Raw genomic sequence first — 72,089 nt, 5'->3', positions numbered from 1 at the left:
GAAGTGGGAACCTTGCATGGAGAGAGAGACCTACAGGAAAAGTCTGCAGAAACGCCATATAGTTTTCATTCAAGGAGCATGAAAGGGACTCCGAATGTCCTTAGAGTGGGAAAATCCCCTTGGTTGTGCCCCCTCTGTTTCTCTTACACCTCAGTTCCCTGGGAAGTCCTGTGTTAATGCTGGCAGTAGTGACACTGGCAGAAGTGGGAGCCCACATATGCCTAAAACTTTTGAGAGATGGGACAATTCCTCTCCAAACAGAGAGGAACTGGGGTCCCAAGAATGTGGGACAAACCTCTACTGCTTTCTTTCTCTTTCTCTGCTGCTATGTGGCTCCAGACATAGGTGCAGTCACAAAATATGTGGTAGAGTGAGATAACTAAAGCCACAATTTCTTGTCAGAGGACCAAAAATGGGAGTCCTCGAGAACCAGAAAATATCTAGGATGTCATGAAAAATGAAGAGCTTGAGAAAAGTGTTCCCATGAAGTTATATGCGAACTACTGTTCTTACCCCCCACCCAAGCTTTTCACATGTAGATCTGACTCTAAAGATCATACCAAAGACTTTGAGAACAGAACTGTGGGATAGACCACTTCCTCGATCCCAGACAAACCTCTGGGTTTACACTTTGAAGCAGGCATGTATAACATTGCAAAGTTCTTGAAAATTGAAATAACATCAGAACAACAACTCACAGAAAGCTGGTCAGAATTCTTGGCCTGACTGGGTTGATTGTGTGCTAAAATAAGAATACCAACATTCTCCGTAGGATTTAAACAAGACCCAGGGTCTCTTAACATTCCACTCAAAATGTCCAGGATAGAATCAAAATTACCTGGCATACAAAGAACCAGAAAAATATCAACTCAAGTAGGAAAATACAACCTATAGACACTAATTTCTAGATGACACAGATGTTGAAATGATCAGACAAAGACTTTTAAAGCATCTATTTTGAAAATGCTCCAAGAAATGAGGGTGAACACTTTTGAAACACATGAATAATAGAAAATATCAGAAAAGAAATATAAAATGGAAAGAACCACACAGAAATTTTAGAACTGAAAAATGTATGCACTATCTTCACAGTGAAATCATGAAATATTCATGTCACTGGATAAGACCAACTTCAAAAAGGAGATGACAGAGGAAAGTGTGAGTGAACTTGAAGACAGATTAAAAAAAAATTATCCAGTCCTAACAAAGAAGAAAAGAAAATTTTGAAAGGAAATGAACAAAGTCTCAGAGATCTCTGGAACAGTTCTACAAGGTGTAACATTGTTTCATGGAATCCTAGAAAGGCACAAGAAACAGTCCATTGCAACAAAAAACATTTGCAGAAATAATGGCTAAAAACTTCCTAAATTTTGTCTGAGGCATACACCTAGAAATTCTATAAGTCCAGCAAACTCCATACAGGATAAATCTAAAGAAATCCACGCAAGGTACATTATCATAAAAGTGCTGGAAGCTAAATGCAGAGACAGAGTCTGATAAGCTCACAGAGACAGGTGACACTGGATTTTGCTGTATACAATGCACACTTTTTGGCCTAAATTTGTGAGGGAAAAATAAGGATATGCATTATACATGGGTAGTACTAATTTCATATCTATATAAGAGTTTTCAGTTCTTTTATTTATGCTTATGAGTTAAAAGTGTAACTCTAAACATCAATAATGATAGCTGTATGAAAATAATACCCTGGAATATGATAATGGGCTTTTTTGAATTTACCAGGAACTTGTAACGATGAAGAATTCTGGCCTTCTATGATGTGTAAATATCACAAATTTGTTACCGGTACATAACATGTCTTGTACCTTGTATCTGTTCTTGTGTTTTATAATTATTTGTTACATAAAATTTCTTGTACCATAATATGTTAAAAAATAAATGCTAAAATTCCTTTATAATACAAAAAACAAATACTTAAATGTAAACAAATAAAAATTTGAATTAAAAAATTAAAAGGAAAGATACTTTTCCCTGAAAGTTTGGGCCAAAAACATGGGTGTGCATTATACATAGCAAAATATGGTACATTACTTGTGGGCAACAAAGGAGAATGATGATTTGAATGACTACACATTTCTCATCAGAAATTATGAAAGCAGAAGGGAAAGAAACAATATTTTTTAAAGCTCTGAAAGAAAATAATCCTCAGCCCAGAATTCTATATCCAGTGAAAATATCTGTCATCAATGAAAGTAAAATAAAGACTCTCTCAGATGAAGGAAAACTAAGAGAATTCATTGTCAGACCTGTTTTAAAAGAAATGCTAAAAGAAGTTCTTAAGACAAAAGGGAAATGATACAAGAAGGAAACTTGGAAAATCTTAAATAAAGGAAAGGCAAAATAAATGGTAAATGTTAGAAACTTCCACTTCTCTCCAGTTATTTAAAATATGTTTGATGGCTGACAGCAAAAATGGTAACAATGTCTGATAGTGTTTTCATTGTATGTAGAGGTAGTGCATAAGAAACTATATCAAGCAGGAAGAGTAAAGGGAACTTATATGGTGATAGCTTTCTACATTCCACTTGAGTTAGTAAAACATTGATTCTAAGTATACTGTAAAAAGTTATGAGTATATAATATAACCCATATAGCAACACTAAAGAAAACTGTACAAAGAGATATAGCAAAAAACATAATACATTAAAATAAAAAATGTTCAAATACTCAAAAAGAAGGCAAGAAAGGGAAACCAGAAAAATGCAAAACAGAATAAACAGGAAATTAATAATTAAAGGGTAGGCATAAATCAAAACATATCAACAATTACATGAAATATATATGGTCCAAACACAAACATTTAAAAATAAAGATTGAATTAATGAATAAAACCATAAGACACAACTATATGCTGGCGACAAGAAACTCACTTCAAATATAATAAAGGTAGGTAAAAGAAGAATAGAAAAATACATATTGTGCAAACAGTTTTTAAAAAGCTGAAGTAGATATGTCAATATCAAAATAAGTATCTGAGCAAAAACATTTACCTGAAATAAGGTACATGACATAATGATAAAAGGGTCAATTCACCAAGAAGAAATACAGTCCTAATGAATCACAAACATTCTTAGGGCATCTAGATGAATCCTTTCCAGAAGGCTTTCAATTTTCTCAATGCAGAGTTACCACAAGCCTTAAATTTGTAAAAAAACAAAAACCAAAATACCTGTGAAGTGTAATAAAGCTAAGCACAATAAAATGAAGTATGCCTGTAATGATCTGAGATATATATCTATAGCTATCTATATCTATCTATATCTATCTATATCTATATCTATATCTATATCTATATCTATATCTATATCTATATCTATATCTATATCTATATCTATATCTATATCTATATCTATATCTATATCTATATAGAAATAATTACAATTAGTTTAGTAAACATCCATTACCACACATATGGTGTTTCCCCGGTAAGACCTAATCAGAAAATAAGCCCTGGCATGATTTTTCAGGATGACTTCCCTTGAACATAAGTCCTAATGTGCCTTTTGGAGCAAAAATTAATATAAGACCCGGACTTATTTTCAGGGAAACATGGTAGTTACAATTTTTGTTTTCTTGTGATGAGAACTTTTGAGATTTACTGTATTAGCAACTTTAAAATATACAATACAGTATGGTTGACTATAGTCACCATGCTAAATACTACATTCTCAGGACTTATTTATCTTATAACTGGAACTTTGTACCTTTTGAACACTTTCACTCATTTCACCCACTCCCCACCCCTGCCACTGGCAGCCTCTGTATCTATGAGGGGTTTTTTTGTTTGTTTATTTTTGATTTCACATATAATGATCATACAGTATTGGTCTTTCTCTGCCTGATTTGTTTTACTTAGCATAATGCCTTCTATGCCCATCCATGTTGTCTCAAAGGACAGGATTTCCTTTTTTCTAGCTGAATAATATTCCAGGGTGTGTGTGTGTGTGTGTGTGTGTGTGTTGTGTGTGTCACATTTTCCTTATTAATTCTTCTCTCATTGGACACTCTGGTTGTTTCCATGTCTTAGATATTGTGAATAATGCTAAAGTGCACATGGGGGAACAGACATCTTTTTGAGATAGTGATTTCATTTCCTTCATATAAATGCTCAGAAGTGGAACTACTGGATCATATGGCAGTTCAATTTTTAATTTTTTGAGGAACCTTTGTACTATTTTCAATAGTGGCTGCACCAATTTACATTCTAATCAACAGTGCACAAATGTTCCATTTTCTCCATTCTCACTAACCCTTGTTATTTTTTTTTTATAACAGCAATTCTAATAGGTGTGAGGTGATATTGTGGTTTAGATTTGCATTCTCCTGATTAGTGGTATTGAGAAACTTTTCCTATACCTGTTGGCCATTTATATGTTTTCTTTGGAAAAATGCCTATTCAGGTACCTTTCCCATTTATTAATCAGATTTTTTCCTATTGAGTTGTATGAGTCCTTTATATATATTTTGGTTACCAACCTGATAAGGGGTTACTATTTTTTTGCTTCGCTTTTCATGAAATATGTTTTTCCCTTTACTTTGAGTCTGTGTGTGTTTTTCGATCTGGAGTGAGTCTCTTGTAGGCAGCGTATGTAAGGGCTTGTTTTCTTATCCATTCAGTCACCCTAAGTCTTTTGTTTGGAGAATTTATCCATTTACATTTAAAGTAATTGTAGATAGATATGTAGTTAGTGCCATTTTGTTATTCATAGTTTTTATCTTTTTTTCTTCTTCTTAGAGAAGTCCCTTTCACATTCCTTATAATACTGGTTTGGTGGTGATGAACTCCTTTAGCCTTTTCATGTCTGGGAAGCTCTTTCTTGGTCCTTCAATTCTAAATGATAGCTTTACTGGGTAGAATAACCTTGGTTATAGGTCCTTGCTTTTCATCACTTTGAATATTTCATGCTAATCCCTTCTAGCTGCAAAGTTTCTGTTGAGAAATCAGCTGACAGTCTTATGGGGCTCCCTTATAGGTAACTAACTTCTTTTCTCTTGCTACTTTTAAGATTCTCTCTTTGTCTTTAATATTTGGCTTTTTTAAATTATGATGTGTATTAGTGTGGGGCTCTTTGGGTTCATATTGTTTGGAACTCTCTGTGATTCCTGAGTTGCTTTTATTCTTATATATCTATTTTCTTTACCAGGTTAGGAAAGTTTTCCATCTTTATTTTTTCAACTTGGTTTTCAATTCCTTGCTCTCTCTCTTCTCCTTCTGGTACCCCTATTATGTGAATGCTGGTATGCTTGATGTTGTCCCAAAGGCCACCTAAACTACCCTCATTTTTAAAAATTCTCTTTTCTTTGCCATTCATTTTGGGTATTTCCTGCTACCTTGTCTTCCAAATTGCTGATTTGATCCTCTGCTTCATCTAATCTACTGTTGATTCCTTCCAATGTATTATTCATTTGTTATTGTATTCTTCATTTCTGATTGGTTCTTTTTTATGTTTTCTATCTCCATTTTTATGTTTCCTATTTATTTGTTGAAATTCTGCCTGAGATCATTGGTCATCATTATAATCAGTATCTTGAACTCTACATCTGGTGGAATGCTTGTCTCTATTTTGTTGAATTCTTTTTCTGGAACAAGTTTGTCTCTACATTTTGGTTGCCTCCCTGTGTTTGTTTCTATGTATTAGGTGGAGCTGCTATGTCTCCCAGTCTTAGTAGAGTGGCCTGCAAACAAAGGCCAGCTGTTGCTAGTGTTGGGCTTGGAGCTGCTTAGCAAGAGGTATGGGGCATGCTGAGGCCAGATATTGCTTTTGGTGCTTTGTGAACTGTGAACCTTTGAGAGATTTTAGGAAAATCTGCAGCATGAGTCAAGACGTGCCATTTGTATGGAAAAGCCAGTGGAAGCAGCTCGGGTGAAATGGCAAGTTGGGTACAACAGGGTCTCAGGGAATCACTAGGGCAGGGTGAAGAGTGTTAGCCAGGTTGATGGATACTCAGATATGGTGGCCTCCTGAGTCTGAGTCTGCAGGCTGGATTGGGGAAGGGCTCAACAAAGGAACAATGGCCTCTTCCAGCACTTTTGCCTTGGAGAAAGCGGGCCTTCCAGCCCTCACCTTGAAGCCAGACAATTCAGTTTTTCCTTGTATGTCCCTGGTGTCTTCTGAGCTGCTTCCCTAGCACTGGAGCTCAGAGTAAGTGAGTAAGTCTGTGCGTGGGCCCTTTAAGAGGAACAGCTGGGACTACAGCAGCCCTCCATCTCACTCAGCCACAATGTCCTCTGATTTTCACAGGCAATTATTGTGTGGGCTTCTCTTCCCAGCACTGGAGCACTGAGCTAGGGAGCCTGGTGTGGGGCTGAGACTCTTTACTCCTCTGGGGGAACAGCTGAGATATCCCTCCCAATTTTAAATTCCTATATGTGTATGTAAGATCAGCCTATTCGGCATCTCTGCCCCTCCTACCAGTCTTGAAGCAGCTTCTTCTGTATGTCCTTAATTATAGGATTTCTTTCAGCTAGACTTTTATTTTTTTAACCTTCATACTAGATTTGTAACTAAACCCACAACCATACTTATATTCTGAATTTAGCTGTATATTTACCTCTATCAGTGATATTTAGATTTTCATGTACTTTTCTGTTACTAATTAGCACCTTTTTATTTCAGTTTAAATGTGTTTTGTTTTTTTTAATTTCTTGTAAGGCCAGTCTAGTAGTGCTGCATTCCTTCAGCTTTTGCTTGTCTGAAAAACTTTATACCTCATCCAATTCTGAAGGACAACTTTGCTGGGTATAGTATTCTTGGTTGGCAATGTTTTTCTTTCAGCACTGACTATATTTTGCCACTTCCTTCTGGCCTTCAAAGTTCCTGCTGAAAATTCTTCTTATAGTCTTATGAAAGTTCCCTTGCATGTAACACATCATTTCTCTCTTGCTGATTTTAAGAATCTCTCCTTGTCCTTAACTTTTGACAATTCAATTATAACATGTCTTGGTGTGAGACTCTTTGCAGTCCTCTTATTTGGAACACTCCAGGCTTCCTGTATCTTGATGTGTGTTTCCTTCCGCAGGTTAGGGAAGTTTTCAGCCAATATTTCTTCAAAAGGTCTTTTGCCCCCTTCTGTCTTTCTACTTCTCAGATGCCTATAATGTGAATATTTGTTTCCTTGATGTTGTTCTGTAAGTCCCTTAAGCTATCTCAGTATTTTCCATTTGTTTTCTTTGTGCTCATCTGATTGGATTAATTAGAAACTTGCCCGAAAGGCTGAAGCTTTTAAGATAAGCAAATAATCTTCTTTTAGGGAAAGAATGGCATTTCAGCATGCTGCTTCTGCTCTGGGTTCTGAGAGGTTAGCTACAATGAGTCCATGTTAACCCTTAAAGAACTGTCTTTTAGAAAGACAGATACCATATGAGTTCACTTATATGTGGAATCTAAAAACAAAATAAACAAATGTACAAAACATACAAATTCATAGATTCAGATAAAAAACCGATGGTTGTCAGGTGGAACAGATGTTGGGGGTCTTGGTGAAAAGAGTGAAGGGATTAAGAGGTACACATTGGCTATTACAAAATAGTCACAGGAACATAAAGTACAGCATAGGAAATATAGTCAATCATATTGTAATAAGTACATATGGAGTCAAGGGGGTACTAGACTTAATGGAGAGATCACTTCCTAAGTTATATGAATGTCTAACCACTATGGTGTAAAAAGAAAGTTATTTTTAATTATCCTTAAAAAAGAACCATCTCTTAGTTTACTATAGCCTCATAAGTCTCACGGATACAAGCCCCATTGGCTTTCAAAGCTAGATGTTTTGGGGGCCCAACTCTCGGGTGCAGGCCTTAAAAGTTGAGGCATGATATGTGGGTTCCAAACCATTCACTCCTCGGTAGAAGTTGGGAGTTGTTAGTTACCTCCTGGTTGCGGGCTGCTGTGTCAGTGGTGAGGTTTATTGTGAGATTGTGTCTCAGCCTCTCCTACCTGTTTTGACGTGGGTATTTTTATCATTTACCTGAGGTGTAGGAGCTACTCAGGTAGTTTATGGATTTCTTTCAGTAGGAATTGTTCCATATGTAACTTTAGATTCAGTATGCTCTCGGGAGGAGGTGAGCTCAGGAGCCTCCTATAATACCATCTTTAACCAGAACCCATCCAAAACTTAGTGTTTTAAAACATCAATTTATTATTATCATTCACAGTTCTGTGGACTGGATTTAGGCTGGTTGTTCATGCCTGGGATCTTTCATATAGTTGCAGTGCTTGCAGTCAGACATCAGCTGGGACTGGATTCATCTGAAAGGTTAACTGGGAATGAGGTCCCATATGGCTTTTTAACTCACATATCTGGTAGCTCTGTGATCCTCTATGTGACCTGGGCTTTTTTCATGCTGGCTTAAGGTTCCAACTCAGAAGAAGTAAAAGTTGCCACACCAGTTAAGGACTACCCTGAGTCTCATCAAAGCAGTCAGACAACCTACCCAGATTCAAGGGCATGAGAAATAAATTTAACTTTTTGGTAGGAGGGTAACAAGGTAATCATGCAGAAGAACATGGACATAGGAGATGATATTGTGGCCATCTCTGGAAAATATAATCTTCGACAGTCTTCCCACTGGCCAAAACAATTCATATTCTTTCTGCATGCAAAAAACAACACAAAAACAAAAACAAAACACACTCTTTCCCACAAGTACCCCAAAGTCTTATTCCAATATGGCATAGGCTTGAAATTTAGGACCTGTCATCTAAATCAATTCCAAGTGACGATAAGGCTCCTCAGTGCTGATTCCAAAACGTATATGACAATTCAACAGGCTTAGAACAGTCATGACAATTTTGCCCAGTTGGAAGATTTACACCATTAGATATCAAGCTTAGTTTACTATAAAGCTATAATATTAGGACAAGGTGATATGGTGCAAGAATAGTTGGAGACAAATTAATAGAGTCCAAACATAGAACCCTATACATAGGGCCAACTTGATTTTCAGCAGAGGTGCAAAGCAATCTAATGGGGAAGAAAGTTTCTTTCAGTATTTGGCAATAGAGCAAATAAATGCTTGAATGGCCAAAATTAATCTTAAGCCCTACCTCCTATAATACTCCTAGAATAATTCGAGATGGATCATAAATATAGATGTGAAAGCTAAAGACAATCAAGTTTCATGAATAAAACACAGGACCTTAATAACCTTTGTAAAAGCAAAGATTTCTTACACAGAACATAAGAAGCACTGTGAAGAAAAAGAGAAACATATTGCACTTAAGAACTTCTGTTCACCAAAACACACCATTAAGTAAAATAGTAAACACTAGTCTGAGAAGATATTTGCAATACTTATAGTCAATAAAGAACTTTATCCTGAATGTTTAAAGAGTTCCTACCAGTCAAAAAGGAAATAGGTAGACAATCCAATCATAAAATGGGTAAACACTTGAATAGTCACTTCACAAAAAAATGAATATCCAAATGTCTAATAAGTATATGAACAAGGCCAAGTGGAAAAAAAGGAGAATAATCAGACTTAAAGTTTTCTGGATTCTAATTTTAAGGGAAAGAGAGAACTATTGGTGCTCTTTAGAATTTCCATGTGACATTATGTTAAAAATTTAATGATAATTACTAAAAAGAATAAAAAAGAATGTATAATTTACAATCTGGTAGGGAAAAGGGGAATTAAAAAACAAAATTCATAAATTCAGTGGAAGTTAGAAAGGAGAAACATTTTAAAAAACATAAGGGATTGTAGAAATAAATACAAATATAGCAATAACACAATAAATGTAAATGTACGGTTTTCCATGTTTTTAAAAATGATTTATTTTTTCAGTTACAGTTGATATTCAACATTATATTAGTTTCATATGTACAGCATAGTGGTTAGATATTTATATAACTTATGCAGTAATCCCCCGAGTAATCCAGTACACCCCTGGCACTATACATAGTTGTTGCAACTATACTGATTATATTCTCTATTCTGTACTTTACATCCCCATGACTATTTCGTAACTACCAATTTGTATCTCTTAATCCCTTCACCTTTTTCACCAAGTTCCCCAACTCTTTTCCCCTCTGGAAGCCATCAGTTTGTTCTCTGTATCTATGAGTCTGAGTCTGTTTTGTTTGTTCATTTATTTTGTTCTTTAGATTCCACATATAAGTGAGATAATATGGTACTTGTCTTTCTGTGACTTACTTCATTTAGCATAATACCCTCTAGGTCCATCCATGTTGTCTCAAATGGTTACAATTTCATTCTTTTTTATGGCCAAGTAATATTCCGTTGTATATATGTACCACTTCTTTATCCAGTTGTCTACTGATGGGCACTTGGGTTGCTTCCATATCTTGACTATTATAAATAATGCTGCAATGAACATAGGGGTGCATATATTTTTTCGAATTAGTGTTTTGGATTTCTTTAGATAAACACTGAGAAGTGGAATTGCTGGGTCATAAGGTAATTCTATTTTAAAACTTTAAAGGAACCTGCATACTGTTTTCCATAGTGGCTCCACCAATTTACAATCCCACCAACAGTGAACGAGGGTTCCCTTTTCTCCACATCCTCGCCAACACTTGTTTGTTAATTTATTGATGATAGCCATTCTGACAGGTGTGAGATATTTCATTGTGGTTTTATTTGCATTTCCCTGATGATTAGTGGTGCTGGGCATCTTTTCATGTCTATTGGCCATCTGTATGTCCTCTTTGGAGAAATGTGTATTTGTAATCTGATGCCAATCTCTAGGTATGTTGGTTCTGGGGCCTCTTGGGTGGGGTTCTGGTGCAGGTCAGCCACTCCCTGTGATTGGCTGAGGAGTACTTGGTAGGAGCTACAAAGCAATCCACAGTTGGTCACTGCCTGTGCTGGACCTGGAGGCACTTGGGAGAGGCCATACTGTGAACTGAGGATGTCTGCCAACAGTACCAGGCCTGGGATACTGCTGGCAGAAGCCCAGGATACCTCAAGGTCTGCTGCCACCTGCCAGATTCTGTAAGGCTCAGCTGCTGATACAGTCTCATGAAGCATGCGAGTTGGGTGAGGCAGGATCTCAAGGAGTCACTAAGGTTGGACTAGTGTTCACCAGGTTAATATAGATTCTGGCTTGGTGCCAGTGCTGAGCATGAAGCTACTCAGCAAAAGTCTCAGGGATCACCAAGGCTAGCCACCACCCACCTGGTGTTCACAGATCCCTGAGAGTTGTCCAAGAAAGAATGTAATGTGTGTGGAGCTGGCTGCTTCCCAAGAAAGTGCCTCAGGTATTGAATGGGTTGCGTGGGGTGGGGTCCTGGTGTCAAAAGGATGGAATGAGCAGGGTTCACTAGGCCAATACAGATTCAGATTTGGCGGTGTGGGACAGGGCTCAACACTAGAAAGAAGATACCTCCCTGTCAGCTACACAGGAGGAAGTTTCTACACAGGGAAAATAGTTACTGTTCCTCCAGTCCTTGCCCTGAAGACACACAACTTAGTCTCTCCCTGTATTTCTCTGATGCCTCCCAAGTCACTGTCCCTCTTCCAGAGTCCAGGATGAGTGCCTGTGAACAAGTGAGTGTGTGCATGGGCCATTTAAGAGGATGTATGGGTTTCCCACAACTTTTGTCCCCCTTGGACAGTCAGAATTCTTACTGTTTTTCACATACAGATGTTGCAGGGGCTTCTCTTCCTGTCACTGGTACTTGGGGCTGAGGAGCCCAGAGTGGGGCTAGGGTCGCTTGCTCCTTCAGGGGAGATATCCACAGCTGAGAGAATCCTCTATTTCTCAACTGCTACACACAAGTGTGTGGCCACCTGTTACACATCACTGTCCCTCCAACCAGTCTTAATGTTGTTTCTTCTTCATAACCTAGTTATAAAACTTCTGTTCAGCTAGAGCCCTCAGATGGTTTTCCAGGTTGATTGTCCTAAAATTTAGTTGTAATTTTATTGTGGCCGTTAGAGGAGGCAAGCACAGTGTTTATCTACTCCACCATTTTGGGTCCTCTCTCAACATATTTTTTTTTAGACTCTTCCATCTCTGTTTAAAGATAGGGGTTGGCAGGTAGATTTCCTTTTAGGATACAGAAAAAGTGAAAGTATAATGATGATAAAGGGCATACCAGGCAAATAATGTATTTTTAAAATTATACCTATATTAGTACCAGGCAAGTTAGATTGTAAGGCAGAAACATTAGTAGAGATAAAAAGGTTGATTACATAATGATAAAAGAAACAACCCACATGGCAGACAATAATTTTGCTTAAATTCGCCTAACAATATATTCTCACAATCTTCATAGCAAAAATGAACAGAAACACTAGGTTAAACTGACAAATCCATAATCTTTGAGATTCAAACCAATCTCTCTCAGTAATTATCAAGTTTGCTTTTGCTATGTAACACATAGCTTAAAACAGCATTCAGCTGGGTAATTTTTCTCAATCGGGGTCACGCATGTTCGATGGCCTCACTCACATGAGTATGCTGAAATGAGGGATAACTGGCCCTTGTTTATCTCATCATCTATTAAATTATCCTGAACTTGTTCATGTGACAGTAGATCAGAAAAGCAGCAAGAGAGCAAACCCTAATGCACAAGCATTATTCAAATCTTTGCTTGCAATACGTTTTCTCTTGTCCCATTGGGCAAAAAAAGTCGCATAGCCGATCTGGGTTAGGGAAGAGATTCTACTTTTTTGATGGACATACTGTCCCATTATAAGGGCATGAATGTAGGGAAGAAAAGATTTTGTGGCTATTTTTACAACCTATACATTGATAGAGCAAGAAGACAAAATTAGTAAGGCTGTAAGATTTGAACAATACAGAAGTTTTGTATGATTGATATATGCAAATCTTGTACTCCACGATTTAAAAATACCAAATCTTTTAAAGCAAATATAACACACTTACAAAAATTCATCACAAAGTTCCAAAACTAATTTCAGCAAAAAAATGAAGAACTGCTCTTTTATAAACCTCATTTTCAGATCAAAATTCAATAAGCTCTATTTCCAAAGGGCATGTGTAGAGATTTAAAAATGTTTTTAAATAATTCACTAATCAAATAAAAATTAATAGGAATTAGAAAATATTTTGAGTGGAATAACAGAAATACTATGACATAATTTATGGGATGTAGCTAAAGTGACATGTAGATGAAAATTTTAGCTTTAAGTGCTTATACTATAAAAGAAAAATGATGGTAAGTAATGAACTGTATACATGGCCTCAAATTAGAAAAAGAATTAACTCAGGAAAGCAGAAAGAAGAAAATAAAAAAGAACAGAAATTAATGAAATACAAGACATAGATTCATTAGAAAGTTTCAAGAAAAACATGCTAAGTCTGTGAAAAGATTAACAAAATAGACAAGCCTCTTCCAAGATGGATCCAGAAAAAAGAAAAGATAGATTGTTCAATAATAGTGTTGTGAAAATTGGTTCACGATAAGGAAAGAAAATGCTATTAGACTCCTATTTCACACTGTGTACAAAAATAATTTTCAGGTATATTAAAGACCAAAATATGAAAAGTAAAACTTCATAACAAGAAATTATAGGTAGATTTTTAAAATGTTTGGTCAGCAGAGAACACCTAGACAATAAATTATAGGTAGATTTTAAAAATGTTTGGGCAGCAGAGAACACATAGACAATAAATTATAGGTAGATTTTAAAAATGTTTGGGCAGCAGAGAACACATAGACAAAAGATAAACAGTAGGTTGGACATAGTCCAGCATGTTACAGATAAAGCATTAGAATTTCAACTAATTAGAGGACTAAAGGTAACAAGAAAAAGATGATCCAGTAGGAAAATAGGGAATGATAATGAAAAAACAATTTATATAGAGAAAAAGTGGGCTATAAAGAGATGATCAGTTTTACTAGTAATCATAGAAGTACAAAATAGAAACAATCAACTCAACTGAATCCATCAGACAAGAGAAAATGTACGTCAGTTAATATTAAGCATTTGTATGGTTGTGGGAGCACGAACTCACGTACTGCTGACAGGTCTGTGAATTAATATACGAGTAGCCTGCTTGAAGAAGAGCAGAATAGCAGTGATGCCGTCAGGCTGTCACCTGGAGAAAGATGGCAGGTAATTCAGGAGGTTTGATTTATTCACAGAGACTATTTTGAAAGGTGTGGCAAAGGAGCTGCTATGACCTCCAGCCTGGAAGGGACAGGGTGGGGTGGGGTGGGGGTGGGGACTGCCGGTTCCTGGCACCCAGGAGCGAATCTTGTAGAGGATGCCTTGAGAGGAGCAGTGTCCGTCAGCTGAGGGATACAGATCCCATCCTGCAGGGAGTAGACCCAGGTGAGTAAACACCTGCACCTCACTTTCCCTCAGGTCTCCTGCTGGGGTACCCTGTTGGATAAACCCAATCAGGAGCTTTCCAGAGATTCAACTTCCCAGGGAGGGGCGGGTGGAGAGAGAATCTGGGGGTCAAACAGAACTTTTTGGCAAAATCAGTTGTTAATGAAATTGACAATATGTGTGCCCTACAACCAGCTATTCTACCGCTAAATTTAGTTAAAAGAAACATTGCTACAGGTTCATGAGGACACATGTACAGGTATATACAGTGCAATATTATTGAGAATGTCAGAAATAACTCAAAATTTAGGTAAAATGTGGGATGGACTTATGATGGAATATTATAGAGCAGTTAAAAAAATGAATGACATCTTCACTTTTTAACGTGGATGCATCTGAAAACAATATTGATGGAAAGAGAGAATTGCAGAGCGAGGCGACATAACTCCGTATTAGCTGGGAATGCCTTTGGCACCATAAACAAAAACCCAACCACAGTGGTTTAAATAAAATAGGGGGTTGTTTTTGTCACTCCGCAGAGTTAGATCATCCAGAGCCGGGACGCTGCTCCAAGAAATAAACACGCAGGATTTATTCACTGTTGGTGGCGCATGGCTCCATCTTATGGCTTCCAGGGATTTCGGAGCAGCCCCCTTTCTGTGCTTCGAAGTGAATCACTACATGTTACTTAGCAATTCAGTAGACTCGGACTTTCCATCCATGATTTTAGTATTCGTTTTCAGGTAGACATGAAGTGGGTATTTTTTCAATCAGGTGAATTTAATGAATAAAAAGCTGAGGAAACGTGTACGTCTCAGGTGGATGAATTCAGGCGCCCCACGTGTAAACTGTTTCCTGGAGATGCCTTCCTCTTGTGACCTGAGGTGAGAGGGTGGGTATCAGGGTAGGATCGAGCAGTCCAACAGAGCCCGAGGCACATGCTTCCTCACCCCACCACCGGCCTTTATTGATGGAACAGCAAGAATACAAACTCTAGCTCTCTCCACCAGCACAAGAGGTTTTAACAAGTTTGGCTCTATAGTCAAGTGGTTTCTGCTTCTAACCTGTAGCTGATTGTATGTGAATATGGCAGTCTGCTAAACAGGGAGACAGAAAAGAGAGGGAGTCTCGTCAGGCATCTATCTGCTTGATCTATTAACCCTTATCTTGTACATTGTGAATACATCTGGGTCAGTTACGAGAATTTAAGCATCTTTAATTATGTCATGACATGATAGAAAGTATTTCTCTCAAACTGAAATATGGTACTGGCAATTAGAAAAACTGAGGTTTTTTTTCTCATGTAGAGTATCATTTTTTGGTGCAAGGCACTTTAATAAATGCTTGATGATAGATTAACAACAGAAATTATGCTGGCTACCATTTATTCAGTGTATGCCATATACCAGGCATTATAGAAAGCTCTTTATATGCTTTAGTACACTTAATCATTGTAAGAAACTTATAGTTTAATTAAATTAGTTTATGAAAATATAGGTTTTGTTGAACTAGATAAATGACTGGCATAGTAAATGCTCAACTAAAGATAATTATTTTTAGTATGATTATCACTGTTATTGTCATATTCTAGGTGAAGAGGCAGAGACTTGGAGGGCTTAGGTCTAAAAGCTGCACAGCTAATAAGCAGCAGAGCTAAAATTGGAACTTGGGTCTGGCCACAAGTCTTGCATAAATTATAAAACTGTAACCATTTCAATGTCATCACCTTTAACACTCTGACCATAACCCTGGCTCAGGATGATTTTTATTTCTCAGATTATGAGACTAAGTTTCAGAGAAAATAATTAATAATAATCATATATTTCATGACTTTTGCAAGGCACTGCTGCTTCCCTGGGAAACAAAAACTGAGGTGGAGATGAGCATACAGGACATTTGTTAGGAGCGCTCTGGAGAGCCACTGCTATGCAAGGGAAGAGAAGGGCGTGGACTGGGCAGGGGAGAAGCTGGGCTGTGACACAGTCTCAGTGAAGAGGGGTGGCCTTCCAGTTATCCTGAGTTGGGAGGAGGCCCCTGACATTGGGGCCGTTAAGTTGCCGTGTTGATTAGTCACTCCTGGGAGAGGGCATGCTTTGGGGAAAGCAGTTTTCTTCAGCAGAGAAAAGTCACAAAGAGGGCTGTCTGTGTACTTCCAGAAGCTGTGGGAATAAGTCCTCTATTCCTGAAGGGAGATCTAAGAGCCACACACAGCATCCACTTGAGGATATGAAACCGTACTAAGAACAAAATCCCCAATTTTAATTTTATTCTATGATGTTATTCCTATTTTAGCCAGAAACTGATTTAAGGACTTTGCATAGTAACTCTAATCTTTCATTGCCACATTTTAAATCCAATCTTAGTAAGCCACAGGTAACCATGAGTATTATTGTAATATTGCCACTAACATGACAATTGATGGTAATATAACCACTAACATAATAGTTAATTGCAATACTACCACTGACTGGATAGGTACAATATTAGTACTAAAGATTCTAGATGTCTTATTTTAATACCTCACATTGGGGGCAGGAGAAATTGTATATGTGCAATCCCAAAAATTGGTTTAACACTAATAAACCTTGAATCCATGATGAGTAGAAGTTTACATTAAATTTGGTCTAAATCTCTTCTACAAGATTTCACACATTAGGAACGTTGTAGATTTTCCCTTTGTAGCTTTTTCTGTTTGGTCGGAGGGCATTGGTTGAGGTGGAGACCTACTCCCACAAGGAAAGAGAAGTGAATCTATCACCACACTCTCAACTGTGGAAATTTAAAAACATGTTCAACCACACCCTTTCCCATAAAAGTCTTACAAAGTGGTTTCTTTTTAAAAAAGTTTACATCTTTAAAACGACAAGAATCCCATTCTCTCTCTCAACAGTAGCAAAAATATTTAGGTTTTCTGATCTCATGTAAAATATATAATGTAAGGGTATAGTCTCTTAAACATAGTAAACAATAATTGTTTAATGAATTGAAATGTCATTACTAGTTTCCCCAAAATATTATAAAATATTGGCATTGACTGAACATTAAGAACAATTCTCATATCAGATCTCTGAATGTGAGATAAAAGCAAAACCAATTAATGAGGGATTAGATTTGTCTAGTAAGCATTGATTATCATACATAAAGCCCCTAAGGTTTTGTTCTAATTTCAGATATCCAAATTGGATCCATTTCTGAGGATGGCATTATTCTGATTTAGTCTGAGATAATCTATGTTGTAGATGAGGAAACCAAACTCAGAGAATGTACGAACTATTGACCACAAGGCTAGAACCAAGGCTACCTTCTGCTATCTGTCAGTGGAAAGGTGAAGGGCAGGTTAGGGCTTGAGGGAAGAGGCAGCATGTAACATTAGACGTGGACTTCAAAAGGAAAAAAAAAAGATTAAAGTGTTAGGAAGATCCAGGAAGGAAGGAAGTTCAGAGAAACAATTATGGAAGACCAGTTGAGACGAAAAGGTGAATACTATCTTACTAAGTCCAGAGATGGTGCCACTCCTGACTAATGTCCTTCCTTTACTCTCCCTCCAAAAATGTTATGAACACGTATTAAAAACGTGTTCATTTTGTTTGGAATACTGATAAAATAATCTGAACTTACAGGTAGAGAAATGTAATAGTGCATTGCTCAAATGGTTTAGAATTAGTATGTCTAATAACTAACAAATGTGTCACATAAGTCCAGTATAACATTTTCATTGGCACTTGCAATAAATGTATTACTCACTGGTGGATGTGCCAAAAGGAAAATCCCCACCCTATTCCCACCCCCACAGAGCTACAAATGATTAATTATTAAGTAGTAACAGTGACTTGGAGTGCAAACAGAAGTCATCATGGTTATCCTTATTCTCAAAATTAACTTTCAGTGTTAAGATAAAAAAAAAAAGGTTGGTACTAATAAAAACACCCTATTAAAAACAAAACAAAACAAAAATACCTCAGTTTTGATTCTGGTGCTTGAAGTTGTAGCTGGTTTCATTTCTGAATGACATCCTTTTAAACTTTTAAATATCCTGTTTCCCATATTTGATAATTAGTGAAAATTATGTATTAGCCAAAATTGAGAGTGTAGCTTTGTTTTACCCATCACATATCTAGTCCTAATATATGTTGGTCAAACCTAGGCACTCATTGCCTTTCGCTTCTAATAGACTTTAGATAACCTGAGAAGTTCCAGCATCCTATATTAACCTAGAGCTAGGTAAAGCTTATGTAAAAAATATTTACCTAATGTTTCAGACTTAAAAAAAAAAATCTTGCACACTGTTCTGGGCCAAGCACTATTTGTATACTAAGCACACAGCAGATACCTTAGAAATATTGCTTAAGGAGTTTCACTGCCAGGATGGAAGTGTGAAGAGCTCCATGGATGTACTCCCCAGAGAAACAAGCAAAGCTAGAGAAAGCTATAAAAATACAACCTTTATGGAAAGTCTGTGGAAAGAGTCGTAAGAGCTCAGAACAAATGAAGAAACAATTATTCAAGAAAATCTGCTAACACTGAGCCAGGACCCCTTCCCTCCCTTGCCACCCAACCCCCAACCCCAACCCCAGGTCATCTTGGCTTGACAGAAACTCCACTCGGGACATAATGTGACCAAGAAGATGGGGCTCCCTCTTCCCTCAGCTCCCAAACAGGGGTTTTCATATCTCATCTAAAGGGCAAGCTGCCAGCATTTCATATCCTCTCCAACTCCAAGCTCACATAGCTAAATTCTGGTGACTGTGGCTGAGAAATGGAGGGCTCCATCCTTCCACTGATACCGCAGGACTGCTAGGCCAGATACTGGGACCTTGCCCTCCATCATGCCAGCTCACTCACAGGGCACAGCCGTGAGAAGCACACTCAGATCAGAGGTGACTGCCCCATCCAGTACCCAGAGGATAGTGGCTTAGAGATTTTGCCCAGGGGGAGAAGCAGCTCATAAGAAAGGGGAGCATGAAAGCTCTCCCCAAAGGAACTTACTTTATTTGAAAAACAGTGTGGAGAAAAATCAAGCCTAAGGGTGCACTCGGAGACACAGTGCCTCTTAATTAGGAGCAAGAAACTAAACTGTATGTTAGCTAGTTTATCAGAGAAAATCAGGAAAACAGACAGCTAAGAAGCAGGCTCCCCTGATCAGAATAAACCTCAAAAGGTGGCCTCAAAAACCAGCCCTGCCCAAACTTAACTCTATCAGATTGCTGAGCAATTCATGCCAAAACAATGTCAAAAATAATAATCAACCAGTAATTAGTAGAATCATAAGGTTGGGTGTAATACCAAATGAGGCAGACAAACCTATTAGAGAGGTCAGAGAAAGAGACAGTTAAAAAGAGCCTTGCTAAAATCACTATATCTGGGGTGACTCTGTGCTTGCCCAAGACTGCAGCCTCTGAGGAGCCATATCACATTTTGGGGGAAACAGACTTTACTAAAATAGGCCAGCCAAGTCATTCAAGAAACAAGCAAACAACAACAAAAACATTCCTTGAGGGTGTAGAGAGAAGAATCGCTGTCCAGAATTGCTAAACTGGATATCTAAAATACCCACTTTTTAACAAAAAGTTATGACATGCAAAGAAACAGGAAAGTGACCCATACACAAGAAAAAGACCAGGAAACAGAAACTAATCGTGAGAGGCACCAGATGTCATATTTAATAAAGACTGACTTCAAATAAGCCATTATAAATACACTCAAAAACCTAAACTATGCTTAAAGAAGGAAGTTATAAAGAAAATGTCTCATCATAGAGAATATTAACAGATAGAAGGCAAAAAAACAACAAAAAAACAAACAAATGGAAATTCTGGAGTTGAAAAGAACAATAACTAAAATAAAAAAATCATTAGTGGCTCAATAGTCGATTTGAACTGGCAGAAAAAAGAATCACTGAACTTGAAGATAAAAAGGAATAGAAAAAAGATTCTAAGAAATAATGCCTGAAAACTTCCAACAATCGATGACAAACCTTAATCTACCCATCCAAGAAGCTCAGTGAACATGGAGTAGGATAAATTCAGAGACCCACACCCAGACATGTAGTAAAAATGCTGACAGACAAAGAGGAAATCTTGAGAGCAGCAAAATTACTTGGCATGCTTGTCATGTACAAAGGAACCCCATGAACTCAACAACTGACTTCTCATAAAAAACATGGAGACGAGAAAATAGTAAGATGGCATATTCAAAGCACTGAAAGAGAAAAAAGAAACTGTCAACCTAAAATCTTATATTTATCAAGACTTTCTTTCAAAAATTAAGATTAAAAAAAAAGAGATTTCCAGAAAAACAAAATCATAGAGAATTAATTGCTAGCAGACTTACCTTACAAGAAATACTAAATAAAGTTTTTAGACAGAAAGTAAACCCAGGCAGAAATCTAAATCCACACACAAAAACAAAAAGCAGTGATAAAGGTAATTATAAAAGACAACATAAATACATCTTTGTTCTCCTTCCTTCTCTTAATGATGTAAAAAGCAACTGTATAAAGGAATATGTATATAATTGTATTGTTGGGCTTATGACTGATAGAAATGTATCACATTTGAAAATAACAGCATAAAGGAGGTGAGTGGGAGTCGAGTTGTATTGGAGTATAGAGATAACACTAGATGGAAACTTGAACCCAAGGGAACAAATGGAGAACCCGAAATGGTAAATAAGAATGCAACTATAACACTCTATAAGTATAGAGTTGATCATTTTTCTTTTGTTTCTTTAATAGACATAAACTTATATAATTATAACCCTGATTTACAACATGTACAGATGTAACATGCATAACAGTACAAAAGATGGAAGACAGAATAGAGCTATATAGGAGGAAAGTTTCTGTATCTCACTGGAATTAATATAAGTCTGAAGTAGTTTCTTATAAATTGAGATGCATATGGTAAGCCCTAGAGCAACCACTTAGAAAATAACTTAAAAATATGGTGGAAAAATTATTAGAGATTTTTCTATGAGACATACAAAAAACAAAAGTAAAGTGACTAATATTTCTGTCCAATATACCAGTAATACACCAATAATAACACTGAATGTGAGTGGATTAAACAATTCAATCAAAAGGCGGAAATTGTCAGACTGGATAAAAATGAAAAATAACTCCGTTTTAATTGTGTGACATTAGACTAGGGTTGGCAAACTACAGGTTGGTGGGCAACTGCCTGTTTTCTGTAAATAACTGTTATTTACCACAGCTACACCTAACTTATGTATTGTCTACAGGCGCTTCTGTGCTACAACAGCGGTGTTAAGAAGTTGTGACATAGACCACATGGCCTGCAAAGCCTAAAATATTTACTATCTGGCCCTTTCCACAAAAAGTCGGCCAACTTAACTAAAGGAAACCCACTGTGGAAATTCTTCAACTGATCCTGTTTCCCAGGGCAATAGGGAGCAAGGCCGTCCCTGGGAGTGAGATGGGAGGAGGTGTCAGGAGTCTGAGGGCTGAGAAGCATATAGAGCTGCCCGGGGCAAAGGTTAGTGACTGTACCTGGGAAACGGATCCGAGTGCAAGCGCTAAGCTGCCACTTCGGAAGAGTGGCAAGCAGAGCTGGACTGCTCCTGCCATGAAAATGCATTAAGAACCCTTGAGAAAGGAAATCAGAATCCAACCAGAACTGCCCCTTCACTTGTCCCCTTACATCCAGCAGCATTTAAATTCCTGCTATCCTATGATTTCTCAAATTCCCATGTGTGATAGTTTCCTGCTGAAACAGCACTTATGAAGCGCCTCGTGTGAGAAGCTATCAAGCTAGTTTGATGCCGCCTCCCCTCTCTTCCTTCATGGTCACTGTGAGGACTTTTCTCTAGTTCTCTTCTTTGGGTGTTCAGAGATGCAGTTCACCGTTCCCGCTAAACATTCTAATTACTTTGGGTTGTCTTTCAGCCTTGTGATTATAACTCCTGTTAGCAATTATTCTCTCGACTAACCGCAGAAATTCTCCTGGCATCTCCTCCTAATGAGAATACTGTGAAGTCATAAAATTCTCTACACAGTCAAAACAATAGTGGCAAGTAAGCATGCTTCTCTTTGAAAGATACCTGCACCCCAAGAGCTGCTTATAATGGATTATCTGAATTCCAAAGATATAGAAACATCTGATCCCAACTAATTAAAAATTAAATACTAATTAATAAACAAGTTTTACTACTCTCAAGTACATAGAATTAAAACTTGGTTTACAACATTTCTAGCTGTGGTTTTAGGGAGGTCTCTATGGAACTTGTTTGAAGAAGAAAAATGATTTGTACTGAGCTACCTTCTAAAAGAATTAATATTCCAGGAGTGATACCCACCTCGTAGTAAAGCACTGTAATCAAGTCAAATAATCAGGGTAGGAAGAGACTTACAGGCTAGACAAAACAACCAGTATCAAACAAACCATTTGGAAAATCTTATTTATTCTACTGATACTTTACCATGAACAATTTAATCACAAATGCTGCCCTACTTATTTTCAGTCTGTAATCTGAAGATTATACTGTGTGTCAAGGGAATAAAAATACTGTGATACTGTGTGTCAAGGGAAATATTTCTTTCCTCTGAATAGCCAATAGGGCAGATCACTATTATACCGGATTCTGTGATAAGTCCTTTCAGAAAGCAAATATTTTATTAATTTGTATTTTAATAGTTTATCCTAATATTTGATAGATGCATATCATTTGGTTTGTCAGAGGAAAAAAACAGTGACCTATCCAGCCAGCAGAAGAACTATGATCATCTTTAAGGTAAACTGAGGTGAAAGACCATTGTAAGTAGGTAATCAAGTGGTATGTCTGTCATTTTCCTAAATTTTTTTTTGTTGTTTGTTTTTAATTGGGGAACACTAGGGAACAGTGCCCACCAACTCCAAGTCGTTGTCCTTCAATCTAGTTGTGGAGGGCACAGCTCAGCTCCAACTCCAGTCGCCATTTTCAACCTTAGTTGCAGGGGGCGCAGCCGACCATCCTATGCGGGAATTGAACCTTGTTGCGAGCTCACACTCTAACCGATTAAGCCATCCGGCCGCCCATTTTCCTAGTTTTTTTTAATAAAAGGAAACCAAGCGCCTTTTATTAAACACCTTCTGTTTACCTAAGCAAGTGCTAGCAGGAAACATGATCTGTGTTAAAAAAAAAAGCTATTCTCCTATCCATATTCCAGTTTAGTTCGAAGTCTTGAAACCATTTAAATGAGGGATATCTGAAAAAATATATGTCTTGCTATGGCACTTAGGTTAAAACGTCAGACACCAATTCTTTCCAATGACACGTGGTTGAGTATATTTTCAGAAAAAGAATGATGATTCAAGTCTTGCTGCTCTGGTATAATCAAGAGCAGAAATTGCTACTAATTGTAGTTCCTTACACTGTTCTTTCCACAGTTTTTTCCCTTTGCTTGATGTTTACCTTTCAATAGTTGTAGATCAACTGAATCTGTTCTAAGTTATGGTACTAAGTCAAGCACGATTTAACTACTATGTTCCCTGCTAAATTGGGCCTGCCCTTTTTATTATCACTTTTAAAATCTGAGTATTATTTTGATTTTGGAAAAAAAAGAGAAACTGTGTATTACTTCTTTAGATTGATACGAGAAATTATATGCCAAATGCCATTCATTTTCATAACATCCTCAAGAATGTTCCACATAGTGTTATATGTTCCCGTTAAGTACATTAGATAAAAAATTCTAATGTATTTTGTGATTATGTAAGAAATTCTTTCTTACATAATAGTGGGAAGGAAAATAAGGACTAAAAAATAGCTATTGATTTATGAACACTTTACAGATTCTGTAAGATTCATTGTGACAAATAAACACACTTTTTTAGATGTCAAAGACTATTAGATAAAACTTTTATTTTGAATGTGATTTAGAGTCATAGGATCAAACTTGAGAATCACTTATAACTTACTACTTGATCAAAATTAACATAAACATATAACAAATTATATTTTAACTCAAACCAACAAACCACTTTCTAAAGAACAACTTCCCGCTCTGTGCTGTTATAATACTTCCTATGAAGTATTGGCAAAGAATGTAATTATATTGTGCCACAAATGATTGAAAAAAAGGAAAAAAGCAATGTTTTTAGGTAACTTGAGTAAGACATACATACATTACTCAAAACAAATATGAAGATTATTTTCTCTGGAAAGTTAGCTTGCAAATGAAGAGAAGAAACCCAAACCCGCATACTGCAAAAGCCGTCCTCTTCAAAATTCCACTATTCCATGTAGATACTTCTTCTATTAATGGTATATGAGTTGGATCATTTTCTCGTTCATTTTGCAACTGATATTTAGTATAGGGGGAAAAAAAGAGTTAATGTATAGTACACCAAAAATAGAAATATATTTGATTTTTAGAAAGATAATATATCCATAATAATACATACTTGGTTTAGATGTAGCCAATAGAAGATTCCTAAGGAAGATTTAAAGTGAACATGTATGTCTAGGGAGACAGCCTTTCTTTCCCCAGGAGCCATTTATATAGTAAATCATTAGTTTCACTTTAAAAATAAATGCTCTCATAGATTATTATATTTTCATATCATGTTTTTATGTCATGATATAAAGTTCCTTTAATGATAAAGTTTCTATTTTGACCTATAAGGAATGGCAATTGTTACCTTTTTCCTTATGTATTAAATATCAATTGATTTCTTACAAAAAAGTTCACCATTCTTTAGCGTACCTGTAATGCATGAAATTTAAAAACTGGAAGGTTTGATGCTAATGCTAGAAGTTTAATTTTTTATTTAAATATAATTGTAAAAGCAAATGTTAACAAAAACTTAAGTGGTTCTTTTAGTACTTCTCAACAATGAAAGTACATGACCCAGTCAGTTTCTCAATTCCCATACATAGAACTTTCTTGCTAAAGAAGGTCCCCCAACTTGTGTGTGTATGTGAATGCGGAGGGGGGGGGCGGGGAGGAGAAGGACAAGAGAAGAGATGAGACAGTTATTGGGGGAGAGGCAGAAGAGGGAGAATGAACAGAAACCAAAAGATCCTTGAAAGATAAAAACAATGAGGCACATTTACAGAGGAATATTTACTAGAAGCATCCTGTGCCGGAGTGGTGACGAATACTTTCAACATTAGCAAGAATAACTACTTCTAAAATCTACAGTGTAAATATTTAATTTAAAAAGCTTGCAAAATTAATTTTAAATTTATAGCAGAAACAGACTTCAATGCCAATGTCACTAATACTGTATTCTTGGTCTAGCTTCCAAATGGCTTCATTCAGCCACAGATTCCTTTCTGACACTGATGCTCCATTTACTCAATCCTGACACAATCATTCCTTTTATTAACCAATTACTTAGAATGACCCTTCTGACAGGAGCATGTCAGTGTGTTGGTTTGAAAGAGAGTGATGTGGTGCTAAAGTCTAGCCTTGACCTCTCCCACCCTCTCCCTTTGTTACCTCCATGCACTTATCTATGATAACTCATATGGTTCTTTTTAAAAAATCCCCTTCAGTTTATTGGTAAACTCTGAAATATCATAAGGTAAACAGTCACGATAGCATATTTACAAATTTGGAAGCCTTCACAGTTCTTTAAATCAAATCTCACTATGGTGATTACTACTTGTTTAAGACTAATCCAGAAAAAACAATGCACTAGCTTGTTCCAAAATTAACTTTCCTGCCCAAAGAACTGTATCTGCCATTATTATAAACCAGTGAATGTGTTTTCAACGCTAGTCCTTACATAGAAATGTATAGATTCAAGGTAAAGGTGGTTACAAAAAAAGGCCTTCCATTTAGCTAAAGAAAGCTAAAATTTCTGTTTACTGTACACATTATTAAAATAAATATTATGGTACCTCATTGAATTTATGTTTTGGAGTCAAAGCCACCCCTAAAGCAGTTTCCTAATTTCATTCCTTTAAGAAAATCTGGTCTCTCTCTCTCTCATTTCATCCCAATTCTTCACCCCCCAACAAATGTTTTTAGCTCATCCTGAAGAAGCCAAATGATTAGCAATATGAGGCAAAGATGACTTAGGGAATTTCCTATATTATACATTAAAGGTTGATGCTTTGCAGGAAGTCTTTTTACATAAATCTTTCTGTATTTCCCTTGGATACCCATGAAAAACACCCTATTAAGTAAAATCAATAAAACTTTCCTTCAATTCTTCTAGATAATGGAGGTAGTGAAGATGAACACTACTATAATTTCCATGTTGTCAGCTAGCTCAGGCTCTCTCTAGCCTGTGTAGCACAGTTTGCCTGACATACAGGAGGCACTCTTATGTTGGTTGAATGATTAAATGTCAGAGATAATACAAGTTCTCTGGAGTTATCTTCTATAAGAACTTTGAAGTAATTTCTCTTTTGCCCCATTTTAAATGTCTATTATACTTTTTTGTAAAATTTATTTCACACTTTTCTGCTCATTTTTTAAAAAGACTCTTTTTGACTGAACATATGTTAACAGCTAGAATGACAAATTACTTTGATGATGTATAAAATTACTTTGATGATGTATTCTGAAGAAAACTTTTGATGAAAAAATATTAATGAAAATATTAAATGACTTATGGGTTGATACTATAAAAATTTAATGCAAATCTAATGTTCACATCATATATTTAAAAAAACTGGAGATATCAAACATATTAGACTTGGAGAACTCAGAAGTGAATTCTTTAGTCAAGTGAAGGTGTTTTCCTTTATTACCTATCTTCCAAAAAGTTCCCCATTTAGGTTTTGTTATAGCCAATTTTCTTAAAGGGAGGCAGAATCATCCGTCTTTAAATCTAGATATATACTTGTATATGAGTATGGAAACAAGAACCAAAAAAGCCCATACTTTCAAAAAAGGTTAAATTATAAAACATATTGTAGAAAGTCTAAAAAATACAAGGAATATTTCATCCACAATCTTACGTCATTAACAGAGCTAATAAACTTTCATTTGGGTAATTTTTAATCTGTACATTCACAAGTAAGTAAAACTTACAAATATAACTTCATACCTTTAACAAGTTGATATTTAATTTTCATTATTTTTTTCAATTGGCTGCATGGCATTACCATAAACAAGTGTACCACAATTTATTTAATCATTCTGACAGTACAGGACACTTATACGTACAATTTTGGAATTATTAAACTACTACTGAAAGATGTATTTTTATCATTCTTGACACATCTTGCCAAAATGTTTCTGAAAGGGGCTGTGACAGCAGTCTCACACAAGAATATCGGTTTGGTGAACTCTAGTAGAGTAATACATTTCTCCCTGCTAATTTAAAAGATGAAAATGACGTGTCATTGTTCTTTTAGTATGCATTTCTTAAATGACCACAAAGTCTGTTTCCTACGTATATTTGTTCCTTTGGAAACTGTCCTCTTTCCTACTGTCTAGTGGGAGCTAAAGATGTTTTAGTCAGAATTACTTCATTGTCTAACATAAAATGCTACAAATCATTTCCCCACTTTTAATGTTTAATATATACCTTCTGAATTAAATCTTTTAGTTTGCAGACCTCTTCATTCAAATCTTCAACGTTACTAATCAGTTCTTCACAAACTGAAGTAAAATTCCGAGGAGAAGCCCATTCGAGTACTATCTGTTAATATTTTCAAAAGTTGTATTTTAAAGAATAGGAAACAACTTTCACAACTTTATAGCCCCCAAAATTATACAACACTTTCAGATATTAAATTATTTAACTGAAGTACATTTTTTGTTCAGGATAAATCCTGACACCAAAAAAAGTCAGTAATTTTATACAAACAGTCTAATTAGTTTCCTGAATACATTTACTAAATGCATAAAGTATATATAATGTTATGAAGACTAATATTAATAATAGAAATGTTTATGGTGAAAAAATGAATTCATGGAAGTTTTAAGAATGACATGATTCCCACGTTAGTGTTATACAAAAATTACATAAAAACAAGTACATTAAAATTTTTTCACTATTGACAAACAGCTAAAGCCAAATCACATGAAAAGCTACAAAATAAGTTTGCTTTTACAGGTCATTTACACTTTCTCCATTTAAAATTTTCTTTATTAAAAAACTCTTATATTGATATAGTTTTTAATAACACTCAACACACTGTTTTGTTTCAACTTTCACTTGGGTCTCCTGTCACTTTGTATTTTAAACAATTAAATTCCCTTAGGAACGAATGGTAACTTCAATACACAGATCAGTTTAATCTTTAGTCTGACTTATTTTCCTTTTCTTGAGGGATAAAAGACAGAGTTTTTCAATTAATTAGTATGTAAAAGAGTAATATTAAACATTGACTTATTTAGATATTATACGATTTTGTAGAAAAAAGATACAATTTTACCAGATAACCACTGTTTACTGAATTATCACTGACTTATCTGGAATGTTCGTCATACTTTTCTTCACTTAATAACTTGTAGAATACCTTGTGAGAATTTACAGGCAACTCAGTAATGATATTCTGTACTGCTGTTATTAAATGGCGACATTGTTTGTTTAATTTTAGAAGAAAGTTGAGGAATTCATCACCACTAAAGAGAGGAAACAAACAGGAATCACTTACATGAGCAATTTACTTCATTCTATTAGGCTAGTTACTCAATGTCTAGTCATAACACTTATTAGATTATCTAAAAAGTATTTATAGAATGGCTAATATGTATTAGCAACTGAAACAGACATTGAGTATACAAAGAAAACTGAACCTCCACCCTTGAGGATCTCAAAGTTCAGGAGGAGAGGCAGATAGAAAATTCTAAACTCATTACTCACAGGGACATACAAAGAAGGAATATAAAAGTACCAACTTTGAGTATTTACTATGTGAAGGCATTGCACTCATTATTTTATGTTTATTATTTTTTTTAATTCCTCCCAACAACTCTGTGAGGTAGATGTTGTTATCTAAAACTCAAAGATAATGAACTTGTATAACATGACCAGGGAATTAGTAATGATTAGAGAGATAACTTCAACTGAGTCTGGAGCTTTAGCTTAAGTTTGGCAGATAGGAAAGGAAGAGGGAAGTTTGGATGAAGGGAATAGCAGGTACAAAAGTATGGGAGTAGGAGGTCACCAAGATATAACTAATGCAGGATTATGAGAAAGTAGTAGGAAAAAAGGCTGAATACAACCATTTATTTAAGGAATTTTTGTGACATGCTACGGAACTGAATTTTATCTTTTTGATAATGTACTATTAAAGGATTTTAAACAAGAATGTAGAAAATCAGATTTTTTTGTATGAGAAAGCTTATTTTGGGAGTGATGGATTAAAGGAACACAAAAGTGGAAGTAGAAAGAATTGGGAGACTAATCCATCTAAGAGACAATGAAGGAAAGCTTAAACTAAGGATCTGGCAGCGGCAGTCTGATTGGGGGGAAGGGTAGAATGGTGGTTTAGGAAACATTCAGGAGAATAAACTGTAAAACTTAGTGATGGATTGCATGTAAAAGGAGGCATCTAGGATGATTCTAAGTTTTTGGTTTCAGTGGAAGGTGGTTACCGCCATGCAGGGAAGTGAGTTTGGGGGTAGGTGGTAGGGAAGAAAGTGAGGTAAGACAAAACATTATGGCATAATGATTAAGAAAACAGACTCTAGAGTCAGGAAGACCTAAGTCTGAATTCAGCTTCCACACTTATGATCTTGGGCAAGGCTAATCTTCAGCCAAATATTTCCATATATCTTGAATTGAGATAATAGGACTGTCAGGAAGACGGAAAGAGACAATGTATGAAAAGCACCTACAGTAGCATTTTATCTCGAACATAGATGGCATTCAAACAAACTTAATTATAATGATGATGGCAATGATATGAGACATGTAGGTGACAAGGGCCAGTAAGGAGAAAATGTCAGTCTTGTAGGGTACTTATCCTGGGGACCACAGACTCATGAGGCTAGAGATAATTCAAGGAGCTGGGAAAAATGACATATTCTTTTTGCAAACCTCTAACATAAATTCAGTCTTGCCTTCAATTGTGACTGTGGGCACAGATGATGGCAATGTTAGAGGCATCTGTAATCTGGTCCCCAATGGACATCAGAACTATGGTCATGGAGAAGACCACAAAGAAAAAGGATACTGAATATAAAGAGGGAGAGCTGATAGTGGCAGAACAAAAAAGCTATCAGAGGAAAAGCAGCCTCAGAAGGAAAGAAATCAGGAGGTAAGGGCTGTTATGAAAGGCTGGGAAGGGGATGGATTCAAGAAAAGGCCAAGCATGTTAAATACATCAGATAAATCCACTGATTCTGGCAATGAAGAGACACTGGTGTCTAGATTAGTTTCGGTGACAGAAGCCAATATACAGTAAAAACTAAACAGAAACTTATTTAACCCAACAGAAAAGTGAACCAAACACATGAATAGGTAATGCAGAGAGAAAGAAAAAATGAAATTTAAATAGATAATAAACATGGGATTACAATAAAATAAGTTATCTTCCAGTGGAATGAGAACAATGAAAATCATTCATACCAAGAGTTGACAAGTGTGCAAAGTGACCTTTCTTCACAGTCATTTAGCAGTATCTACTATAATAAAAAGGCACATAAAAACTACTACTATGGGACTGAGAGGTACTTCTGAGTCTAAACACAGTTCTTCTAAGGCAGAACGTCTAACTCTACTCTATGCAGAGTTTCCTCATACTGTCTCTGGGAGAAAGGGCTCTAACGAGCAGGTTACAGCAATGTCGGCTTCCAATGAAACTGACCAGCAGACTTTCCTCTAAGACACACTATTAGGACTTTCATAGTATTTTAATTTAAAACAAGTCTTTTTTTCTTAGCTATCAGGCTGAAAAATAAACAGTTTATATAAAATACTTTAAACTTTATGAGCATAAAGTTGTATCTATAGAATCAAGTCACCAACAATGAAACGTGTTTGATGGTTGCTTTATAAAAGCAAACAGAAATTAAAAAATTTAGATAAGCTCTTGTTCTATTTAGCAAAAGTAGTATTTATAAAGGCATTTTCTAAATAAATATAATTCTTCATTCCATTTTCTTTCTGATCTTTACCATATGAAACAGAAGAACTTGAGCATATTTCATTCAAGACAACAACAGTCATCACTTATATTAATTTTGTTTCTATGTAACATTTATATAAGGTACACTTAGTGCTCTTTAAATACTCAAGTTTTATTTGTTATCAATAAAAAGAATAATTACTCAGAGTAATTCATTAATGTCCTGTGTATATTTTCCTGCTCAAGGAAATTAAGATCCATTGAGAACAGTCATTCAAAATGTCAACTGTGAGCAGGTATATAATTCTAGATAGGCACTCACCCATATTTATGTGGAATATAAACTCTTATTCTGAACAAAGTAAGATTGACAAGTTAACAACTTAGTTCAAATAAGCAAGTAATATTACGAACATAATTAGCCTTAAAAAATGAAAGGAAAATTGTGATATACCATGTTCAGAGCCTCTGAATATGGGTAGGCAAGTGGTAAAAACACAGCTGTATAGTGTACCATTCATCATACACTATGTGAATGGGTGTCCCCCCCCCACCCCAGAGCTATGCAAGCATTCACCCTATAGACCTTTCCATGGCAGCCCTGATCATTCTGTACCTATTCAAAGACTTCAAAATAAGCAGATACGGCATATGATAGACTGTATTATCTGACTGAGTTAACATGTATTTTCTACGGAGCCAAACACTCCCAGTCCTCCTTCTGCCAGACAATTATACTTCATGCCCCAGTGATGTGAGGCCTGGCCTGTGATAGGCTTTGGCAAATAAAATATGACTGGAAGTGACGTTCAACTTTTGAACTGAGCTTTAAGGGCCACTGACTTGTTGTGCCACATCTCGTTTCCCTTTGCCACAAGAACAGCATGTCCCAGTTGGAGCTGTTTCTCCAGCCCCTTCTCAGAATAATAACAAGGAGGAGAGCCACTGGCAGCTGACCCATGTTATAGGTGGTCAAGAAATAAACTTTGTAAAAAAATAAAAAAATAAACTGTTACTGTAAGTCATTTAGATTTATGTTCTTTGTTATTGCAGCATAATATAGTATAAGCTGACTAAAACAACAGGCCATAGTTTTAAAGCGGGAAGTCAAGTGTTAGGATAAAATTTATCCAAATAAACACACTATGTGCTCATTGTAGAATATCTAGAAAAATTAAAAGTATCAATATTCTTTCTCCAAAGATAATGACTGATACTATTTTCTTCCAAAATATTTTCTTAAAGTACATATTTTCTTTCAGTATTTTTCATATGCATATATATAACTGGCATTATACCTCACACTCCACTTTGTATTGTGCCTTTCATACTTATTATGAGTATTTTCCCATGACATTGTCTCAAAATAATTTAAATGACAGAATAAAATAATTGTATTGATGCAATGTAATTCAACAGTTCCCCTGATGTTAAATATTTTTACTGTCCAATTTTAGAATGTTTATAAATAATAGATGTGAGCAATATATTTTTACATAAAATTCTGCATCTATACAGATTTTTGTTTTTGGAGGAGAAACAGTTTCCTTAATGGATATAACTTTGAGAAGCCTTTGATACATTCAAGTAGATGTCAGATAGGCTCAGAGAAAAGGTCTGGGCAGAAACTGTTGAAAATGTCAAGACATGAATGAAAACATAACTATTGCTGTTCAAAATATCTCAAATAAGAAAGAATGGTTATAATACTTGTAAACTGCATTCTATAATTCTGCAAACATACTAAGGCTAAGTATAGAAAAAAGTAAATGCGTGGTGCATGTATTCCTGTAAACGAGGCTATTTTAGAAAATTTAACACATAGAAGGAAAGTATCTTAAATGAATCAGTAGTTAAATTGTTGAAGTCACATTATAATCAATCAGTTCAACTTTTCTTGCTGTTAGTTTTCTTATGACTTAATGACTAATTTCTTCTTTAAAGAATGACTTTGAACAAATGGAAAGTAAAACCTTTTCCATAACAGCATGTAAACAAAGTCTGTGATTTAATAACAAGGTCAAATTCCTGAAATATATGTCTGCCAGTTTTATTTTTTAAAAAATTCAGCAGTTTTAATAAGTAAACCATTCAGGATTCTGCACATTCTTTAAGTTTATTAAATCTCACAAAGTAAATTCATACAGGCAATTCTGCCATCATACAAATCAGTTATATTAAAAAGTTAATTTGCAAGTTAGTCATGTAGAATTTAGAATATTCCTTCATAGAAACAATAAATTCAAAAAGTAAAGAAAATGAACTAAGTGATTCAAGGTTTGCTGATTTTAAGTCTTCACAACTGAAATCCTTCACAATGTGTGTAAATATTTGAGAGCTGTATTATTTTGAATATAGATCTTGTTATAAGGAGATATATTAAGAGAAAGGGAAATAATTTAACTTTGCAATCAAGTTTTTAAGAAATCTGGATCATCTAAATTATCCCCTGGAAGATTTCTCCAAATTCCAAAGGGGGGCAGATATTTATTATTCATGTGTTTAATTAATGTTTATCATAGTTGCAACGTTAGTTTTAGGCTGGATAACTAATGATACTACTACCTTCGTAAGTATTATATTTTATAGGATATAACTTGGATGAACCTCAAGGAAATTAGGCTGACTGAAAAGAAGCTAATCAAAAAAGGATACAACATACTGTTTGATTCCACGTATGTAGTATTCATGAAATAACATCATTTTAAAATTGGATAACAAATTATTGGTTGCTAGGGGTTAGAGATGAGGGGAGGGAAGAGTGTGGCTCGAAGGGGTAATATGAGGGAGCCTTGTGGTAATGCTGTCAGGTGTACTGATTATGGAAGCAGTTACATAACGCTACACATGTGATAAAACTGCACAGAGCTATACACATACATATCAATGAGTACATACATAACTGGTGAAACACGAATAAGCTCTGTGGATTGTACCAACATCAGTTTTCTGGCTTTGATATTGTCCTATAGTTATGCAAGATATTAACATTGGGTGAGACTGGGTGAAAGGTGCATGGGACCTCTCGGTGTATCTCCCTGTAAAGTTTCCTACGAATCTATAATTATTTCAAATAAAAAGTTAAAATCCTTTACTGATCCATAATATATTAATAAAATAAAATACTGCTTTCAAAATAGACGTTTAGATTACTAATATTACTAATAATCAGTGTTTGACAGTGTATAATATTGAAAATGAACTTTATAGGTTGATAACATAATTTCTTAAAGAATAAGGCTGAATATGGAGCTGAGCTACACGAGAAACACTTTTCTTGCTCTAAGTGAAACTATCACTACTTTGAATTTTCCATTTGACACTTAAAATGATTTAAAGAGAATAAGAGTTATACCATGAAAAGCATGGAATCTCTTATATAGTTCATGTAACAAAATGCAATGGAAAAAAAATAAATGATTTTATGTGAGTTAACAAGAAGATGCATTGTTTTGCTTCTTAGTAAACTGACTTTTTAAAAATTGTCTTTATAAAGTACCTCCCATTTTAGAACACAGTATGCTGCAAAATGAACTAACCATTTACCTGGGGAAATGATGGCATCAAGTAAAATGACTCAGACATTGTCAAAATTAAACTAAAAAAGAACAGTTGGTTCTAAACAATATTAATGTAAACCAATAAGTTAATTTTACCTGATTTCCAACTTTGTCACTTCAGGTAATTCTCCAAATTTTATCTCATCTACCTGTAGTTCTTTAAGAGCATCCAGAATTTTCTGCTGATCTCTACTGGTAATTCCATTCTAAATATAAATAATTTCAAGATGCAATAAGACAGTCATACTTGAATAATTTGCTATTCAAAATTACTAAAGAAGTTTCCTACTTAATTCACATCTTGAAAAAAATACATATTTAAAAAATAACAAACATACTGAAAAATATATGATTTGCTTGTAACTTTGAGGTTACATCATTAAAATATTTAAATATACAGTAACTGTAGTTACTATATATAACAATCATGATGGATTCTAAAGACAAATTACTACACTTTAATATATAATCTTACCAAAAAAACCCACAGTAAAACAGTTTTTTCTTCAAAACATTAATTAAAATGATCAGTGATTAAGTGAGAACTGTCTTCTTTTTGTCTGTATGGTCCCTTTAGTATGAACTACATTTTCTATCCTGGATTTAGCTAAGGAGTATGCTTATTTTGATTTTCAGTGATACTGAAGATTTCAAGTTTCCAGTGTGCCCATGCCAATGTGTTCCAGTGCGTTAAGGAAGCTCATTATTTTTTAGGTATCCTATTTATTAAAGTATCTCTCATATTTCCCACAGTATTTTCAAATTGTTACTTGATAATACTAGATGATAAAATAACAGGTCTTGATCATTTTGAGAACCCAGCAAAAAATAATGCTCATACCCACATACACGTAGAAACTCCTCTTATTTCTAAGTAACTTGTTTTACAAATCTAATTCATATTTAGAATGAAGCACGAGTTTTAGTTGAAATGTCATGACTAAAGGAAAAAAAAAACAAAAGCAACTTTTAAGACTTTAAATGTCCTTAAAGTAAGTTAATGCTGTAACAGTATTTTACATGGGGTTATTTATAATCATTATCTAATTAAGAACCTAGCAAAGATCACTCACAGTCTATAATCCTAGGATTTTAAAAATAGAAAATAAAAGGCTCTACAATTTTAGAAATATGAAAGATAATGTCTGCAGTTTTTAAAATTGATACCTTTGTAAACTCATCTTTCCTCATGGTCAAAAGATGTCTTAAAGTTATATCCCTTTCCTGCAGAAAAGAGAAAAAATGCCACCTTTCAATATGAATGAAACAGTAGAAGGGGAAGTAGTCACATGTACATAAGTTAGTCAGTTGTATGTTACCCTCCTAAACAACTTTCAACTTTCTAGAGGAGATAGAATAAGCAGGTACCGATCTATACTACTGGGCTGGTATTAATGAGAGTCATACTATGTATAATTACCTTAAAAAGTATAAACATAGGTAGTTTTCCAACTTCAAAGAAAATGATTACAACTTATATTCACTTACATGGAAAGAAAAATAGCTCTATAAAATTTGACAGAAATTATATTTTATGAATATTTAAGTTTCTAATTGCATCACATGAAATGATCAATAACATTTAGTTTTCCTCAGTATTTCTCAATTCAGAAGTTTCTTGTACAATGAAGTGGACTTCTGACCCACCTAAACAGAATGTGCAGCTTCCTAAGGAGAGCCTGTCTGTCTTAAGTGGCACTTTAATGCTTCAGTACCAGCTAACTAGCTCACGACTGTCATCTACTCAAATCCCACAATGCACTCCTGAAGTACCTACAACAGTGCTTGGCATACGAATTTAATCTCTGTGACAACCCGACGTTAGGTATTATCCTTATGAAAAAAAAGACAGATTTAAGTAACATATTTTAGTTAATAATCTTTAAAGTAGACTCTCATACCAGGTTTGTTAGGATTAAAAATCATGCTTCTTCCAATATTCTATACAGCAACTGGAAAAACAAACTGAGGGTTTTGATGTACCAGCAGGAGTTCTGTGAAGCTTTAGGCAGTCGGGAAAAGCTGTTAACACAGCCAGATTCTAATTTATGTAAATTTCTAGAATAATTTTTGAAACGCTTACAAGTTCAAAATGGGATGTACTAAAAATTATGGAGAAAAGTACCTTTGGGATTCTTTCATAAGCATGCTTATGAGTTAATGTTATGTTAAGCAACAAATAAACATACATACATAACTCATTGTAGCTTATATAATCTTACCTTTAATAAATCTGTCATATGTTCAAGTCCAAGACCGTGCAAAAATATTTCCAGATCTCCAAGTGCTGTATATGAACTATATATTTATAGCAATGTCAATTTCAGAAGACTATAAATGCACAAATACATATTTATAATGAAGAGAGAGAATGACCAAAAATGAATTTATATAGGATATATCTGCATATTTACACACCAGACCTATGTTATATCAAGGAGTATTTTCTGGAGTGAAGATGTAAGTAAACAGAGAAAATTGTGATAGTAAACTATAGCTCATCTTTCCTAAGAATAAAAATATCTGCCAATATGTATATGCGTATTCCTTGTAAGATCTCTATACATGAAAATCTCTTCAATTGCAGGAAGTAAGAATTTAATAATAATTTTAAATGTGGGTAAATAGACAATAATTTTGTAGCCTGTACTGAACAAAGGTGTTCAAGAAAAATATGCATTTTAATTTTAGCTTATAAAATCTGAAATCTGCTAGAAAGAATTAGAAAGCAAGATTCAGTATAGTGTGAACACTAACAAAAATATCTTAAAACCTTTCAGAAATAAATTTTATTATGGATATTTTATTTAAAGTAAAAAATTATTCTCATTACTGTTAGTACACATATATAAAATTTTTCTAAAATTCTGGAGAACACATAATGTAATATACAGGTGATGTATTATAGAATTGTACACTTGAAACCTATATAATTTTATTAACCATGTCACCCCAACAAATTTAATTAAAAAATAAATAAAATAAAATTCTGGAAAGCAAAGCACTTAAAATCCATACTTTTTAAGTGATATTTAAAAATGCTTGTGAAAGTTTAAAATAGCATATATTTTAAATGTCATCACATTTACCAGAAATAAAAAAACACGCACAATTTTTACTCATTTATAAGTACTCTGTTGAACAAAAACATTCTATGTTACCTAAATATGTTATCTTTTTCTTTATCAGAATCCGTTGTCAATAGTTTACAAATAGTCTCCTCTTTAGTTAGCTGCTGAAGTTTTCCTTCCAATGGATTTAAAGTCAAAGAAAGAAAGTTGAAGATCTGAAAAAAAGTTAAGCCATTTAAATATAGTTAACACTATTATATACCATCACCTACACTTAAAAGAAATTAAGTATGTGATTGTTTTATACCTACAAAGAACATTTTTCCAATCTTTGGAAAATTTTTCCAGATCTTTCACAACTTATTGCCCTGAGAATAACTTTAAAAATCAAGCAAGTATTTCCTTGATGTAAAATAATAATACTAAAAAGTACATCTAATTCAAATAATAAAAATTAAATGAAGATACTAATAAATATTTTCCATAAGATATAAAACAAAACTAAAATTTCAATTTTGGTAAGTGATTCAGATTAAGTCCTAAGGTAGTACTTTAAGTACATTGGTAAGTGGGGAGGAAGTAATAAACATTACTAAATGTATACCAATCCCAACTATATATGTCAAAGAGATATAGTGAAATTCATTAGTTTTAAAATCTAACTTTTTAGTAAGTCAAGGTTATGTCACATAATCACCCAAATTACAAAATCAAATCTCACTTTAAGAAACAATTTATGACTCAAAATAATCTTTGATGTTCATAAATTTCTTAATATGTCAAATTCAGTGTCATGTACCCTAAATTTAATAATGCAGCAAACTAATTAAAAGTCTTGAAATTTTCAAAGCCTAAAAGAAAACTGTAAATTTCTTCTTGAAGTTTCACAGAGCTTTAGTGATCAGCATTTACTCTAGAATGATTTTGGAAATATAGGTATCAGTTTGAAAATGATAGGCATATTTATATGATCGCTTAAAAAATGGAAAAAGTTATTTTACATGCAGTAGAAGTGGTACGGTCTGATTATTATTTGATGGAACCCTTGAAACATCACATGCTTTCAAAATCAGAAACTCAGTTTTAGAGGCTCTTAAATGATATAACTTAGTTTTACAGTTGTACTGTATTTGATTCTTGCTTAGAAATTATAGACCTTTGGCTGAAAGTTTTAATAATCAGAACAAAAGTTTATTATCAGTACAGTAATTTAATGTGTGGGAAATATTTATTATTGACTTTAACATCTGCATCTGAATGACAGTAGATATATACCCAAATATGTTATCACTTTATTATATACCTTGTCACATGTATAGAAGTAAATGTAGCTTATAGGATTTAATTTTTAAATTGTCCAATATGCAGTAATTACAATTTAAAACTGAAATTTTAATTACATGTTCAAATTTTGAAGTTATACTAGCTTTCTTAATACACCAATTAATTTTTAAAAATCTGGACCAGTTTGAAATGTTTAATAAATAGTCGATTATAATTTTGTATCTAGGGCCAGAATACGACTTTATTATCCCTTCATACAGCTTTTAAATTACCACATTATAAATACCTCTTATTTAGTAAAAGATGAATACTCCGGTAAAATAAAGTTTTCAGTACTTGACTAAAGGAAAATTACATATTTAAACATTTAATAATAGCCAGATATGCTATTATTACAGTTGTGAATTCTAACAAAATTATATTAAAGTCTACAAATGATAACGTAACATGCCATAGAAAAATTCATTTAATATATAAAAGGATACCTCTAGATGTTTATTTCTTTTTGCAATCTCACTTGGTGTCTTTCCATCTTTGGTTTGTAGCATTTTATTAGCTCCAAGTTCAAGCAACTTCAAAACTACATTTTTATGACCCTGACGTGCTGCCCATGTTAAAGCCTGTAAAAGTGGGGGGTGGAGGGAAGACTGTTTAAAGAGAGGGACTGTATATGAGACAGAGAGAACAGTATTTATGGCACAATAAAAAGAATGAACATGGTTAATTAATGAAATGATGCAATCTCTTCAGTTCACAATATAAACATATTTCCAAAGTTGTAATTACAAAGCAGACTTCCAGTGCTCACTGGTTTTATAAAAGCAAATGTTTTACATACTCAAGCGATGTTATATAATAAAACGATTTATCTCCCAATCGCTGAACTGTTTTCTATGAAAAAGAATTCTATGTATATTCCAGAGCCCAGGCTTTGTTGTGTGTTATAGCTCCTGTATCAAGGGTGAGGACCAAGAGAGTCAGAGAATTCCTTTTTTTCTATTTCAGCTGTTGCTTTTCTTCATCAAACAGCATTTATACCCCAGCCTTTCTGTAATTTTTACTTCTGAGAAACTTTTTTGTGGCCTACTACTGCTAACAAGATCAGAAGGAACATTGTAGAATGGCTTCTCACAGTGTAACCGTTCTCATCCTGCGTATTGACTTCTGCTCCGTGAGCAACAAGGAGAGCGACAACCTGGGTGTGACCGTCGCGGGCAGCGTACATGATTGGAGTCATGAGTCTCCTAAAGAGCAGGGAGAAAAGAAGAAACATTAGGTTTAATGCTTCCATTAACAGATACTCAAGTACATGGATTTTACCATACACAGTACCATCAGCATTGTTTAAAAGAGAAAAAAAAAGAAATGAAAACTTTGATAAATCAGATGATTCAAAAATCCAATCTCCCAGCAAATAAGAAAATGATACTTTTAAAGTATTGCATGCTTACACAGCACCCTCTAGTGAAGAAAACGTGTTTAAGAAAAAAAAATCACTCAATAAGCCAAACTTTCAAATATGAGGTTTCATTAATTTACACATTCATGCAGAAAACTACATGAGTATAACCACTTGTTAGCCATTATAAGCAGTCCAAGCTATCATTAGTTTTCTCTGATCTGTATTGTGGCAAAAGTCTCCTAACTGCTCTCCATGCTTCCATTTTGGGCCACTTACAGTTTATTCTCTGTGAAAACGCCAAATTTTCCCCTTTCAGGGACTAAGTGCTGTTCCCTCTACCTTCCCCTAAAACTTCATACTGAGCACTCCTTCATCTATCCAGGTCCTTATTAAGAGGTAAAGATCAATAAAATTGACAAACCTATAGCCAAACTGATCAATACAAAGAAAGAAGACACAAATTACCAATATTAAGAATAAGAGAGGTGACATCAGTACAGATTCTCTTAACATAAAAATAAGAGTTGTATTTCTACATACCAGAAATAAACAACCTGAGATGGGAATTAATAAAATACCATTTATAATAGCAAAACTATGAAAACAGGCAAATCTAGTGTAATTTATTAAACCCACAGCCAGTATGAGCATATACATCCATACACAGTGACATATTTGTATGTATCTGACTTGTACTCATCATCTCACTAACGATTTGGATTCAGAAGTCTCTAGCCTAAACACAGGTCTTCAGATGTTGATTACAAGAAGAGATACAGTGGTTAAAAGTCAGAGCTCTGGAATCAGAATACCTGATTTGAAATTTTAGATCTACTACTTACTACTGTGTTTCCCTGCAAATAAGACCTAGCCGCACAATCAGCTCTAACGCGTCTTTTGGAGCAAAAATTAATATTAAGACCCGGTATTATATTTATATTATATTATATATTATATTATATTATATTATATTATATATTATATTATACTATACTATACTATACTATACTATACTATACTATACTATATTATATTATATTATATTATATTATATTATATTATATTATATTATATTATACTGTGTCTATGCCCTTCCCTTTTCACAATAGAAACACCATGCTGGAATGATCTCGCCTACTCTTCTGACTTGACTGGCAACATACTGATGACCACTGAATATATCTCTAGTCCAGACTTTGCTCCTGAGCTCCAGATTTTATCTGTCATTATCACCTGGGTATCCCAACAAAACTCAAATATGTATTCAAATCTGAAGGCACTGTCTTTGTTCCCTTAAACCCAGAGGTTTTTTTTTTCTTTTGGTTTTTGTTATTTCAGTCTATGTGGTACAAATATTTGCTAAACGAATGACATAATTTTGATCATTTTATTTTTAGCCAGTGTGTATTATTTTATTTTAGGAGTGACTTCTCTGGGTTTTGATTGTAGCCAATATGAGAGTTACTATATTTTAATCAGTGAGTTTTATATCACTTTTCATTTTTATTAATATGGTTAGGGTTATTTCTGACATATTTTTGTGACCATGCTTTCATGACCATGCTTTCATGACCAACACATGCTTCCATGTCTCTTTTGCAGCTTTGTCAGACTGACCAAGTTCAATTTGTTCTATCCAACCCCGACCCCTACCACCCGTCCCTAGACCTGAAGGTTTATAACATCCTTATTTGATTTTAGTACTTATTTTTAAAGTCGTGTCACCCTATTCCCAATATCCTTAACCTTAACAAAGATAAAAGTTAGTAACTATGGTCTCATCTGAAGAGTTTACTTTTATTTTGCTTCATTCTTCCCTCAGCCACCCAAATTCCAAAACTGTTATCATGAAAACTTAGTATAATTATCATCTTATCATAAATACTCGTTTTTACAGCCAGTAGTTATTTTGAATTACCAATGTTTATTGCTGGTTCAACATTTCTCGCACTCCTTTACTTCTTCTGGATTTGTTTTTTTCTTTTTGTAGCAAAGGCTTTAGATGTTATTTTTAAGAGTCAGGAGAATAGTGGTTCTTGATCAGCAATACTTTTATATGAAGTATGTGGGGGCATCACAGTTTATCAAAATGACTGGAGAGAGCTACTGACATTTATGGGTGAGGGCCAAGGTTGCTAAAATTCTGCAACACACAGTACAGTCTCACTTAAATGTCAGTAGGGGCCCTGCTAAAGATAACTTTAAGTTCTAATATATATATGAAAATGTCTTTATTTTTGCCTTCACTCTTCAATGATAGAATGACTAAATACAGAATTATATGTTCAAAGTTTATGTCTCAGACCATTTGTCTTGTTCCATATATAGTTGTTACTAAGAAGTCCAATTTCAGATGGTTATTTTTTGACAGGAATTATCTTCATAAATTATCTTTTGTATAGGTAACTTTTAAGGTTTTTCCCCTTTAGTCTTGATATTCTGAAGTTCATTGTGATGTATCTATATATTTTAATTTTAATTAAAATATATGTTATATATCTTTATCTATTTGTCATGTGTATAAATCTTGTTTTGCACTTAGTGGCTCTTTCAATCCTAAAGATTTGTGTGTTCAGTTTGGGTATATTCTTGGCCATTATTGTTTCAAATCTTATATAGCTTCTATTTTCTCCTTCTGGAACTCTTTCTTTAAAAAAAAATATTTTTTATTTTTCAATTACAGTTGAAATTCAATATTATATTAGTCAGGTAGATTCAATATTATATTAGTCAGGTATAAGAATATGGTTAGACGTTTATATAACTTACAAAGTGATCAAGTGATTCCAATACACCTAACACTATGCATATATAGTTATTATATTAACTAATTCCTTATGCTTACTTTACATTCCCATAACTATTTTGTAACTACCAATTTTTACTTCTTAATCCTTTCACCTTTTTCACCAAACCTCCCTAGCCCCTCCCATCTGACAACAATCAATTTGTTCTCTGTATCTATGAGTTTGTTTTGTTTATTAGATTCCATATATAAGTGAAATCATATGGTGTCTTCCTCTGACTTATTTCCCTTAGCGTAATACCCTCTAGGTCTACCCATGTTGTCACAAATAGTAAGATTTCATTCTTTTTTTATGAGTAATAGTCCATCATTTTATATATATATATATATACATATATGTGTGTGTGTGTATGTGTATTATGTCTTCTTTATACATTTATCTTTTGATTGGAGCATTTAACCCATGTACATTTAAGGTAATTATTGGTAGGTATGTAGTTATTGCAACTTTATTATTCATATTTTTTATTTTTTCTTCTTCTTAAAGAATTCTCTTTAACATTTTTTTGTAATACTGGTTTGGTGGTGATGAACTCCTTTAGCATTTTCTTGTCTGGGAAACTTGTTATCTGTCCTTCAATTCTAAATGATAGCTTTGCTGGGTAACCTTAATTGAAAGTCCTTGCTTTTCATCACTTTGAATATTTCTTGTCAATCCCTTCTGGCCTGCACATTTCTGTTGAGAAATCAGCTGACAGTCTTATGGGAGCTCCTTTGTAGGTAACCAACTGCTTTTCTCTTGCTGCTTTTAAGATTCCCTCTTTGTCTTTAAACTTTGGCATTTTAATTATGATGTATCTTGGTGTGGGCCTCTTTAGATTCATCTTGTTTAGGACTCTGTGTGCTTCCTGGGCTTGTATATCTATTTCCTTTGCTAGGTTAAGGAAGTTTTCAGTCTTTATGTCTTCAAATAAGTTCTCAATCCCTCTTCTACTTCTGGTACCCCTAACATGTGAATGTTGTTACATTTGATGTTGTCACAGAGGTCCCTTACAGTATCCTCATTTTTTTAAAAAAAAAATTCTTTTTTCTTTTTGCTGTTCTGACTGGGTGTTTTCTGTTACCTTCTCTTCCAAATCGTGGATTCAACCCTGTTACATCTAATCTACTGTTGATTCCAGCTAATGCAGTCTTCATTTCTGACTAGTCCTTTTTATGTTTTCTATTAATATCTTCATTTTTATATTTCCTATCGCTTTTGTTGAAGTTCTAAGATCATCTATTCATCCTCCAAGTTCACTGAGCATCCTTTTAACCACTGTATTTTTATTGTTTGCTTTTTAAAATGTCAGATTTATAAAGGTATAATTTACACAGAATTAAGTACAATTTAATGAATCTTGACACGATTAGTCTTGGAACCATCACCAGTCTAGAAAAATATTTTCATCACCTCCACAAAGTTCCATCAGGCCCCTTTGCTGCCAGTCTCCTTCCCCCATGTACACAGAAGTAGTATATCTGAGGGAATAAATAGTTTAATGTATTCCTAGTAATAGTTTTCCCAGTGGATACGGTGAGTTCTGAAGTCCAACAACTAGAACTCAGTCCAGGTACTACAATAAAGAAACCAGTTATTTAATCCACCAAACAAAATGTACTGGGAAAAAGGACTATAATAAAGCAGTTCTCAGTATGTCGCATGCCAGTTTGTCACCTTGTAGCACAATTACTGGGAACATTTAAACTCTTTTGTTTCACAACTGCTGGGCCTTTACACTTTCTTGGTTGAATCCATCATCCATGGAACTTAATCCATCTCCATCCTTTAAGGAAGTAACTCCCAAATAAGGCTATTTATACTGGAGAAATTATTTTTGCACAAACATACTCCTTGGGGCCCTATCATAGATCTACTGAAACTTCCAAGATTCTTGTAAAGGTTCCTAGGCTAAAGACACACAGTTTTATAACAATGCTAGTTTTTTAAAGCCCACACAACTCTGAGCACATTAAACTCTGAAAAAATGTTAGTTTTTGCTAACAAAAATGACAAAATAATTCAATATATAGAATTTGTTTTGTTCTCCTCTGTCCATTTCTTGAGCTCAAGTTAGAATAATACCAAATTAAGTTTGGCAAATGAATCCCCCCCCCCAAATATCTGGTCATGTATGTATTTGGAATACTTTTTATGGTGATATCTAATGTATTTACATCTGGCTGCTCCAGACCAAAATAAATAAATAAATAAATAAACCCATTTACAAAAGGTAGTGTTAGCTGTGAATTCCCTAGGATATCTGCAACAGTCATGGTTCAAATGAAGGCACTGCCCTGTGATGTTTGAAATTCAAATAACTTTTATTTAAATTGAAAACAATTCCTAAAACTGTATTAATAGTCAAAAACGTTTGTTATAAAAATCCTAACGGATATTTCGAGATAAAGCTTAAGTAGTTCTAGGTTAAGAAAACCCGATTTGTTTTGGGACTTTATCCTTTAAACAAATTGTAGAGAATGGACAAAAGAAATAGGTTATTTACAGAAAATATTAACTACATATGTACTCGGAGGTACAACTTTGGTGACAGAAGAGACTTAAGGACATGCTGGAATCTCAGAAGCAATCCTCAAAGAGCTTAGTTTTATTTTCTTGGATTTTAAGAATGCCTAAGGTTCTTCTTCATCCTCGATCCTGGAAGCTAGCTAACGCTTTAAATGTCCCATGTCAGCAATTTTATTTCCTGCAACAGGGGGTACATCTGCAGACATACTAAGTGTTTCTGTAGGAGAGAGGGGAGTCACTTTTGTAAAACAGCTCAGCTATCTCAGGGAAAGTTAGCTGAATGGCTCATTCATCTTTATGGTAACAGCTTCCTCTTCTTCATGGACATTATTTGTTAGTGACAACTTAGTATTTCCATTTCTAAGTTCCACAGTTGCAGAAAATTTCACTGTGACTTTTGCACGGGAAATTACAACAGCATCTCTAATATGACTGAGATCTCAGCATATACATGCAAATTTGCCAGGAGGCATCTTTACTACACAGCTAAACTCTTGTTCTGGAATTCCAAGTGTTCAACATCTAAATCCATTAACTTCATTTCACAGTCTGAAACCTTTTCTTGATTGGGGGCTTCAAGTACTGGTGCCAACGTGTCCACGTTATCTTCAGCCCTTAAAGTAATGATGTCTTTGTTGCCAGCTGGTGAGGTTCACACCCATGGCCAGGTTGTGGTCACAGCGGTGCCTGTGGAAGCACTCGGAGCACAGGGTGAGCTGCACTCAGGAGAGGAGAGGTGGGATGAGTCCATGTTCTGCTGATGTCCCAGCAGGTCTCGCTGATGAGGTCCTTAAGCACCTCTAGCACTTCTTCAAGAGGGAGCCCTGGACCAGGTGTGCCTTGAACGTGGTGGCAGTGTCGCAATGACGTGGCTACAGACTGAGGGAAGGAAGGAGGTATAGCTGGCTTAGGCTTCACAGGATGACAGCAAGAAGGCAAACACAGCAGTGAGAGACTGAGACTGAGGAAGAGCACCTATAATCACTGTTTTGAATCTGCATCTGATAGATTGCTTGCCTCTATTTTGTTTAGTTCTTTTTCTAAAACTTTGTTGTGTTCTTTCATTTGGGAATGTTTCTTTGTCTCCCCATTTTGGCTGCCTCCCTGTGTTTGTTCCTATGTATTAGGCAGAGCTGTTACATCTCCCAGAGTGGCTTTATGTAGTAGGTTCCTGTGGGCCCAGTGGCTCAGTCTCCCTGCTCACCTGAATCAGGTGCTCCAGGAGTGTCCCTACTGTGGGCTGTACAGTGCTCTTCTGCTGTAGTTGAACTTTGATTGCTGTTGGCATGTCAGTGGGTGTGACTGACCCGCAGGCTGATTGGTGATGAGGACTGGCTGTGACTACAGTGGAGGAGCTGCTGTGCAGGGGCTGACCCTACAGAGCAGGGTTCACTTAGCAAGGCTCTGGTGCCTGCCAAGTCCACCCTTTGGATGTGTCATTTGTGGCGCTAATTGGAAGGTGCTCTGGTGTGGTCTGAAGCCGGCCACTGGATGTGTTGATTCTGGGATCTCTTGGGAGGGGCTCTGGTGCAGGCTGAGGTCAGCCCCTATCTGTGTCTGGCCCGGGGCCACCTGGTAGGGACTACAAAGTGATCTGTGGTTGGTAGCTGACTTTGCTGGGCTTGGAGGTGCCTGGGAGTGGTTAGGCTGTGAATCAAGGCTGGCTGCCACTTGTGCTAGACTTGGGGCCACTTAGTAAGAGGTATAGAGCACACTGAAGCCAGACGCTGCTTGCTTGGTATTTGTGGACCTTTGATAGACTTTAGGCAAGTCTGCAGCATGGGCCCAGGCCTGCAGCTTGTGTGGATTAGCATTTGAAAGAGGTTCAGGTCAGAGGCGTGAACCAGGTGGGTCTGGGTCTCAGTCACCATTGTGGGGCAAGAGATGTGTTAGGCAGGTTAACGGAGACTCAGATTTACTGCCCACCTGTGCCTGCAGGTTGTATGTGTGTGTGTGTGTGTGTGGGGGGGGGGGCTGCTCAACAAAGGAACCTTGGTGTCTGTGGGCACTTTAGTCCTGGAGAGAGCTGCCTTTCCAGCCCTTGTCCTGAATCCATACAATTCACTTCCTCCCATAATATCCCTGGTGCTTTTCAAATGCTGTCCCTTCTCTGGAGTTTAGGGTGAGTGTGAGCAAGTGAGTTTGTGCGCAGACCCTTTAAGAGGATGCCTGGGTCTACAGCAGACTTTCATTTCACCTGGACAGGGTCCCCAGTGAGTTTCACAGCCAGCTGTTGTCGGGACTCCTCTTCTTGGCACTGGTGTTCTGGTCTGGGAGCTCAGTATGGGGCTCACTTCTTAGTGGGGACCTCCTCAGCCGAGATATCCCTGCTGATTCTTAACCACCATATGTGGATATTGGACCAGTCTGTTTTGTGTCTCTGCTCTTCCTAGTAGTCTCCATGTAATTTCTTCTTTATATCCTTAGTTATAGAAAATCTGTTCAGCTAGTCTTCAGGTGGTTCTCAATTATGGATGTTCTATAATTTAGATGTAATTTTGATGTGGTCATAGGAAGAGGTGAGCACAGTGTTTACCTATGCTGCCATCTTGACCAGAAGTCTCGGTATCCTCTTCTGAGCTCATACTTTTTGGGGAAGAATTCCTTCTAGAACTCTCATTAGATGTTAGAAGTTCTGGTATAGTTCTCCATGTCTCTTACTTTTTCCTTTGTAACCCTTCTGTTGTGTTTGGAGATTTCCTCCCATCTATCTTTCGGTCCATTAATCTGCTCTTCAGCTGAGTTCCATCTTCTATTCTTCACACATACTTAGCTTTAATATTCAACAATAGTTTACTTTTAAAAAATAATTCATTGTACTTGTTTCATAATTCTTGTTTGTACAGGCAAATCCCTCTTTTATTACTCAGAGGAATAAAGTCCTTTTTAGAGTCTTCTGTTTTTTCCACTTTCTCTAGTCTAACCTACTCTTTTGTTGAATTTGTTGTTCCTCTTTTATGATGCTTACATTCTCCAGATTTTGGCAATCTGTGGTTATGCACCCATCTTCCAGTCTGTGAAGGCCCTCCAGGCATGGAAGACTCAAGCCAGCAACTGTAGCCTGGCCTATCAGTAATGCAGTTCTTAGGGATTGCCAGACAGGAATTCTTTATTAAGGGAGTTACTTCTTTTACATTCCAGAGATCCCTTTCTGTTTCAAATAGAACTTTTAAAAAAACTTTATGGGTGTCTAAGGTTTGCTGTGGAAGGGCAAGACTTTACTACATGCTCAGTTTAACATCTTTAAGTCATAAACCTATTTTTCAGAAAATTCCTGGTCTTCTTTTGGTCATGTTTTTCTCTCAAAATTTCTGGAATCATTTCATCAAGTTAAAACAATCCCCTTGGTACTCTGAATGTTTAATTTCACAAACTAATTTAGACAAAAAACAAATGTCTTTTTTTAATGCTGAGTCATCCTGGCCAAGAACTTAACATGTCTATTTATTCAAGCTCCTCTCATTAACTCAGTGTAGTTTTAAACTTCTCTTCATTTGGGTCCTTCACATTTCTTGCACACTTACCTGTAGATACTTATGTGCTTTGCTCTTTGAGGCTGGGATCTATTATCTCATTGTATTCTCAAGTTGGTGATTATTTATAAATTGGAACCTAACTGAATTTTGTGTATTAGTATTTAAAAAGACTATTTCACTTTTTAGTCACTATTTCTAAGTTTCTGAGATGATTATCTTGGGTTTACTAAGGATATATTCATGTAATTTGGTCCTTCTTTCCTAATAAAAAAGGCCTAATAGTTCTATAAAAAGTAACACATTTCAATGGTTTAGAACAAGTGTTGGCAAATTTTTTCTGTAAAGTGTTTTTTCTGTAAACTTTTTTCCATAATGTAAATATTTTAGGCTTTATGGGGCATACAGGGCTGTGTCATAACCGCTCAACACTGCTACTGTAGCACAAAAGTAGCCATAAACAATACATAAACGAATGAGCATGGCTCTGTTCCAATCAAACTTTAGAGGTTTATAAACTCCTAGTTTAGAGTATATTTGTAAATATAAGTAAAGTCAGTCTACCTAAATTCAAATCTAGTCTTCAGCATTTATTGGCTGTGTAACTTTGGGCAAGTTTCTTAAATTCTTATTGCCCAGTTTCTACAACTTTATATGGTCATAGTTATAGCTTCTATATTAGTGACATCTATTTGTGATATTATCATATTCTGTGGTAATGAGATAACAATGTTTAATTAGAATAGTACTAGGTTCAAAGTAAATGCTCTGTCGTTATTAGCTATTTTTATTATTTGTATCTCTTGTTTTCTTCTCTTGCATGACTAAATTGCCTCACAGATCCCAAAACAATGTCAAGACAAAAAGAGCATATAATAAACATCCTTGTCTTGTTCTTAACAAAAACGCAAATGCTGCTAGTGTTTCTCCATTAAGCACATGGTTTGTTTTGGTTTCAGATATGTTTATGAAATTAAAAAACTACTCATCTAATCAAATTTTACTAAGGTTATGAAAACTGGAATTCCATTTTAACTTTTATAAAACACCATTCGGGAATCTATTATAATATCCCCTTTTTAAAAAATCTCTTCTCCTATTTATAAAATTTATTTCCCTAATGTTGAACCATTTTTTCGTAGTTAACGTGAATCCCATTTGAACCACTGGATATTGTTTATTTAAACTGATGATAATATTCATTTTGCTGATCATTTATTATGTTCTGGAATGATTTAAATTATATTAGTGGAATCCATTCCTTAGAAGTTTTAAAAAAGTAACCTGTTAAACTCTCTGAGCCCATGACTTTTTTGTGAAGTTAGCTTTCTGACAATTTTTCTTAAATAAATAGCTATCACAACATAAAAATTAAAAAACAACAAAAATATTATAAACAAAAACAAGCTAGAAATAGCATCATCAACACATATAACAATAAAAAGCTAAGAGATCCAATGTACAAAAAGGTATTACAAATCAGTAATAAACTGGTGGACCAGCAAATACAAAAATGGCAAAGGTCACAGGCAATTAATAGACAAATAAATATAAATGACTAACAAAAATGTGGAAGACTAATCAATTAAGTATTATTGAAAAGCGCGCAAGCTAAAATGAAGTATCATCAATTACAAATCAGACTGGAACATTTAGAACACCAAAAATGTCCAGCGATATCACTGTGTGGGGCCTCTCAAATACTGCTGGAGGTAGTATAAAGTGGTTCAATTTTTTTCAGAAGACAATTTGGCACCACATTATCACAATTCTAAGTATACATATATCTGTGCATCAGCAACTCCACTTTAGGACTGTGTTGTATAGAAAACCTACCCAAGTTGCCCGAGATGTTCACTGTAGCATTTTTTGTAATACTAAAAACCTGAAAAAAATCCAAATGTTCTTCAATAAAATATAAGGTTAAGTAATGATTGCACATCAATCTAGTGGAATACTATACAGCATTTATAGAGAACTGTATCTATACATACTGGCAGTAAGTGTCCCTGAAACTCTGTTCAATTAAAAAAGTCAACCGCAATACAGTACATAGTGTATAATCCATTTAAAAACAAAAGGAAAACAAAAGAAAGAAAAAATGCTAGTACATGGAGAAGTTCTGCAAGAATATTTAACAACCTGCTATAAGGACTAAAGAAGGGAAAACAGAAGACTTTTCACTTTTCTATCATATATAATTTTAAAAAATGTAACAGGAACCGTTTATGATCAGAATTTTAAATAAATTTTGAAAACCATCTTGAGGTACAATGGAACTAATGTTCAAATTCAAGCAAAATTACTTGCTATTTTCAATTTTGAATATACAGTCCATGGCTTTAGCTAGAACAACAGCCTTTTAACTGGACCTCTTGGCTGCAATTCATCCTCAACCTGGTGTCAGAATAACCTTTATAAAATACTAATATGTTCATTCACCTTAAATTTTTTCAGTACCTTTCAAGTTGAAATTCATATATTTTTAGCATAGATTACACAGGTTATTATCCATCCACTGCTGAATTCTGATTCATTTTCTACTCTGCTATCATATGATCTAGTTACATAACTTAAAATTGCCTGAATGCAATAAGCTCTCTCATCTTTCTATACCTGAATAATGCACTTACACCGAACATTTTCTACCATCTTCGATTGGCTGACTTCTATCCATTCGTCACACCTCAGTTCAAAAGATAAACCTCTAGGAAGCTTCTTCCATTTGTCATCTTCATCTCAGTCAAATTCTCCTAGTACCTCTAATCTTACTATGTTGTAAATGCCTGAAGTTTTGTAATCTCTTCTGCTATACTGTCAAACATCTGAGGCAGGGACTGGGTCTTTTACCTGTATCTTCTAGTGCTTACCATATTTTGTTTAACGAAATTCAGATAAATTTACTAGTGATATTAAGTTGTTTCTTTTTCCTTCATCTTCCAAATTTCCTCAAAATTGTTAATGGTCAAGAGTTGGTTAAAAAGCATAAATTTTATGTATGTTACCATAATTTAAAGTTTTATTTTTGGATGATACACAGCCTTTCACTCATCTCAATTTCTAGTTATTTCATTTCCATAAAACCTCCACTAGATGGCATACATGGAAAAGTGGAAACAAAACAATCTGACAGGGAAAAAAAACATACCTTCATAATGATGTATTTATCACTTCTCTATACCAAGGGTAAAATGGTTGGTTTGTTTTCATGTCACATTTTTACTGAACAGTTCAGGATTATCTACTCTTTTCAGTCTACTTAAAACAATCATCTTTCAGCTGGGAGATTAATGAAAACTACGATAAAGGAGATTTTGACCATGATAAAATGCTATAGATTGGACATCCATTTCCAGCTATCAGAGTAGATCAACCCTTCTACTCACAAAGGCTGTCAAAGCTGATAAAATAGCAAATATGTTTCAAGGCACTGTAGAAAAATCAAGGCAACAAGAACATGAGAAGCCAGGATCCTGGGGAAAACAGAAGCATTTGTTGAGTTGAGTCCTACATTCTCTGCCACTTGTTCCCTTAAGACATTTGCCAATTTCTGGGTTGAAAAGCATAAAGCTATGGCCTGTACCCGAGGTCTTTTTATGGGACTAGAGCCACAAAAACTGGAGTTCAGGGATACCAACCAAGAGCTCCAATAATTAAGAATCTGGAAAAAAGGAATAGTTTCCCTTCAAGGAATTTACAGATTCCTACGATACACAAAATATGTGTGGGGAGGGAGGAAGGAAGACTACAAACCAGCCGTTAAGAGGCTCAAAAGCTAAGAAGGGCTTTCAGCATTTCCATAAAGATGAGGAGATAAACTGTGGCATTCATAACCTTGAAAAAGAATGAAGATGGGGAATATATAAAGTGGAGTCACTTTAACCAAGCTGCTAAAACTACCATTACGAAGGTTGAGGCATAAGGAAAGACTATATTCTCATTTCAACTAGCCTGGGAACTTAAACTTTTTTTAACTTTGTAGTCCTGCGTCAAAGCCTGGATATACACCTGGACCTCCTGATAACCCTATAAATTGCCCCTGAAGGACTCATGTATCTGGGCCACCTGACATCCATTATACAGAACACTAGACATGACCAAATCCTCTGGTGCCCATCCTCTAGACCACATGGCATCCATCATCCCTATCACCTGACATCTGACTGATAACCATCCTGGACCAATCCTCGGGCTCAGAATGCAGGAATGATTATTCTCAAGAATGCACTTTTTACTATAAGAACTTTTCTTTCTTCTTTGGAACACTTCTGGTTTTTTTCTAACTGTGTTCCAATTTTGCAAATTCTAATCTAATCTTGAATGAATCTTTATCATTTATTTCTAGCCAAAGCCTTCAGACTCTTTTATAACCCTCAAAAAGAGAGTGGCTCAGGTAAATACCCCAAGTTTGAGTTGAGAACACTGAAGGGCTCTGGGGAAAACAAACTAATCCTAAAACACAGCCTTGAACCATTATAATCCCTAATTAGATCAAGATTCTAACTGCCACTCAGAATAAAATGAAATATTTTCTGGAAGCAAACAGACCTATACAAATATTTGTACATAATATCCAGTATCCCATGAAAATTACTAGGCATTGTAGGAGATAAAACCAAGTGACCAAAAGGAAAGAGAGTGACATCAAAGCATGGCACTGTGAGGGGTCCCCTTGACAGCTCCCCTTGAAGTCACAAGTTGAACAGCTATAATTCAACAAAGGATTCCCTGAGCAACACACAAACACGTCTGAGAGATGTGCGCATCGAATCATCTAAAGGTGGGGGAATCCGGATGAACAGGGGAGGAGGGAAGGGCAAAGTGAAAAGATGGGTGCTGCGGACACAGCCTGGAGTTTAGAGAGGGTCATGGGAGAGTGGAGGAGCCAGGGTGCAGAGACGCTCTCTGTCCCTCTGAGCATTCCTGCCTGAGAGGTCAGCATATAATACAGCTAAACCCAGAGATCTGGGCAGAGACTGAACACACGTGCAACAGCTGCATTCCAGCAGCCTCCATTGCCAGGCAAAACACAAAGCCACAGAGCCCGGCCACCTCCCCTCACTCTCCCAGAGCTCACCTCCCTACACCCTCACACAGCCAGCAGTGGGCCCCAGAAGAAGCTGTAGCAGAGAGTGTTGGATTACAAACCAAGTATCTACAATCCTGAGAACTGGAGAGAGAACTCCTGAGCAGCAGACAGCACACGGGCTAATCTCAGTGACAAGGGTGGAAATACAAAGACAAGGCAGCTGAGGTCTGGCAGTCGCCATTACGAGGAGGAGAGCAAAGCCACAAACACACCAGTGGCCTCTCCCTGCCCACCCTGACTCCACCCATCGGGGCTGATCCCAGAGGGGGCAATGCAGGAGTGTTTGGCTGCAGCGGCAGTACTGGGATTTCAGGGGCTCAGAACCTCATCGCCCACCACATTCTTCCATGGGAGTAGTGCCCTTAGACTGAGGCCACCTGGTCACCGAGGAGGTACCCACCTTCCAGGGAATACAGGGCATTTTCCACCGCTCAGCAGAGATCTGAGAAGCCAAAGTAGTGCAAGAGAAAATAAAACACTTGCACCTCAGAGCCACCTACTGGAAAACAAAAGAAAGACCTTTTCTTATCCATCTGCTTCAGAGTTCACTCCCATAAATGCCTAGGCAGAGAAATAATCCATCAAATACTATGAAGAACCAAGATAAAAAAACAGCTCAAAAAGAAAATGAAAAAACTCCAGAAAAATCTTAAGACATGGAAATATGTGATTTAAAAAACAAAATTCAAGAGTGCAGTTCTGAAAAAATTCAACAAAATACAAGAAAACTTGGACGGTTTAATGAACTCAGAAATAAAATCAACAAACAAAAGGAATACGTTAGCAAGGAGATTGAAATTTTAAAAAAGGAACCAAATAGAAATTCTGGAGCTGAAGAACTCAATAAAAGGCATGGAGAACTAAATAGTGAGCTTAGAAAATAGAGCTAACTAAATGGAGGAAAAAGAAATAGTGATACTGAAGATAGAAATCTGGAAATGACACAGATGGAAGGAGAGACTTGAGTAAAAAGAAATAAAATAATTCTAGAAGAACTATCAGACTCCATCAGAAAGAGCCATATAAGAATAATGGGCATACCAGAAGGAGAGAAAGAGAAGGGGACAGAGAGTCTATTCAAACAAATAGCCAACAAGAACTTCCTAAACCTATGGAAAACTTGGATCTTTCAATCCATGAAGCAAACATAATACCTAATTACCTCAATCCAAAAAAGCCTTCTCCAAGGCACATTATATTAAAACTGTCAAAAATCAATGACAAAGAAAGAATTCTCAGGGCAGCCAGGGAAGAAACAAACATGATAACCTATAAAGGAGAGCCCATTAGATTTTTCACCAGAAACTACAAGCTAGGAGGGAGCGGAATAAAATATTCAAACTATTGAAAAAGAGGAATTACCAGCCAAGAAAAATATATCCAGCAATGCTATTCTTTAGATATGAAGGAGTAATAAAGACCTTTCCAGACATACAGAAGCTGAGGGAATTCTCCACCACAAGGCTTGCATTATAGGAAATACTGAAGGGGGTTATTCTACCTGATACAAAAAGATACAAAACTATGAGTAAGATGACTAACAGACAGAAGCAGGAAACTGCAACCCTTATTCAGAATTGTGTGCTATACACTTAAATATAATATAAAGATTAAAGTAGGTAAAAGCATAAAAAAGAAAAAGAAGATAATTGCTACGGCCGCTTAGGAATAAACTCACAGCATAAATAGGATAATTTGTGACAAAAACATAAAGAGGAGGGGGGGAAGGTCTGAATTTGCAAATGGGAATGGAGATAAGATGTATGCAGAAGAAAAAGGACTACTATATATATGAAACTTTCTTTTGCATAAACTTAATAGTAATCACACACAAAAAATCCAGGACTGAGACACATAACATAAAAAAATAAGAAACAGAACTAAAAATCATAGATACCACCAAACTGAAATAACAGACAGAAACACAAGGGCAAAGAAGCAATGGAAACACCGAGCCACCAGTAAATCACAATGAGATACCACCTCATACATGTTAGAATGGCTATTATCAATAAGACAAATAATAACAAGTGTTGGAGAGGCTGTGGAGAAAAAGGAACTCATACACTGTTGGTGGGAATGCAAATTAGGACAGCTGCTATGGAAAACAGGATGGAGCTTCCTCAAAAAAAATAACAATAGAACTACCCTATGACCCAACAATTCCTCTTCTGGATAGCTACCAAAAAAATATGTAAAAATATATGCACCCCTATGTTCAATGCATCATTATTCATGGATTCATGGTGGCCAAGACATGGAAACAACTTAAGTGTCCTTTGATAGATGACTAGATAAAGAAGATGTGGTATATATACACTATAGAATATTACTCAGCCATAAGAAAAGATGAAATACTGCCATTTGTGACCACTTGGATGGATCTTGAGGTTATCATGCTAAGTGAAATAAATCAGACAGAAAAAGTACAGAACCATATGACTTCATTCATATATGGGATATAAAAGTGAAAGCAACAAATAAAAACTCATAGACACAGACAACAATTTAGTGGTTACCAGAGGGTAAGGGGGCAAGTAGAAGTGGTTACCAGTGGGGGAAGTAGAAGAAGGTAAAGGGGGTCAAATATATGGTGACAGAAAGAGATCTGACTTGGGTGGTGAACACACAATGCAATAAACAGACGGTGTATTATAGAAATGTACACTTGAAACCTATATAATTTTATTAACTAATGCCACCCCAATCAATTTAATAAAAATAGTAAAATAAAGAAAAGAAAAACAGACAATAAAAACCAATCTATATATGTTATCAGAAACACAGTTTAAAATAAGTGTGAAAGAAAAAAATTAGAGACTGGAATTTTTTGGGGAAAAGAGGCAATCAGAAACTCTAGAACTGAAAAATAAGATTACTGAAAATAAAGTGTTAAAGATGGGTTTAATACCAGATTAGCTACAGCAGAAGAGGATTAATACCCAGGAAGATAGGCCAGGAAAAAACACCCAGGTGAACTATGCAGAGGAAAAAAAATAGGAAATAAGAGTGTGAAGAGACATACCTAAAGGGGTGTAATAGTCTAAATTCCAGGTGGAAAGAAGAGGGACAATGAGGCAAAAGCAGTACGTGAAGATGTACTAGCTGAAAAATTTCCCAGCTCTCCTGAGAGAAAGCTTAAAATGTTATTTTTACACTGCTCACTTCTCCCAGGATTTCCGGTACTGCTGGACATCCCTAAATATGAAAAGTATAAATTAAGACGAAACTACTAAAATAAGTAACAAACCTACTATATTTCACTGGATCTAAGACACCTTCAATTTTAGAAGGTATACCAATTTCAGAGATGCTAATATGTGAAAAAAAAAAATGCCAGAATACATGAAATATGGTTGGTTTTATTTCAAATTACCTTTGTGTGTGTTTGAAAATGTAGATGATCTAAACTTAATCAATACCAAACTCCAAAGACAGACTTCTGAAGAGGATGGATGACAATTTCTGATTACAAAGTATTTGAAACAATTATATTTACTACCTGGGTAATCTTTTTGACAAGTGTTAGGCAACCTCCAGTTTCACTTAAGAAGCATTCTTTCAGCACTTAGAGTTGAAAGACTACTGAAGTCAATACTGTCCTTGATATTCCCATTTAGCTAACATCCTGTATGTCTTTTCTCTTTCTTGCTAAGCTACTAGAAAGGGTAGTTTATATTCATTCTTTCCACATCCCCAATTCTTATTTACTCTTGACCAACTGCAATCCAGATTTTTTTCATATTGAAATAGTAAATCGTTTTTAATGTTCAGTCAAAACAATAGGTAAGAATACACATGCATTTATGTGTCTTTTAAAATAGTAAATGTTTATGAAGAAAAATAGGATATATACTTATTAGTTTAGTTTCATAAATCAATCAGAAATGTGCACTTTAGAAATTGTGGCTCTTGTCACACAACACAGAAAACATCATCAATTTAACTAAATGTAACATTTGGTAAGAACCTACTATGAAATGGCAGCGTGTTAAGTATCTTCACATTTATTATCTTGTTTTAATTCTCATAGCCACCCTGATGGCTAGAGCTAGGTCTAGCTCTAGAGATCGATCACTCAATACAGAAACTGAGCCTTGGAGATTATAAAAAAGACTTAATAGTGGTATTAGCTTGGACAAGTCATTGAGACAGTATTTGGACCCAGATTTCCAGGCTCTAAATCATGCTTCATACTTTCTGTGGTATAAATGGATTAATGTATTAATTATTTCACAAGTTATATGTTTCAGTTTAGTTTTGCAAATAAAATAGACAAATGAGCACTCTTTCAAATCTGTTAAATTCAATAAGAACTTGATATATCACACAAAAGAATTAAGGAATAAAAAAATATGTACCTTACCATGGTAGTCAAGTAGCTCACAGTGAAATCAAGACTTTCATACATGAAAACAATGAGATGTATAAAAATGTGCTAAATAAGCTAATCACTCACTTCAAATAGCTTATAAACAAATAGCACTCATATGGGCTTCACTGACATGGGAAAGCTTAATAGACTATGAACCTGGCCCTGGAAGGCATAATTTGAATCCACAGAGAGGGAAGGACATTCCAAACTGAAGAAAAGCAAAAGCTAAAACACAGATGCAGGAATGACTGTGTATCTGAGGAACAGTGTTGAAAATGTATAAATGAAATACAAGTTAAAGATTAGGGAGATTAGTAAATAAGGTGGGATCACATTATGCAGAGTTTTAGATTTCATCGAGACAAAAGGAAGTGTGTTCTTCAGGTAACAGCATATAGGGCTGACTAAAGTACAGTAGTGCAGTCAAAAATATCAATTAGAAGGCTATAAAAGTAGCCCCTAAGGTGGGATTATAAATATCAAAACTGTAATGAATCTAAGAGACATTACAAAAAAACACACAAATTGGGGACAAATTACATGTATATAAATTCATACATATATATGTATATATATACACACACATATATATGTACATATATATGTGTGTGTATGTATATAGACATACATGAATGAAAAAGTTTGAGATAAATACCAATGTTTCTTGGTACAAATTTATGTTCAAAATTCAAAATTAATTATTGCTTTAAGCATACAATAAAAAGGGAATAAAGTTACTATGGCGATGAAGAAAATACATTTAGGTGGTAAATTATGTCCCCCTAATATTGTGGATTCTCCTTCTGTGAACACAGTAAGATTGTACTTCCTCACTCCACTCTTGAAGTTTGATATGACCATGGGACCACAATTAAATAGAAAAAAATCACATGGGATTCTTCCAGGTGGAAGCTTTTGTAGCCAGTACACAACTTAACCAAAGCCAAGGCAGAATCTGAATGTTTTTTTGGTTTTGTTTCGTTTTTTTAAGACTTCGTTTCTGTGCATGTATTTTGAGAGATTAGTGTCAAGGGCTTACATCGATTAGCTTTTCTCACCTTCTCCTCTCTATTCTGTGCTTTCAAAAGGACCACGGACATGTCTAGGTATATGAACAGCAGTATTAATGCTATGTCCTGCATATGCAAGGTAACACTAAGGTATTTGTAATTTTTTGATACATGTGAAACTGCTAACAAAGATAACACTAGCAGCTGTATGCAGATAAAAGAAAAGACAGGCATAGGATAGGGACAAGCAATTTATTTAAAAAAATACAGGAAGAAAAAATCACATAATAACAATGTCTAGGAATGTTTTCTAAACAAGCTACTTAAAAAAACTTTCTGAAAATATTTTTGTGACTTCAGCAAAGATATGTCACATATTTCCTTATAACAAAAAAACAAGTTAATATTGTAATACCAAATTACACCTCAATCTACCAAAACACTTCAGTGACATTTATAACTCAATTTATATTCTGAGCAAGAAACCAACATTTTCCCAGAGTATTCTCTATTTATTAAAACAGGCAATAACATTCACCAAGTTAACTATCACACAATGATTACGTCAAAACCTTGGACATTAGTTAACGTGTGCTGTCTTTTCAAGGGTAATAAAACATCTATTGAAATAAAAATGCCACATCATTTTACAAAACTTTTATCTCATAACTGAGCAATCCAAATATAACACTCTTCTGCCAGAAATATTTGTCATCTAAATGTAAAGAAAATAAATGTTTCAGCAAACTGAGAAAGAAAACCCTAAAACCAGAAATGTTTATGTATACCTATGTTTATATATATTATATGTTATATACATACTTTTTAAAGGCTTGTTATTTCTCTAACAATAACAATGGCTTGCTGAAGCAAAACAAACAACAACAAACATCAAGAGTGATTTCCCAAAAAATAATTCAGTAGGTAAAACAAAGAAGCAGATAGTTATATTAGGTTGGTGCAAAAGTAATTGCGATTTTTGCAATTATTTTTAACCTTTTAATCTGCAATTACTTTTGCACGAACCTAATAGCGATCTGAAGAACAGATAGAAGGCACTGTCTCCATTTAGCTTAACCAGGAACTGAAGCTTTAAAAAACCGGCATTGTTTAAAAAGACTGCAAACCTCAGATGCTTGGGGCAAAAGTTTACAGTCAAAAAATACTAAATTGTACACTTACTAATGATTAAAATGGCACATTTTATGATCTATATTTTTTTTTTACAATAAAAACATTCAAAAAGAGCAAAAGGCTAAGGAAGGAAGGAAAAGGGATAGGCAGAAGTTAATAGTTTTATAGAAATTCTGGAGGAAAAAAACCCCACAAAGGAACCTGGGGAGGGTACACGAAAAGAGTGAGACAAACCCCTGGGGCAGACAAGCCAAGGGACTGGCCAGGACTGGGCCCTCCAAGCAGGAGCTGCTCAGGCAGAGCAATGCCCCGCTTATCAGCACGCATGCTGCCTCAGCACACAGCCTTAAGGAGCTGTTCATTCTGCCTACTGAAGGTTCCAACAACTTTACAGCCTTTCATTTGTGATGCTGTTTTTTCTCTCAATTCCCAGGCTAGTCAGCTTTCTGTCTTATTGAGGCAGTTCTTTTTGTGATGGCAAACTTCGTCACACCTCTTAAATTTATTATGTGATACACATACAATGTAGTAGTCAGCAACAAAAGTGACAAACTACTGATACACAACATGGATAAATCTTAAAAACATTATCCTGAGTGGAAAAAAATTAGACAACACAAAAATACTGCATAATTCTATTTATATAACATTGTAAAATAACAAAAACGAATTTATAGTGGAAGAAATAGGATCCAGAGCCCTGGGAAGGGACATGAGGGAACTTTCTGGGATGATAGAAATACTCTGTTTTGGGGTGTGAGTTTATACGAATGTACGCATTTGTCAAAACTGATCCAACTGTAAACTGAATATCTGAGTATTTCACTGTATGTAAAAGTTATAAACAATTAAAAAATGTAAACTATTACAGGATTTCCTCATTACCATTCAGCAAGATCTCTAAGTATAAGGAATTCAACAGTTTCCTCTTAATTTTTATTCTTCTATTCACTTTTAACAGAACCAAGTTGTACATTTGATTTAAATGATTTACTTCCATTATAAGATCTAGAATAATCTTCCTGCTTCTGATACAGGTAAAACCCTCCTTTTCTTTTTTTCCATTTTATATATAAATTAAGACCCTGTCTTTTGAATTATGTCCATAGAATGCAGAAGAGCTTCCATGTTACTTTATGTGTCAAAAATGAGACCTTGGTCTCTAGCTTAGAGGTTGATCTCGTAGACTTTTCTATCACTTTCACTTCATGAAATGACTACTGATAACCATTTTAGTTTAACACTTACAGGTCAACTTCCTTTGCAATGGGCAAGTATATGACGATCTAGCTTTCACAAAAACTAGCCATTTATAAGTTGTATGGCCAACTCTTTGTGCTCTTTTTTTGAGAGGTAATTTTTCTCAGCAGAAGAATTGTTCAACAAGAGACTATGTCAACAGCTTAAAAATAAATTCATCTAAATATGTTTTTGTCCTCTACATCTGGACAGTAAGTAGTTCCCTTATATATCCCTGATATCTTCTGGCACTTTGTACAAGAAACTAAAACTCCCAATCTTCTAATAGGTTTTGATTTTTGTCACTGCTAATGAATTATCTGTAAAATCCGCCCCAATCTCACTGCAGTCCTTGTGTCCTGAGGTTTTTTCCTTTTACATTGCTAGCATGCTATCCCCATGTGCCCACTAATGCCATCCGTTCTATAAAATTTGCAGCCTAAAAGCACTATTTGTTTTGACATACTCTCTTTTCAGCTCTATCAAGATCCTCATTTTCTACAAGAAAACAATTCAAACAATTCAGTCATTTTATTGCTTTATGCTTTGAGCATAAATAATAGCAGTTGAAAAGTTTTTCAGGTGTTTCTCACATGTGTTAATTAGATGCAGATAACTCTTCAACCATGTTGTAAAATTCTCCATTTATTTTAGTTGAACACCTACTAATCTAAACCTTATGAGATTTCAAATTCAACAGCTTTTCTAAGGTTTTCAGTTTTGAAATTGAGTGGTTGCCTTATAGTTTTACCTTGAGATGCTAACCTTCTGTTATTTTAATTCAAATAGAATGCTTTTTTCCAGGTATACCCTATGCATCTAAAAGATGCCTTCTGATTCTTAAGGAAGTGGAACAGTCTAGAACCTATGATACGGGCTTGCTTGACTTTTTCTCCAGTGTGTTCACAAAACAGTATGTGATTGAGACGGTAAAGACTTTGCTTTTTAGACATAATAGACATACTAAGAAACAATTTTTTTTGAAGAGCACCGGCAAAAAACAATTTTCCACTGAACCAGAGGCAAATCTTATCACAAGCCACTTCTAATGGTACAAATAAAAATTACAGCACCCATCAAAGTTTACTTCAGTTACTTGTCCTGCAGCTCCCACTTCCACGGTTCAATAAAATCCAAAAGTTATACCTAACTAGGGATTATACCATATATGGCAGAATAAAAGTTCCTGTGAATTGATTTGCTCAAAGTTTGCAGAAAGTTCCTTTCCTGCAATAAATCTTTATTTGTTAAATACTGAACATCCACTCTATAAGCCTTGACTTTTCTCACACTCAATTTCTCAATCTTGGCACTACTGACATTTGTGGCTGGGTAATTTTTTGTTCTGAGGGGCTGTTCTATGTACTGTAAGATGCTTAGCAGCATCCCCAACCTCTATCCATTAGATGCCAGTAGCTTCTCCCAGGTGTGACAACCAAAAATGTCTCCAGTCACTGCCAAATGTCCACTGGGAGACAAAAAAGACCTTGCTTCAGAATCACTTTACTAAATCAAAAGCTTTACATCTCAGAAAACATCTGTGAATTATAGAATGCCGTTTGGCACCTTCCAAAGCTGCTGTCCAGGTGTTACAGAAACTAAACAATATTAGGGAAAAAAACCTTCTAGAGTCAAGCATAGTTATTTCTATATATTAGGCACTAGATCATTATTATTTGAATGAATTATGGATAATTATTTATTCATGCTAGACATATTTCCGTTGGATGGGCTACTTCTCACTCTCTACATTTTAAGAATAAAACAGGAAGAGATTTAACAGGAAAATGGAGCCAGAGAAGAAAGAAGTCAATGATGGAAATTTTAAGCATTCTGATTCATTTTTTAAAAATTACTTACATTTCAACAAATGCAAGATACACTTAACTTACTTTCTATGCATCTAGGCACTATTAAATTGTAACATAAATGGAAAAGACTTAGGAAAATGAAAACAATTGATATATTATTTTGGATATATACCTTAGTATTTGTGTAAAATTGTTTAGTGGGTAAGTATTAGAACACTAAGTTAAGGCTTTACTATTATATCGCAATCATATTTTTTTGAGTATATGATTCAAAGGAAATGATACAGTTTACTGTCCTCCTTTTCCTTTCATTTCAAATTCTAAGAACATTGTTCTAAAAATTAAAAGTTGAAAGACTACCTTCATGATATGTCCTTCCTTAGAAAATCTTACACAATTGGAACCATGATTTTAGGACCTATTTTTATTCATCAACTGTATGACCAAGTAAATGTACATTGTTTATGATTTTTTTAAAATATCATGCTATCAAATTTTTAAGTCTGATAATCAAATAAAAGTAGCCATCATTTCTGAACAGACAGTAAGGCTCTTACCTACAAGCAACATTTGGATCAGCATTTCTTGAAAGTAGCAGCTCCACACACTTTAAGATCTGTTCCTCTGAGCCACGAGCAGAACAGGCGGTTATCAGAATCGTTTGCTTATCTATAGTGAACAGAAAAATGAGGAACCCCCACACATCAATAGCTGTGTCTAACTGACTTCTTTTACCATTCAAAAGATTCTACACATTTACTGCACTCTTAAATTTCTATAACCTATTCCCAATCTCCTGCTCTTAGTACACAACTTTGTCTTCCTTCATCAAAAAATTAGATTAGGGATGAACTGCCTTAATCTTTAAATTGTATCTATAATTCATTTCTTAATATACTTTCCTTATTCCTTCAAGACATAGTTTGAAGATAGTTAGGAGCATGGACTCTATAGAGATACTTTCCAGAGTTTTAACACTTTTTGGTTGATTAAAATTTGCCTTGCTGCACGCAGGATTGAGAAACAATGATTGATATTTTGATTTAACTTCTTTACTTCTCATTCATTCGATAACTCACTGAAATCTTGCTTATGCCATGCTACCAAAAATGACCCAACTGCCATATCTATTGGTTCTTTTTCAGTCCTTTTCTACTTGACCTCTCTGAGCTCACCCTGTTTATTAAAATTCGTCTTCCCTTGGCTCATACAGCATCAACAAAGATCAGGGTAGATTAAACAACAACAACAACACATCTTAAGTAAGAATTTGGAAATTCAAAATAGGTCATGGTAGCCATGGTTTACATTTAGTGTTTCAATATTGACCAACTATATAGATTCTAGTCCTAGTTCTGCCACTAATAAACCGTGACTACAGTGATATCTTAGTATCTTAGTAGATCTAATTTGTAGATAGGAAGCTAATATCTGTCCTCTTTACCTGATGAGGATATTGTTGGTTAGATGCATAAAAGAATTTATGTGAATATTCTATGAGAAATATAAAATGTTTTATAACTATAAGGTATTCCTCTGATTATAAGAAGCAGAGAAAGAAAACTTAAATTTTCCCTTTAGCAGAATATTTTATACTGCTAAATATTTCAAAAGTCTCATTCCTAAATTTAGCTTTCATTGGGTGATATTTTAAAATGACAATATAAAAAGAAAAACCCATCACAGAAGCTGATTAAACATACAACTATCGATAAGATGGGAATTATATGAAATATATAAATGAGAAAAACTATAAATGGTTTTACAAATACCTAATGTAGGTACAAACTTAATGTGAAAGTTAATTCTAAAATAAAACCTATACCTGAATTATGAAATTAATTTGTCTACTGGAAACATGTTGAAAATAAGTAATCAGCAATTCAATATAACTAAATCGGATATGCATATATACTCCTATATTTCAAAAGCACTCAAAACAGTACTGAATAGAAATTATTTAGTAACAAATAAAATATGGATTTAACAAACTACCTTTGAAATAAATAATTTTAATAAAATTCAAAGTTGAGTTTTAAAGTCCAAGGACTGATTTTTAAGTAATTTCCCACAAAATTATCAGCTGTTTGATATTTTCTTTCTATGCATTTTTCCTTTACAAAAATGACCAAAATCCTTTAACACAGAAGCTAAAGGTATATAATAACACAACCAGTTATAAAGATAATATAAATGGAATCTACCCCTTTGGAAAGAGAGTTTTTCAAAATTTCCATGCTTTCTAATTTGATTTTGTATGTTATTTACCTAATATAACTATAGGAAGGGTTTTTTAAGACTGCTTTAAATTTTTTCACTTTGCATAATAGCTGCTTGGGAATCAAGAAAATCACAATCAGTTACATTATCTCAAACATCTTACCCTTATATATTTTTTTCAAGGACAAACGTTTATTTTAAAGTGAATATATGAAAACAGAGCATGGAAAGTCTATCACCACCTCTAAACAGAATTAGGCTTCTAAACAGAGAAACTTACAAAGTAAATGTTCACATATGCTAAATATTTAAAACATCTTACCTTTATCAAAGCTTGCATTAGCACCTCTGTCCAAAAGGACCCGAACCAACTCGACATTGGAAACGCTAGCAGCATACATAAGGGGAGTCCATCCATATCGAAAGCTGGAGTCTACACTAATGCCTGTCAAAATAAAGACAAGCTTTTAAAAGCCTCCACCATGTTAAGTGAAATAAGTCAGAAAGAGAAAGACAAATACCATATGATCTCACTTATATGCGGAATCTAAAGAAAAGAATAAGTGAATGAACTAATCAGAGACAGTTTTGGAAACATGGAGGAAAAACAGAGGGTTGCTAGAGGGGCGGGGGGGTGGGGATAAGGGGAAGGTGAGAGGTTTTGAAAAATAGTCGGTAACCACAAGATGGTCATGGGGGTTTGAAAATTAATTTGGGGAACGTACAGAGGGATAGAGGATGGGGGGAGGGGGGTTCACACAGTGTGAGGGATATAAATGATAAACGTCTAAGTTTTGCTTTGTCTTGTGCACCTGAAACTAATAAAAAAAAAAAAAAGCCTCCACCAACAAAAAGAAAACAAAACAAAAGAAAAAATATAATCACTGTCACCTTAAGCTACTTAAACTACAGGGCATTGTGACATCACCATGTACTTTATAATTGGAAGGATTTTTTTGGTAATAATGGCTTCAGAAAAATAGAAAATGTTTACATCTAGGCTTTAATTAGCTAATTTCATTTTCACTGTGGGCACTATGTTCCAAGAAATCTGACCAGACAAATGTTTTATTATATACTAGATACAATTTCTATATTACAACAGGCTTTACATGCTACCATTTTCTCTTTGGGGAGTTGGAAAGTTTCAGAGAGGTAAAACGTCTTTTTAATTAGAATATTATACATTTCTATGGCGGCAAACACCACATATGTTCCTAAGATTCCCTTAACTTCCTTCCCAACGCAAAATTTATCCACAGGTGACTGGATAAACCTGAGGCTAATAAGATAGGTTAGGGTTAGATTAGGAAAGCTGTTAAGAAATGTAGACTGTACTTTGTGATCCAGGAATCAATGGCATTATATTTGTATTGTAAAGACAACAAAGATACCACTGTTGAGAGTGGGGCAGGAGTCAGGGAGACCAGTTATGAGGCCAGAAGCCTATGCAAAAGTCAGAGCAAGGGCAGTGGAGAGAAAGGGGATGGAATACAAAAGAACATTTCAAAGGCAGGACCACCAGAATTTAAAAGTACTTTGAGGAGGAGGAGTGACAGAAAAGAACAAGTCAAAATGACCATCAGGTTCTGCCTTGGACAAACGAATGACAAGCAGTGTGCTACAATAAGGAGACGCACAGATGAGGTATCAGGCCTGGGAGCAGGATAAAGTTTTAAAGCCACTATCCAGAATGGCACAGGAAGGGATAGATAATAACTGTTAAGAAAGGAAAAGAGCCAAAAAAATCCTCACATCATTAATGGTACAAATTCTTGGAGTCATCTAATTTTCTCCAACAGCATTAACTGGTTTGGTCATATAAAAAAGAAAAAAAATGTTCGAGGACTGGGGTAGAGCATAGAAGATGTGATACGAAAACAAGGATACGATGAGGCAGCAAACACAACCTATTAAATTTATGGAAAGCCTTTTCTATAGAGAAATCAAGATTTAAGTGGCAATCTTTCTCCTCAACCTAAGAAATATTTGCTAATGTTAAGAAACAAAATAGAAGGTTTTTCTATTTCAAAGAAGGAAAATCTATATGTGAAAACCACTTAATATAGGCCTCCCTGTAACACCTTTTAATTTATAGTTTTACAGTTTGTGGCTATAAGGGGAAGGGTGCCATCCACAAAGATGAAGGTCATATCACTGAAGGAATGCAAACTTGGGGGGGAGGAGTCACTTTTTTTCTGTAGGAACACTAAGGTGCTGAAAGATTATGTGTGTCCAATTCCTGATTGTCTAACTAATGGATATAAGAAGCATGATGATTACTGAGAGAAAACAACATAAAACCATCTTAGTACATACATACACTGTTGGCTCAACCTATCTTCTCTAACAAATTTTCTTCTTTAAACAGAAAGCATATAAACGAGATCAGAGAAAAGATGTTTTTCTCATTATTGTTTCCTTATTGACATTGCTGCTCAAACTGTGACAGCACAGGTAAAAAAGAAACAATGTGAAGAAAAAGGTAAGAAAATGTGGCATGTTAGTATGAAAATTCTTAATAATCATTACCTCTAATACTTAATAATCATCACTTCTAGTACTCAAAAAATGTATCTATTATGCTTTAGGTATAGTATAAAAACAGTACACTTAAGAGGATTGACACAATACATTCAAAATAACACTGTGTTCTTTTAGATATACACACATAGAGTAAAAGTCTAAACATATGGCTAGGTAAGATAAATACCAACTATAGGAGAGTGGTAGTTTCCAGGGGGAGAGAGAAGTCTCCATACCTTTCTGAATGTTTGAAATATTTAATAACTTAAAGAGAACTGAAAGTATTAGTACACAGCAGAATAACAAAAACTGAGACATCTTTGAACTGTTAAAAGTGGCTGACTCAAAGGGAGCTTTTATTTTTTATTAAGCTTTTCAACTGGTACAGAAATATGTGTCAACGACAAGAATTAATTTTGAAAGGCAAAAAGTTAAAAATATTTTTTAAAGTGTTAAATAATGACAATGGGAAGGCAACCAGGAAAGGCTAAAACAGGAGTTACTGGTAAAAGCTGTAACATATTACGGGGGTAATGGAGGTGAAAATGGGGACAAAGGTATCTTTCTACTTATAACTATATATTTATTATTGGATTTTTAAAATTAGCTTTAAATGTTTTTGTAATTAAACAATTTAAAAAGGTGAACTAAATTCCTACTATACCAGTGGGCTTTTTTCAAGTCCTAATCCTTCAGGAGTCTCCCTCACTTGGCTGCACCTAGTCCCACTACTCCCGAGGCAAACTCTTCTAAAACAAATTTCTTCCTATCCCATCACATCCAACACTATGCACACTCCTACATGGTTTACAGTAGGTATTAGGCCTCTTTCAATTATTCAAATTTTATCCAATTTCATTCAGTTACAAACTCATGTTCCATTGTCCACAAAGTCACACAGATTCTTTCTCTGTTGTAACAGCTAATATTTACATAATGCCTGTATGTTCTAAGAACTTTATTAATGAATTCTCTCATTTTAATCCTCTCTCCGAAAAAAAAAACAACCCTTTGATATAATGCGTCCCCATTTAAAAAGCGGGAAATTGAAGCTTAGGAAGGTTTGGTAACTTGGTCAAGATTACAGAGCCATCAAATGGCAGGACTAGTAATCAGAGCCAGAATTGTACTGCTTCCACAATGATTTACTTCCTGGTAAACCATGAAGCACCTGTAGTATAGACAAAAAACATTTTTCAATATACCATCTCACTTAACTATTTTGTGGGTGAATGTTTTGTATTTATAAGTAGAGCGTAAATGCCTGCTACTCCTTTGGATAATTTCAATAATTTAATATTATCAACAACTCGGATTTCTATGTCAATGTAATTCAAAAATATATAATATTTAATTTGATCCACATAAAAATGTTATGGAACCCAGGCCAGAATTGTGATGTTTTACATAAAGAAACTGACACTCTGGAAGTTTGACTTTCCCAAAAAACTATACTAAGTAGGCCATAAAGCTGGAACAGATATCCAGATAGTCTGATTCCTATCTCAGGCCTCAATTTACACACACACACACACACACACACACACACCCAGCACAGGGAAAGAACATTACTAAAACGTGCATAACTAGAATCAGTTCTTGAAAAACACGTACGAATATGTCAAAGGAAGGGCTGAGAAAAGTAAGAAGTATGAGTAAGATAGGATGAGTCTGAGTTAACTCTCTCCAAGGAGGTGAAAGAACTAATGGAAGGTAATAGGGTGACATTACAAACTTGAGGGTAGAAGAAAAAGAGGCAGAGAACTCGGAGACAAGAAACATATGTAGGACATTTGATATATTAACATTCACTGTGATTCCATTAGAAATGCAACTCACACCTTTGAAAATAAGGAACAGTTGTGAACTTAAGACAATTGTGTTGCGCTGAAACTATCCCTTATCTCTCACCAGAATTTAGGAGCTCCTTGACCAGTAAAATGTCTCCTGTGGTCAATGCTTTCTTAAATGTTTCATTCTTTTCCTCAGTGGGTAACGGTCCTTTTAATTTCTAAAAAAGCAGAAAGTTAAAAAAAAAAAAATTCTTGTTATACATATTTTCATTTCCCCTGTGGCAGGAAACAAAGTTTGGTTTTACGTACTTTTTTTTTCTTTTCTGATAAGGGACAACATATAAAGCTTGTAAAGAATTCATGTCTAAAATTATCTTTAAAGGGACCAGGTTATCATGGGTCTAAACCCAAGTGAAGAGCTACATGGACAACCAAAGAGGCGCAGTGGATGGAAAGCACATTAGTGAAACACGAGGAAAAACTCTGCAGTTTGTTTGCCGTCCAAAAGCCTGTATATCTACTGGAAAAACAAGTTAGGGGGACACAGGTGAGGACATAAGCAGTTTCACAAGGCCGGGCCTTCGAGGGCCAGCGGAGGCCGATACAAGCGCCGTGAAAACAAAGCCTCCTCTGCTACCTGAGCTGCACGATCGAGATACCCAATCTCCCAGCCGTCATCCTCGCTGTCGCTGGTCTCGCCGCCACCGGCCACTGCCAGGCCGCGTAGCGTGCGGGCTGCCATGCTTGCCGCCATGCCTTCCGGCCACTGCCTACCCACAATGCTCTGCTCGGCCACCCCTCCGCTTGCGCCTGCGCACTGGAGAAGCGTGGAGGGGTGCGCGGGAAGGACTGCGCGGGAAAGGGGGATGTGCAGAGGTGGGGGGGGGTGCGTGGGCCCTTCCGCGCAGGCGCGTGGCCTCGCGTAGCACCCTTTAGCCTTCCTGAGCCCTATGGCCTTGGAAGATGGAAACCTGAGAGTCTGGCAGCGCTGGCGGGCCTGGCAGGATTGAGCCAAGCTCCTGGCCGGTGCTCCCAATGCCTTCTGGGGACTAACCTTTTACTCTTTTCAGGGTATTTGCTTGATGAAGTTCTTGTTCTTTATGGATTGCCCCTTTGTAGCAGGAACAGAAGGGGGATTTTATGCCAAGTGAAACTATGCTTTCACCCCCATCCCTTTTGGCTGCTCCCTACTAGGGTTTCCAGGTGGGAATTCCCACCCATTCTCAGGAATTGATTTCACTTTCCCGTTCCCGAATCCCGAGATATAAATTGTTTTCTGTTCTCCACGATGAATCATTTCCACAAAGTGATGGCCTATAGATACTACCAACTACCTGGGCTCAACGAGCTGATTTTCCCAATTTCCCAAACAACTTTTCTCGGGATTTGGGAATGGAAAAGTGAAAACACTTTCTGAGAATGGGCGGGAATTCCCACCCGGAAACCCTAGTGATAAATAGGAAAAATGTCTAAGAATACATTGTGAGGAGTACACTTATTTCCCATTGTGGGTGTTA

General features: G+C 35.3%; 1 protein-coding gene and 1 pseudogene across 1 annotated transcript; both read right to left on the bottom strand.

Moving 5' to 3' along the window:
• Positions 1–24,131: 24,131 nt before the first annotated feature.
• On the bottom strand, positions 24,132–64,697 carry ASZ1 (ankyrin repeat, SAM and basic leucine zipper domain containing 1). The gene is made up of 10 exons (XM_019743200.3): positions 64,591–64,697; positions 40,318–40,429; positions 39,671–39,805; positions 37,992–38,116; positions 37,053–37,128; positions 35,998–36,054; positions 34,927–35,036; positions 28,715–28,820; positions 27,778–27,891; positions 24,132–24,590 (listed from the first exon to the last, which is right to left on the bottom strand). Exons 2-10 carry the CDS (start codon positions 40,420–40,422, stop codon positions 24,438–24,440), a joined length of 981 nt encoding a protein of 326 aa, XP_019598759.3. The 5' UTR covers positions 40,423–40,429; positions 64,591–64,697; the 3' UTR covers positions 24,132–24,437.
• On the bottom strand, positions 46,007–52,027 carry LOC109453464 (DNA sliding clamp PCNA pseudogene; annotated as a pseudogene).
• Positions 64,698–72,089: the final 7,392 nt, after the last annotated feature.

The sequence above is a fragment of the Rhinolophus sinicus genome, chromosome 8 (genome assembly GCF_057876585.1).
Source record: "Rhinolophus sinicus isolate RSI-liver-muscle chromosome 8, RSI-T2T, whole genome shotgun sequence".
In the NCBI taxonomy this organism is placed as follows: Eukaryota; Metazoa; Chordata; class Mammalia; order Chiroptera; family Rhinolophidae; genus Rhinolophus; species Rhinolophus sinicus.
Note: the sequence above shows the minus strand (reverse complement) of the source record. Positions and strands in the feature narration are given on the sequence as shown.

What these genes read in the sequence shown, in the direction of transcription:
- ASZ1 (XM_019743200.3), bottom strand. Translation starts at nt 40,422, where the DNA reads ATGACTCCAATCATGTACGCTGCCCGCGACGGTCACACCCAGGTTGTC. An exon ending in ATATGACAGATTTATTAAAG is followed by an intron (nt 36,055 to 37,052) that starts GTAAGATTATAT and finishes TCTTTTCTGCAG; the next exon opens with GAAAGGGATATAACTTTAAG. An exon ending in TGCCTGTAAATTCTCACAAG is followed by an intron (nt 27,892 to 28,714) that starts GTATTCTACAAG and finishes AAATATTAACAG; the next exon opens with ATAGTACTCGAATGGGCTTC.